Source organism: Mangifera indica, unplaced genomic scaffold (assembly GCF_011075055.1).
Source record: "Mangifera indica cultivar Alphonso unplaced genomic scaffold, CATAS_Mindica_2.1 Un_0032, whole genome shotgun sequence".
In the NCBI taxonomy this organism is placed as follows: Eukaryota; Viridiplantae; Streptophyta; class Magnoliopsida; order Sapindales; family Anacardiaceae; genus Mangifera; species Mangifera indica.
The window spans coordinates 49,560-112,183 of record NW_025401124.1 but is presented as its reverse complement, the minus strand read 5'-3'; the positions used below and the strand labels follow the sequence as shown (position 1 = coordinate 112,183).

Genomic DNA, 62,624 nt, shown 5'->3' with positions numbered 1-62,624 from the left:
TCGATCTGAGATTATTGCCAACTCAGATAGGTCATAGATACATTCTTTAATCCTTCGGAGAAAGCAACACCACGTGTCATAATCTTTTTTTTTATCGACACCGAAACCAATGGGATATATCTGGTTATTACCATCAAGAGTCACCGTAATGAATAAATACCTCAGATATCGACCTTTAAGGAATACAACATCAATGCAAATATTCGGACGGAGATATTCTCTGAATGCATAAATGGAACATCCTAATGTCATGAAAAAATTCTTAAATCGATAGTTATCATCCGTTTCAATAGCAGTAATGGTGCCCAGATTAGTACGTTGTAGATTGTAGCGATAATCTGATAAAAAACATAAATGATTCCTCCGGTGAACCCCTCAATTTCTTGCCACCAAGCCTATGAATATGAAATATCAATTTTATATCGATCGACGATGTCATCACAAATTCGATCAATCATCACAAACTTTGATCTCATTAATTGACCTAAAGCTCGAGCCCCAGCTTGTCTGTGATGTGGCATGATTGATCAATTGAACATATGTGGGTAAGATTCATAAAGTTGATCCCCCAGAGTTCACCGACTGTGGACTTAGTTGCATGTATATACCACTCATAATTTTCAGTCTTGCACTTAATTTTTCATCGTTTCTTGTCAGACTTTTTTACACCAAATTGAAATCCTTTAAGTAAGGCAAATTGCTTTACAGCGTCTTTCAATTGGACTTTATTATGAAAAATATCACCAACCATTACACCATTTTTCTCTCGGATCGATCTGGAACCACTTAATGATGCTAATAACTGTGGAGGAAAATCAGGAAGTCACCTAAATGAATCACTGGGGACATTGTCAAAAAATGGCCCAGAATTTTCACCACCTGAAATAGGATCTCCAAGCTGCAGACTATCCATACCCTCGATAACTGATGTCATATACTCAGGCTCTACATCTTCTGAAGGAATATCGGGCATATCATTTCCATCAAAATCACCCCAGTTGGAAACTCTATCTTTTTCTCTATGAGCCCATGAGTTTGCAATGTACAATGGGTCATTACTGAAATCAATCAACTTTTCCAAATCGTATTCTTTGTTGACCCCACTACTTTCTTCTTTCTTCATCTTTCTACCCTTCAATTGGGTATATGTAACAAAAACAGGAATACATTCCTGTAAGTACTGAGACATATCAATAAGACCCTGGACATTTTCATCATTTTGGATCTCTGTACGGGGCAGTTGAGCTCAATTTTTCTTGGCTTCATTGAAGGTAGTTTTTCATTGAATCAATATTACAAGACTCTTTCAAAAGCTCAATAAATCCCTCGAATGTTGTTCCGTAAGAGATTTTAATCAATTGTTTGGCTCCTCCAACATATTTCATTATGTTGTTGCCACCTTGAATCCATTCTCCCTGATAACGAACCGATGTATAACCATCCATTTTAATTATCAATCATGCAATGACAAGTTTTTGAAAATAATTATTCATTTATAATAAAAAAATCTGTAATAACTATATAAAACAGCCGTACAATTATTAATATAAAAAAACTCCTCATATTTTTTTAATATTTTATTTAACCCTATATAATTATTTAACAATTTATATAACACTCTCATATGTTATCTTATATCAAAATGCATCTATCTGTTCTTAATGTTCCATTTAAAACATTTTTATAATATCTATATTCAAATCTTATACTTTGAAATACTTTAAAAAGTCAATAATTAAAAATTTCTTCAAAAATCTGAAAAATACGAGTCGATATATCATAAAATGGTGATTTTCGAAAAAATAGAACTAAAATTTGAATTCTAAAATTTGAAATACCCTAGAATGGTAACAATCGAAAAAATCATCAAAAATCTAGAAAACACGAATCGATATATCATAAAACAGTGAAATTCAAAAAAACGAAACTGAAATTCGAATTCTAAAAGTTGAATGATAACAATCAAAAAATTCTTTGAAAATCTGAAAAATATATCCTAAAATGGTGAAATTCGAAAAAATAAAACTGAAATTCGAATTCTAAAAGTTGAAATACCCTAGAATGGCAAGAATCGAAAAATTCTTCAAAAATCTGAAAAATACGAGTCAATATATCCTAAAACGGTAAAATTTGAAAAAACGAAACTGAAATTCGAATTCTAAAAGTTGAAATACCCTAGAATGGCAAGAATCGAAAAATTCTTCAGAAATCTGAAAAATACGAGTCGATATATCCTAAAATGGTTAAATTCAAAAAAACGAAACCGAAATTCGAATTCTAAAAGTTGAAATATCATAGATTGACAAGAATCAAAAAATTCTTCAGAAATCTGAAAAATACAAATCGATATATCCTAAAACGGTGAAATTTGAAAAAATGAAATTCAAATTCAAATTCTAAAAGTTGAAATACCCTATAATAACAACAGTCGAAAAAATCTTCAGAAATCTGGAAAATACGACTCGATATATCCTAAAACGGTGAAATTCGAAAAAACCTAAAATTTCATTTATAATACTCCTACAATGTTTAATATCAAAATGCCCCCCAATTTTAATAACATTTCATTTGACCCCTCAATTATCTCTTTTTTTATTTAACACTCTTGTATGTTGTCTTGTATCAAAGCAATACATATCTATTCTTAACAGGCTATATAAATCATTTATATATTGTATAATATAAAAAAAAAACCCCATATTTATCTAAAATTCCATTTAACCCTCCATATTTGTCTAACATTACATTTAACCCCAATATTATGACATATAAACTAGACTTAACAAATAAAATTAAATTTTACGCTAAGATTGGTATAAATACCTTTTTTTGATGAATAGTCTTTTTTCGAATCGAATTCAAAAATACGAACTTCTTCCCTCCGAACGAATCCCTACTAATTGATCTTGAATAAAAATGAGAGTGAGAGTGAGTGTTTGAGTAATATAATAAGTGTGTGTAATAAAAGTGAATGAGGAGGGTTTATATAGATGAGAAGAAGGGTAATTTTGGTATTTTAAAAAAAGTTATGAAATAAAGAAATATCAAAATGCCCTTACAATGTTTAATATCAAAATACCCCACATTTTAATAAAATTTCATTTAACCCCTTATAGTGAGTGAAAAGGGTTTATATAAATAAGAAGAAGGGTAATTTTGGTATTTTAAAAAAAACCACGGGTATTTTTGCTTAAGAATAGTGAATTGGACATTTTTACTTGAAAATAGTAATTTTGGGAATTTTTGCTAAGTGAGAGGGTATTTCGGTCATTTTTTATAATTTCCCTTAAATTTATAATAAATATTAAAATGTTTAAGATGCAAGAAATGAAATATTAATAATAAATATTAAATATCATCCTCTAATTAATATTTGATAATTATTCTAACAACTAAATATAAACATATCATAACTTAAAAATAATTTAATTTTAAATTTAAATAATTTTTAAATCAATTTAATCTCAAATTTATTATAAAAACAAGTAAAAACTTTAACTTTTAACTTTTAACTATTACAAACTAGTTAAATAAGTGGTGAACTTTCATGTTAGGACCTTTTCTCAAATATTCAAAACTCCAAACCATTTAAAAACCAATTTTCTTATCGCGTTGCTTCATCTATAGAAAGGGTAATATTACGCCCCTTAACATTAATCACACTTAACATTGAACATCAATATAAAACATTATGTTATTTTACCAGTTCATTAAATGTTACAAGTTTAGCTTTCCTCATTGCAAGGGTTACTATTTGCTACTAGAAACATGTAATTCTGGAAATTTTATCAGGACTTTAATATAAGAAATGTAACTAACCCCTCAAGAAATCTAATCAATTTAACAATAGATCCATCACACAAAACTAAGATAATGAAAACTTTCTCTTGCCCTCTCTTAAAAAGATATCTAGTAAGTCTTACACCTCAAAAAACAAACATGATTTGAAACGCTAGATAAATTTCCCGAACAAGATGCTGTTGTACTTAGTTTACATTTCAATGAAGAAACATAAGTATTCTTTTACTATGTAACAAATCCAAATTGAAACATCAAAAAACTCAAATATTTCAGAACATGTGTCTAGACTCATTTGATTCAGGATTACCCTTATGTCAACAAGTCATTAAGGGTATCTACTAAATCTAGTAGTGTGACCCTCGTGCTTTGATGTTAACACCTATAATAAGTGATCTTCTGTGTTATTTATCAACCATACCAGGTCCTTGTGCTCAAGAATGGCCTGTTGATAGTTCACTGTCTCATACAGTTTGCGCATAGTGGGGGTAGTTCATTTTCACAAATACACTTTTCTTCATTTATTATGTATTCTTTCAAACTTATCCATTCCTTTATTATGGATTCAACATCAAGCACAGGTAAGATATTATGTATTTTGATGTGAAATATGTTAAGAACAGGATGCCTACATCCTGTTATGTTCCATATGAAACTCTAGCAGATAAAACAAAATTCAGTGTCTCAATTTCAGATTCAACATATCTTTGAAGTCTCCTCAGGACAAAGCAACATACAATACTAATTGAAAAAAAAGAGGGTAAGAAAAATATACATACCTCTCGTTGCAGTGGCCATGTCCCTCTTGCTCTCCCTTAAAGCCTCTGAACAAACACATCAACAAACAAGAAAATTTTTAAAATCAAAACCTTAATGTCAATTAGCTACTTTATTAAGAAACAGAGCATTGAAAAATAATAGCACAAATGTGAAGAAAATATAAACAATAAAAATTAAAAGGCCATAGCTTCTGCAAGCAAAAATTAAAAGAAAGAAATTATGTGGCTAAAAGAAGCTCCAGCCAGGTCATTGGGACTCCATTATTTTGGTAAAATTTAACAATTAGCATTATACTTCTAAAATCGAATTTTGTTAGTTGTTATCATACATGTTTAACTAGTCTGACAATATAGTATGATTTCACATTGTACAGCTGTTTAGCTGAGCTAATGTTACTGGTCTCCCATGGATCTCCTGTGTAAGCAATGGGTAAGATTACAGTGCTGGCTTGGTAACATTCTGGTCAGATCTAACCATTTGGATACTTAATGGATTGGCTAATGCTGACCAAGCAATGTTACTAAGTCAGCAACATAGCAAATCCCTCAGAAACTATCATTTAAATTGTAGTAACAGTCACAAGGAATTCAAATCTCTAAAGGATTCGGAATGGAGCACAAGAGTTGTATAGGACCAGTAACTTAACCAGCCCAGCAATGAAGGATGAGTCCCTTTGAAAAACAGTGCACAAACTTTAAGAGCTAAATGGAAAGTTTTGAGGGCCAAACCTTGAAACTTTAAAAAGTGAAACATTTTTAAATATTCAAGTGTAAGAGAATCAGGTAGAGATGAAGAGAGCACTATCAATTACTAGGGTAAATTCCCATGAGGGGGATGAAATACTGCCATTGGGCCATGATCCAATCTTAGCTAACCTCCAATTAACGTTACCGGGAAGAAAGCATAAAGTGTCCCAGAAGAAGAAACTTTCTGGAGTGAAACTAATTAAAATTGAAGCTTCAAAGAATCCGAGGAGACTCAATGTCCCCCATCAGACGATGATGATCCAAGGTTAGATACATATGGGTGCCCCACTAACATATGGGTCTCCATGTAACTTTACGGGGAAGGAAACATAGATTGTCTCACAATGCTAAAGCATTCTGGACCGTAAACTTGCTACTTATTGAAGTCAAACAGCATAAGAGTAAACTTTCAAATACATATGGGTGCCCCACTAACATTACTGAAGAGAAGAAACCTAAAAATGCCTCACAATGTAAAGACATTTCGGAGCAAAAGCTACTTTATTAAGAAACAGAGCATTGAAAAATAATAGCACAAATGTGAAGAAAATATAAACAATAAAAATTAAAAGGCCATAGCTTCTCGCAAGCAAAAATTAAAAGAAAGAAATTATGTGGCTAAAAGAAGCTCCAGCCAGGTCATTGGGACTCCATTATTTTGGTAAAATTTAACAATTAGCATTATACTTCTAAAATCGAATTTTGTTAGTTGTTGTCGTACATGTTTAACTCTGACAAGATAGTATGACTTCACATTGTACAGCTGTTTAGCTGAGCTAATGTTACTGGTCTCCCATGGATCTCCTGTGTAAGCAATGGGTAAGATTATAGTGCTGGCTTGGTAACATTCTGGTCAGATCTAACCATTTGGATACTTAATGGATTGGCTAATGCTGACCAAGCAATGTTACTAAGTCAGCAACATAGCAAATCCCTCAGAAACTATCATTTATATTGTAGTAACAGTCACAAGGAATTCAAATCTCTGAAGGATTCGGAATGGAGCACAAGAGTTATATAGGACCAGTAACTTAACCAGCCCAGCAATGAAGGATGAGTCCCTTTGAAAAACAGTGCACAAACTTTAAGAGCTAAATGGAAAGTTTTGAGGGCCAAACCTTGAAACTTTAAAAAGTGAAACATTTTTAAATCTTCAAGTGTAAGAGAATCAGGTAGAGATGAAGAGAGCACTATCAATTACTAGGGTAAATTCCCATGAGGGGGATGAAATACTGCCATTGGACCATGATCCAGTCTTTGCTAACCTCCAATTAACGTTACCGGGAAGAAAGCATAAAGTGTCTCAGAAAGAAGAAACTTTTTGGAGTGAAACTTATTAAAATTGAAGCTTCAAAGAATCCGAGGAGACTCAACGTGCCCGATCAGACGATGATGATCCAAGGTTATCTAGTCTCCACGTAACTTTACCGGGAAGGAAACATAGATTGTCTCACAATGCTAAAGCATTCTCGACCGTAAACTTGTTACTTATTGAAGCCAAACAGCACAAGAGTAAACTTTCAGATAATATGGGTACGCCACTAACGTTACTGAAGAGAAGAAACCTAAAAATGCCTCACAATGTGAGCGAAAGCTTACTAATCGTTGAAGCTAAAAAGAATCAGATAGAAAAGATAGCTCAAACACTACAGGTATCCCCGGTAACGTTACCGGGGGATCAAATGCCCACGTAGGAAGACGTGGGGATCAAATGATCCGAGGTTATCTAGTCTCCAGGTAACTTTACGGGGAAGGAAACATAGATTGTCTCACAATGCTAAAGCATTCTGGACCGTAAACTTGTTACTTATTGAAGCCAAACAGCATAAGAGTAAAATTTCAGATAATATGGGTACCCCCGGTAACGGTACCGGGGGATCAACTGCCCACGTAGAAAGACGATCTAAAGTTTTGGGGAGGAAAAATAAAGAAAACCCACAACGCAAAAGAATACTTAGGACTGAAAGAAAGCTTTGTTCATCAAAGAATGAACGAGAGAAAGATAGAAAAGAAGAAAAAACACAAGTTACCTTTAGGAGAGGTTTTCTTCCTGAAAATGTTGATGGTTTTCTTCAAGATCTTCATCTTTCCAAAACGCTAACTTCCCCGCAAAGCAATGTCAAGTAATGCAGGACGGAGAGAAGGTGTGTGAAGTGAGGTAATAAGAGCGTCCGGTTTTTCGAAAAGCAAAACGAAGAAAGAAGTAATAATATTTCGGGGAGCGTGATCTGCCCTACTGTTGTTTTACACGCGTATTCAACGGTATTGGTCTAACTAGCCGTTATAGTTTTTGTATTTACCTAAATACCCCTAGTTTTATTAAATAATACCTCTCACCGCCCCCACCACTCACTGGATCCAATTCCAGTTGATTTCCCACTGTATTAATTTTTATTATGATTATAAAAAAAAAAAGTAAATATCCCTTTATAAAATTATTAAAATTCCTAATTTTTAATTATAATCACTGCCTACAAACTCGAACCCACAATACGTTTAATTCGAATTCAATCAGCTCCATCTTGATAATTACTTGGACTCAATTAAATTTGAAGTAAGCAATCATAGTTCAATTCTAAGTCATAATTATAAAAAGACCAAATGACTTTTTCCCACCCAAGGCTTGATACAAATCCAGTATTTTATTGATTAATTATAAAAAATTCAATTTTTTACTTATAAACTGTTAAAATTAATAGAAATAATTAACTCTAAGAGTAAAATTATTATTTAATTAATAATATATTAAAAAAATAAAATATTATCTATTTTCTTTTTAAATTTAGAAAATTAACAATTTTTTCTAATATTAAACTTCGAAACTTATAATTTTTTTCTCTAGAGTTTTTCTCTTTCTTTTTTTGGCGTGTTTCCCCTCACACACCAAAGATGTGCTAGAGAGTAGTAGAGGGAGAGCAAAACTGCCAATTCTGGTGCTTGAAAAGGGGAGGGAGAAACCCTATGAGGGAAATATAAGAATATAAAGTTTAATTCTAAGAAAAATTATTAGTTTTCTAAATATTCGAGAAAAAATAGATAATATTTTATTATTTTTAATATGTTATTAATTAAATAATAATTTTACTCTCAAAGTTTATCATTTCTGTTACTTTTAATAGTCTATATATGAGAATTTGGATTTTTAATAATTAACAGATGAAAGATTAGGTTTAAATCAAATCTTGGGTGGAAATATGTCTTGTTGTCTTATTGAAAAAAAAAAAAAAAACTCCAGCACAAGCCATGAAGGCTCAACTTAAGCTCAATTGAAAAAAATTATTTTTAAAATTTATGTATACTAATAAAAGAAAATATTAAAAATAATTAAATTTTGCTAAGGAGCAAAGAATTAAACTTATTTATAATATGCACCTTTTCAATAAAAAATTTTTTTGGATTGATTGGAGCTTATTTATAGTATGTAATGTGAGTTATTAAAAAAAAATTTTTTCAATGTTCGGAAGAGAAACTCTTAACAACTTTCTTTTTTATTTAATAAGAAAAACCTCATCTAAATCATAGTATTATTAGAGAAAATTTGAACTCATACATTTTTATACATAGAGTCTATTATTTCACCACTTAAACTACCCCTTCGGGGTTAATAACTTATTTTACTCATTATAAATAAGTTTAATCATTTTTTAACACAATTTAAGTTTTCTCAAATGTTTTTTTTATTTATGAATATATATTTTTAAATTAATCACTAACAAGCCTCAAATTGATAATTAAATTAAAAATATTATAGTATTGAAATGAATTTGAATTTAACTCTTTCAAAATTTATTAAGTTAAATTTAAAATTAGACTCAAGTTTGATTTCTTTAGGCCAAGTCAAACTTACGCAAACTCAAAACTAAGTTAAGCTCAATTTGAATCCATATTTATAAATAACCGATCCTAAATCTAGTCAATTGAATTGCTAAAATCCATTTATATATTATACCAAATTGACCCAATATTAAAATGGTGTTAGCAATTCCAAATTGCGGTTCCTTCAACTATTGTGAATGGCATCCAACCACCATGTAACTAAATTTACTTTTATTTATATTATATTGTTATTTGAATTTTAAATTTATTTTTATTTATTATTTGATATGTGGATCCATATTTGAGATTTATTTTATTTATGTTATATTGTTATTTTAAATTTGAATTTGGATGAAATTATTTTTAGAAAATTTTCCTTAGGTTTCACTACACAACCTCTTAGTTTATAAATAACAATTTAACCCCTAATAAGAAAAAAGTAATAGAAAATGGGTAAATTACTTTTTTTAAAAAAGGAAAATACTGTTTGAAGAAATTTCATGTTAAATTTAGGGAAATTATAAAATACAGGCAAAAGTAAGGGGGTTTAAGCGAAATTGCCCAAAAAATTCAGATTAAAGCAAAAATGCCCAACTTTTGTAAAATATCGAAACTGTCCATATATAAATCCAGCAAATTTCCCCTGTCCCCACTATGAAATCACTATTCAAAAACAGGGGAAAATTTGAAATTTTCCCCTGTCCCACTGTCATCGCACTGTCGGCCGGATTTTCGATGATTTCGTGGTTTCCGACAACCGAAAATGGCATAGCACGTTAGAATATCTTTCGTTATCTTGTTTGAATCAAGTTATTGTTCATATTATTGAAATTTGAGTGAGATTTTAGGGTTTAGGGTTTCGATTTTGAACAATACTTGAAATGTTTTGATTCTTGATCGTTTTCGTTGAATTGGTTGAGGGGTTTTGTGTTATACCATACATAGATTTGATTGGTGTTGAAATTAGAGGTCGAAACGATGAATTTTTGGCTGAAAATTCATTTCGAAGTTATCGACAGTCAACAGGGGGAACAGTGTTTCCCACTGTCGACTGAATTCTCCCACTGTTGACAGTGGGTTAGGGGGTTAATTAGCCTTTTTCAAAAATCGGGGAGCTGTGTGAGAGTCCTGAGTCCATTGTGGGGTTTTTTGAAATTTGCCACATCACAGTGGGCTGTTACAGTATATATCCTGTGTTGGGGGGAAATTTGCTTTTTTGAAATTACAGGGGCGCTAAAGGACAGGAAAATTACTAAGGGGTTAGGGAAAATATTGGACCTGCTTGTAATAGGTATTTTTTTAGGGGGTAAATTAAAAATTTTCTTATATAGGGTTTCTCAACGTGTAGTTTTCGAATTTTATATCCTTTTTTTCTGATTTAGGGTTTTTTCATATGTAGTTTTCAAATTTGAGATTCGGTTTTTTCAAATTTTGTGTTTTTTTGACATATTTAACGATGTGTTTTTTTTTTTCGTTTTAAGATATATCGATTCGTATTTTCTAGATTTTTGAAGATTTTTTCGATTCTTGTCATTCTAGGGTATTTCGACTTTTAGAATTCGAATTTCAATTTCGTTTTTTCGAATTTCATCGTTTTAGGATATATCGATTCGTATTTTTCAGATTTTCAAAGAATTTTTCGATTCTTGCCATTCTTAGGTATTTCAACTTTTAGAATTCGAATTTTGGTTTCGTTTTTTTGAATTTCACCGTTTTAAGATATATCGACTCGTATTTTTCAGATTTTTGAAGAATTTTTTAATTCTTGCCATTCTAAGGTATTTCAGCTTTTAGAATTTGAATTTCGTTTTTTTGAATTTTACCGTTTTAGAATATATCGATTCGTATTTTTCAGATTTTTGAAGAATTTTTTGATTCTTGCCATTCTAGGGTATTTCAACTTTTAGAATTCAAATTTTAATTCCGTTTTTTTGAATTACACCATTTTAAGATACCAAAATATTATTTTTTACCTTTTTTCATTTCCTTTTTTATTGTTTTTTATTTTTCATCTTTTTATGTGCGTATGTGTATGATGTACTTTATAAAAAATTATTTTTGATTTGAGTGATGTTACTATCAAACGTTAGATGAAATAAAGAAATACTCAAACAACTCATTCTAACAAAAATAAAATGAAGAAATAATTTGTACTAAAGTTATTATATCACATATCAATACAATTACACATTTAAAACAGTAATAAAAATACATCGGTTACATGTAACTGAAGTACAACAATGATGACTCATATAACTAACAAAAATGATTCCACCAAATTTCAAGATCTTGTCCCTTTACCTTTTTTAGATGAACGTGCAGAGCGGAGGTCGGCATGGGTGCTGGCCTTTTACATTAGGTTTGTACGTGTCCTGGTTCATGACAACGGCTACAAATCCTCGGTGTCATATTTTCTCCCTACGAAGGACGTAGATTTCTGTTGGAGGGACGACCCGGACGACGACTATCGAGGAGGGGGCAGAATAACCATTCCTTCTGGTGAGTGCAACCAATCAGATTGATTTCCAAGAGGATTGATAGGTTCTTGATATATTGCATGGTAGATATCGATCTGAAAGAATGGATGAACCCATGCATTGACATTCGTGAGCCTCATATGTCGTGCAACAACGATGACACGTTTACACGGAATACGTGAAAATTGAAACTTTCTACATAAGCAAGACATTTTACCGAAGTTTACAGTACCCATGAATCCATCAAAACCGACAACCTGATATTGAGTCTGTGTAATTGTCTGAACCTCCAAACGTGTAGACTTTGATAGACGACTACTGATCTTCTCCTCCTTCCGAGGGGTGACAAAGTTAGGATATTCGTCTGTAATTTGAAAATATATTAGCAACACATTTGACAATATCCAAAACTAAGGGAAAAAAGAACACGAGAAAAAACATTTAATTAATAACGATTTGATACTTACTTGCATGGTTTCTTCTCTCGTAAAACCATCGTTGCATGGTACCACGATTGAACTCTAGGAGCATTGTGATGGGTAGACCTTGTGCATGTCTAACACCGAAACCGATGGGATATATCTAATTATTACCATCAAGAGTCACCGCAATGAATAAATACCATAGATATCGACCTTTAAACAATGCAGCATCAATGCAAATATTCGGACAGAGATATTCTCTGAATGCATGAATGGAACATCCTAATGCTATAAAAAAATTCTTAAATTGATGATCATCATCCGTTTCAATAGCAGTAACGGTGCCCAGATTAGTACGTTGTAGAGTGTAACGATAATCTGATAAAAAACATAAATGATTCCTCCAGTGAACCCTCAATTTCTTGTCGCCAAGCCTATGAATATTCGATCAATTATCACAAACTTTGATCTCATTAATTGACCTAAAGTTCGAGCCCCAGCTTGTCTGTGATGTGGCATGATTTGATCAACTGAATATGTGTGGGTAGGATTCATAAAGTTGATCCCCCAGACTTCACCGACTGTGGACTTGGTTGCATGTATATACCACTCATAATTTTCAGCCTTGCACTTAATTTCTCACTGTTTCTTGTCAGAGTTTTTTACACCAAATTAAAATCCTTTAAGTAAGGCAAATTATTTCATAGCGTCTTTCAATTGGACTTTATTATGGAAAATATCACCAACCTTTACACCATTCTCCTCTCGGATCGATCTGGAACTACTTGATGATGTTGATGGCTGTAAAGGAAAATCAGGAAGTCACTTAAATTGATCAGTGGGGACATTGTCAAAAAATAGTCCAAAATAATTTTCACCACCTGAAATAGGATCTTCAAGCTGCAGACTATTCATACCCTCGATAATTGATGTCATATACTCAGGCTCCACATCTTCTGAAGGAATATTGGACATATCATTTCCATCAAAATCACCCCAGTCGAAAACTCTATCTTTTTCTCTATGAGCCCATGAGTTTGCAATGTACAACGGGTCATTACTGAAATCAATCAACTTTTCCAAATCGTATTTTTTTTTTGGCCAAACGACTATTTCCCACCCAAGGTTTAGCGTTTTCTCAAAAGTCCCCCCTTTAACTATGGAAACACCAAACACCCACCTATGGCCAGTTAGATTTAACCAAACCCTAACGGTGGTAAGGGTAAAATCGTCATTTTAGCTATAATATTAAAAATAAACTAAAATAGAATCTATTTTGCCCCCCTAAACTTTAAAAACTGAAATTTTCCCCCCGCCTAAGTTTTAAAAAATGGCAGTTTCACCCTAGGGTTTGGTTTTGAAATCTCCGGCGACCTCTCCGGCTCCGTTGCCGACGGCCGCTCCCTCCGGAAGCAACCTCTCCTTCCGGCGATCTCTTTCCTCCCATTTGGAGGTCCGATCGGTGCCCAGAGACGCCGTGGGAGACGAAGACTTCGTCGGGAAGACGAAGTTCTTCGTCTTCCCAGACGAAGCCGATGTCGTCGTCCTCGTCTGGGAAGACGGTCGTCTTCCCAGAGGTCTTCTTCTGGGAAGACGAAGAACTTCGTCTTCCCAACGAAGTCTTCGTCTCCCACGGCGTCTCCGGGCGCCGATCGGACCTCCAAATGGGAGGAAAGAGATCGTCGAAAGGAGAGGTTGCTTCCGGAGGGAGCGGCCGTCGGCAACGGAGCCGGAGAGGTCGTCGGAGATTTCAAAACCAAACCCTAGGGTGAAACTGTCATTTTTTAAAACTTAGGCGGGGGGAAAATTTCAGTTTTTAAAGTTTAGGGGGGCAAAAGGAGATAAAATTTTCAGCCGTTAGGGTTTGGTTAAATCTAACCGGCCATGGGTGGGTGTTTGGTGTTTCCATAGTTAAAGGGGGGACTTTTGAGAAAACGCTAAACCTTGGGTGGGAAATAGTCGTTTGGCCTTTTTTTTTACCACTACTTTCTTCTTCATCTTCATCTTTCTACCCTTCAATTGGGGTACATGTAACAAAAACAGGAATACATTCTTGTAAAAACTGAGACATATCGATAAGAGTCTGGACATCTTCATCATTTTGGATCTCTGTACGGGGCAGCTGAGCTCAATTTTTCTTGGCTTCATTGATAGTTAAAGGTAGTTTTTCATTGGATCAATACTGCAAGACTCTTTCAAAAGCTCAATAAATCCCTCGAATGTTGTTCCATAAGAGATTTTAATCAATTGTTTAACTCCTCTAACATATTTCATTGTGTTGTTGTCACCTTGAATCCATTCTCCCTGATAACGAACCAATGTATAACCATCTATTTTAATTATCAATCATGCAATGACAAGTTTTTGAAAATAATTATTCATTTATAACAAAAAAATCTGTAATAACTATGTAAAACAGTCGTACAATTATTAATATAAAAAAAACTCCTCATATTTTTCTAATATTTTATTTAACCTCATATAATTATTTAACAATTTATATAACACTCTCGTATGTTATCTTATATCAAAATGCATCTATCTGTTCTTAATGTTCCATTTAAAACATTTTTATAATATCTATATTCAAATTTTATACTTTGAAATACTTCAAAATGTCAATAATCAAAAATTTCTTCAAAAATCTAGAAAATACGAGTCAATATATCATAAAATGGTGATTTTCAAAAAAATAGTACTGAAATTCGAATTCTAAAAATTGAAATACCCTAGAATGGTAACAATCGAAAAAGTCATCAAAAATCTAGAAAACACGAGTCGATATATCATAAAACAGTGAAATTCAAAAAAACAAAACTGAAATTCGAATTCTAAAAGTTGAATGACAACAATAAAAAAATTCTTTGAAAATCTGAAAAATATGAATCGATATATTCTAAAATGGTAAAATTTGAAAAAACAGAACTGAAATTCGAATTCTAAAAGTTGAAATATTCTAGAATGACAAGAATCAAAAAATTCTTCAGAAATCTAAAAAATACGAGTTGATATATCCTAAAACGGTGAAATTCAAAAAAACGAAACTGAAATTCGAATTCTAAAAGTTGAAATACCCTAGAATGACAAGAATCGAAAAATTCTTCAGAAATCTAAAAAATACGAGTCGATATATCTTAAAACGGTTAAATTCAAAAAAACGAAACCAAAATTTGAATTCTAAAAGTTGAAATACCCTAGATTGACTAGAATAAAAAAATTCTTCGAAAATCTGAAAAATACTAATCGATATATCTTAAAACGGTGAAATTCTAAAAAACGAAATTGAAATTCGAATTCTAAAAGTTGAAATACCCTAGAATGACAACAATCGAAAAAATCTTCAGAAATCTAGAAAATACGAATCGATATATACTAAAACGGTAAAATTCGAAAAAACCTAAAATTTCATTTATAATGCTCCTACAATGTTTAATATCAAAATGCCCCCCAATTTTAATAACATTTCATTTGACCCCTCAATTACTCTTTCTTTATTTAACACCCTTGTATGTTGTCTTGTATCAAAGCAATACCTATCTATTCTTAACATGTTATATAAATCTTTTATATATTGTATAATATTAAAAAAAAACCCATATTTATCTCAAATTCCATTTAACCCTCCATATTTGTCTAACATTGCATTTAACCCCTATATTATGTCATATAAACTAGACTTAACAAATAAAATTAAATTTTAGGCTAAATTGGTATAAATACCTTTTTTCAATGAATAGTTTTTTTTTAGTCGAATTCAAAAATACGAACTTCTTCCCTCCGAACGAATCTCTACTAATTGATCTTGAATAAAAATGAGAGTGAGAGTGAGTGTTTGAGTAATATAAGAAGTGTGTATAATAAAAGTGAATGAGGAAGGTTTATATAGATGAGAGGAAGGGTAATTTTGATATTTTAGAAAAAGTTATGAAATAAAGAAATATCAAAATGCCTTTACAATGTTTAATATCAAAATACCCCCAATTTTAATAAAATTTCATTTAACCCCTCATAATGAGTGAGGAGGGTTATATAAATGAGGAGAAGGGTAATTTTGGTATTTTAAAAATAACCATGGGTAATTTTGCTTAAGAATAGTGAATTGGGCATTTTTACTTGAAAATAGTAATTTTGGGTATTTTTGCTTCGTGGGAGGGTATTTCGGCCATTTTTTATAATTTCTCTTAAATTTATAATAAACATTAGAATGTTTAAGATGCAAAAAATGAAATATTAATAATAAATATTAAATATAATCCTCTAATTAATATTTGATAATTATTCTAACAACTAAATATAAACATATCATAACTTAAAAATAATTTAATTTTAAATTTAATTCAAATTAATTTGAATTTAAATAATTTTTAAATCAATTTAATCTCAAATTTATTATAAAAACAAGTAAAAACTTTAACTTTTAACTTTTAAAAACTAGTTAAATAAGTGGTGAACTTTCATGTTAGGACCTTTTCTCAAATATTCAAAACTCCAAACCATTTAAAAACCAATTTTCTTATCATGTTGCTTCATCTATAGAAAGGGTAATATTACGCCCCTTAACATTAATCACACTTAACATTGAACATCAATATAAAACATTATGTTATTTTACCAGTTCATTAAATGTTACAAGTTTAGATTTCCTCATTGCAATGGTCTTATTATTTGCTACTAGAAACATGTAATTCTGGAAATTTTATCAGGACTTTAATATAAGAAATGTAACTAACCCCTCAAGAAATCTAATCAATTTAACAATAGATCCATCACACAAAACTAAGATAATGAAAACTTTCTCTTGCCCTCTCTTAAAAAGATATCCAGTAAGTCTTACACCTCAAAAAACAAACATGATTTGAAACGCTAGATAAATTTCCCGAACAAGATGCTGTTGTACTTATTTTACATTTCAATGAAGAAGCATGAGTATTCTTTTACCATGTAACAAATCCAAATTGAAACATCAAAAAACTCAAATATTTCAGAACATGTGTCTAGACTCATTTGATTCAGGATTACCCTTATGTCAACAAGTCATTAAGGGTATCTACTAAATCTAGTAGTGTGACCCTCGTGCTTTGATGTTATACACCTATAATAAGTGATCTTCTGTGTTATTTATCAACTATACCAGCTCCTTGTGCTCAAGAATGGCCTGTTGATAGTTCACTGTCTCATACAGTTTGCGCATAGTGGGTAGTTCATTTTCACAAATACACTTTTCCTCATTTATTATGTATTCTTACGAACTTATCCATTCCTTTATTATGGATTCAACATCAAGCACAGGTAAGATATTATGCATTTTGATGTGAAATATGTTAAGAACAGGATGCCTACATCCTGTTATGTTCCATATGAAACTCTAGCAGATAAAACAAAATTCAATGTCTCAATTTCAGATTCAACATATCTTTGAAGTCTCCTCAGGACAAAGCAACATACCATACTAATTGAAAAAAAAAGTAAGAAAAATATACATACCTCTTGTTGCAGTGGCCGTGTCCCTCTTGCTCTCCCTTAAAGCCTCTGAACAAACACATCAACAAACAAGAAAATTTTTACAATCAAAACCTTAATGTCAATTAGCTACTTTATTAAGAAACAGAGCATTGAAAACTAACAGCACAAATGTGAAGAAAATGTAAACAATAAAAATTAAAATGCCATAGCTTCTCACAAGCAAAATTAAAAGAAAGAAATTATGTGGCTAAAAGAAGCTCCAGCCAGGTCATCGGGACTCCATTATTTTGGTAAAATTTAACAATTAGCATTATACTTCTAAAATCGAATTTTGTTAGTTGTTGTCGTACATGTTTAACTCTGACAAGATAGTATGACCCAAGGCTTGATACAAATCCAGTATTTTATTGATTAACTATAAAAAATTCAATTTTTTACTTATAAACTGTTAAAATTAATAAAAATAATTAACTCTAAGAATAAAATTATTATTTAATTAATAATATATTAAAAAATAAAATATTATCTATTTTCTTTTTAAATTTAGAAAACTAACAATTTTTTCTAATATTAAACTTTAAAACTTACATTTTTTTCTCTAAAATTTTTTTTTCTCTTTTTTTGGCCTCACACACCAAAGAAGCGCTAGAGAGTTGTAGAGGGAGAGCAAAACTGCCAATTCTGGTGCTTGAAAAGGGGAGGGAGAAACCCTATGAGGGAAATGTAAAAATATAAAGTTTAATTCTAAGAAAAATTGTTAGTTTTCTACATATACGAGAAAAAATAGATAATATTTTATTATTTTTACTATGTTATTAATTAAATAATAATTTTACTCTTAAAGTTTATCATTTTTGTTACTTTTAATAGTTTATATATGAGAATTTAGATTTTTAATAGTTAACAGATGAAAGATTGGGTTTAAATCAAATATTGGGTGGAAATATGTGTTTTGGTCTTATGAAAAAAAAAAAAAAACTCCAGCACAAGCCATGAAGGCTCAACTTAAGCTCAATTGAAAAAAATTATTTTTAAAATTTATGTATACTAATAAAAGAAAATATTAAAAATAATTAAATTTTGTTAAGGAGCAAAGAATTAAACTTATTTATAATATGCACCTTTTCAATAAAAAAATTTTTTGGATTGATTGGAGCTTATTTATAGTGTGTAATGTGAGTTATTAAAAATTTTTTTTTTCAATGTTCGGAAGGGAAACTCTTAACAACTTTTTTTTTTATTTAATAAGAGAAACCTCATCTAAATCATAGTGTTATTAGAGAAAATTTGAACTCATACATTTTTATACATAGTGTCTACTATTTCACCACTATCATACTTTGGGGTTAATAACTTATTTTACTCATTATAAATAAGTTTAATCATTTTTTTAACACAATTTAAGTTTTCTTAAATGTTTTTTTTATTTATGAATATATATTTTTAAATTAATCACTAACAAGCCTCAAATTGATAATTAAATTAAAAATATTATAGTATTGAACCGAATTTGAATTTAACTCTTTCAAAATTTATTAAGTTAAATTTAAAATTAGATTTAAGTTTGATTTCTTTAGGCCGAATCAAACTTACGCAAACTCAAAATTAAGTTAAGCTCAATTTGAATCCATATTTATAAATAACCGATCCCAAATCTAGTCAATTGAATTGCTAAAATCCATTTATATATTATGCCAAATTGACCCAATATTAAAATGGTGTTAGCAATTCTAAATTGCGGTTCCTCCAACTATTGTGAATGGTATCCAACCACCATGTAACTAAATTTACTTTTATTTATATTATATTGTTATTTGAATTTTAAATTTATTTTTATTTATTATTTGATCTGTGGATCCATATTTGAGATTTATTTTTATTTATGTTATATTGTTATTTGAAATTTGAATTTGGATGAAATTATTTTTAGAAAATTTTCCTTAGGTTTCACTACACAACCTCTTAGTTTATAAAATAACAATTTAACCCCTAATAAGAAAAAAGTAATAGAAAATGGGTAAATTACTTTTAAAAAAAAAAGGAAAATACTGTTTGAAGAAATTTCATGTTAAATTTAGGGAAATTATAAAATATAGGCAAAAGTAAGGGGGGTTTAAGCGAAATTGTCCAAAAAATTCAGATTAAAGCAAAAATGCCTAACTTTTGTAAAATGTCGAAACTGTCCATATATAAACCTAGCAAATTTCCCCTGTCTCCACTGTGAAATCACTATTCAAAAACAGGGGAAAATTTGAAATTTTCCCCTGTCCCACTATCATCGCACTGTCGGCCAGATTTTTGACGATTTTCGTGGTTTCCGACAACCGAAAATGGCACAGCACGTTAGAATATCTTTCGTTATCTTGTTTGAATTAAGTTATTGTTTATATTATTGAAATTTGAGTGAGATTTTAGGGTTTAGGGTTTCGATTTTGAACAATACTTGAAATGTTTTGATTCTTGATCATTTTCGTTGAATTGGTTGAGGGGTTTTGTGTTATACCATAATAGATTTGATTTGTGTTGAAATTGGAGGTCGAAACGATGAATTTTTGGCTGAAAATTCATTTCGAAGTTATCAACAGTCAACAGGGGGAACAGTGTTTCCCACTGTCGATTGAATTCTCCCACTGTTGACAGTGGGTTAGGGGGTTAATTAGCCTTTTTCAAAAATCGGGGAGCTGTGTGAGAGTCATGAGTCTACTGTGGGGTTTTTTGAAATTTGTCACATCACAGTGGGCTGTATATCCTGTGTTGGGGGGAAATTTGCTTTTTTGAAACCACAAGAGCACTAAAGGACAACAAAATTACTAAGGGGTTAGGGAAAATATTGGACCTGCTTGTAATAGGTATTTTTTTAAGGGGTAAATTAAAAATTTGCTTATATAGGGTTTCTCAACGTGTAGTTTTCAAATTTTATATCTGTTTTTTCTGATTTAGAGTTTTTTTATATATAGCTTTCAAATTTGAGATTCGGTTTTTTTAAATTTTGTGTTTTTTTGACATATTTAACGACTTTTTTTCCGTTTTAAGATATATCGACTCGTATTTTCTAGATTTTCGAAAAATTTTTCGATTCTTGTCATTCTAGGGTATTTTGACTTTTAGAATTCGAATTTCAGTTTCGTTTTTTCGAATTTCACCATTTTAGGATATATCGACTCGTATTTTTCAGATTTTCAAAGAATTTTTCGATTCTTGTCATTCTTAGGTATTTCAACTTTTAAAATTCGAATTTTGGTTTCGTTTTTTTGAATTTCACCGTTTTAAGATATATCGACTCGTATTTTTCAGATTTTTGAAGAATTTTTTAATTCTTGTCATTCTAAGGTATTTCAGCTTTTAGAATTTGAATTTGAATTTCGTTTTTTTGAATTTTACCGTTTTAGGATATATATCGACTCGTATTTTCTAGATTTTTGAAGAATTTTTCGATTCTTGCCATTCTAGGGTATTTCAACTTTTAGAATTCAAATTTTAATTCCGTTTTTTTGAATTACACCGTTTTAAGATACCAAAATATTATTTTTTACCTTTTTGTCATTTCCTTTTTTATTGTTTTCTATTTTTCATCTGTTTATGTGCGTATGTGTATGATGTACTTTATAAAAAATTATTTCTAATTTGAGTGATGTTACTATCAAACATAAAATGAAGAAATAAATATGAAATAAAGAAATATTCAAACAACTCATTCTAACAAACATAAAATGAAGAAATAATTTGCACTAAAGTTATTATATCACATATCAATACAATTACACATTTAAAACAGTAATAAAAATACATCGGTTACACATTTAAAACAGGTTCTTGATATATTGCACGGTAAATATCGGTCTGAAAAAATAGATGAACCCATGCATTGACATTCGTGACCCTCATATGTCATGCAACAGCGATGACATGTTTGCACAGAATACGTAAAAACTGAAACTTTCTATATATGCAGGACATTTTACCGAAGTTTACAGTACCCATGAATCCATCAAAACCGACAACCTGATATCGAGTTTGTGTAATTGGCCGAACCTCCAAACGTGTAGACTTTGATAGACGACCACTGATCTTCTCCTCCTCCCGAGGGGTGACAAAGTTAGGATATTCGTCTATAATTTGAAAATATATTAGCAACACATTTGACAATATCCAAAAACTAAGGGAAAAAAGAACACGAGAAAAAACATTTAATTAATAACGATTTGATACTTACTTGCATGGTTTCTTCTCTCGTAAAATCATCGTTGCATGGTACCACGAATGAACTCTAGGAGTGACAAAGTTAGACGACCACTGATCTTCTCCTCCTCCCGAGGGGTGACAAAGTTAGGATATTCGTCTATAATTTGAAAATATATTAGCAACACATTTGACAATATCCAAAAACTAAGGGAAAAAAGAACACGAGAAAAAACATTTAATTAATAACGATTTGATACTTACTTGCATGGTTTCTTCTCTCGTAAAACCATCGTTGCATGGTACCACGAATGAACTCTAGGAGCATTGTGATAGGTAGGCCTTGTGTAGTCTGACAAGGGCATTAAATGACTCAACAATGTTAGTGGTTATGAAGTTGTAACAATACCCCGAAAAGTACGCTCTACTCCAACGCTCAAATCCGATGTCACGTAGATAAGCTCCAGCTTGAGGGTTCATTGAGTCAAGAGATTGCATCATCGTCCCAAATTCTGATTCTGTGTATGATTTTGCAGCTTTCCAATATGCCCCTACAACCTGTAAGATGGAAAAAATTATGATAACTGATTATAATTAAAAATGTATAAAAAGGATAAACTGTTACAATTTTAATTACTTGTTTAAAACACTATACCTTTGAGTATCATTTATACTTTTTCCACGTTACATATAAGATGATGACAACATCTATGGTGGACACCTGAAAAGACTTCAACCATTGTCGAGTATATAGTATGATGTCGATCTGAGATTATTGCCAACTCAGATAGGTCATGAATACATTCTTTAATCCTTCGGAGAAACCAACACCACATGTCATAATCTTTTTTTTTATCAACACCGAAACCGATGAGATATATCTGATTATTACCATCAAGAGTTACCGCAATGAATAAATACCCCAGATATCAACCTTTAAACAATGCAGCATCAATGCAAATATTCGGACGGAGATATTCTCTGAATGCATGAATGGAATATCCTAATGCCATGAAAAAATTCTTAAATCGATGATCATCATCCGTTTCAATAGCAGTAACGGTGCTCAGATTAGTACGTTGTAGAGTGTAACGATAATCTGATAAAAAGCATAAATGATTCCTTCGGTGAACCCCTCAATTTCTTGTCGCCAAGCCTATGATTATAAAATATCAATTTTATATCGATCGACGATGTCAACAATTATTTCCTTAGGCCAATAAATTCGATCAATCATCACAAACTTTGATCTCATTAATTGACCTAAAGCTCGAGCCCCAGTCTGTCTGTGATGTGACATGATTTGATCAACTGAACATGTGTGGATAGGATTCATAAAGTTGATCCCCCAGACTTCACCGACTGTGGACTTGGTTGCATGTATATACCACTCATAATTTTCAGTCTTGCACTTAATTTCTCACTGTTTCTTGTCAGACTTTTTTACACCAAATTGAAATCCTTTAAGTAAGGCAAATTACTTCATAGCGTCTTTCAATTGGACTTTATTATGAAAAATATCACCAACCTTTACACCATTCTCCTCTCGGATCAATCTGAAACTACTTGATGATGCTGATGGTTGTGGAGGAAAATCAGGAAGCCACTTAAATTGATCAGTGGGGACATTGTCAAAAAATAGTCCAGAATAATTTTCACCACTTGAAATAGGATCTTCAAGCTACAGACTATCCATACCCTCGATAACTGATGTCATATACTCAGGCTCTACATCTTCTGAAGGAATATCGAACATATCATTTCCATCAAAATCACCTTAGTCGAAAACTCTATCTTTTTCTCGATGAGCCCATGAGTTTGCAATGTACAACAGGTCATTACTGAAATCAATCAACTTTTCCAAATCGTATTATTTTTTTACCACTACTTTCTTCTTCATCTTCATCTTTCTACCCTTCAATTGGGGTACATGTAACAAAAATAGGAATACATTCCTGTAAAAACTGAGACATATCAATAAGAGTATGGACATCTTCATCATTTTGGATCTCTGTACGGGGCAGCTGAGCTCAATTTTTCTTGGCTTCATTGATAGTTGAAGGTAGTTTTTCATTGAATCAATACTGCAAGACTCTTTCATTGAATCAATTGTTTGACTCCTCCAACATATTTCATTGTGTTGTTGCTACCTTGAATCCATTCTCCCTGATAACAAACCGGTGTATAACCATCCATTTTAATTATCAATCATGCAATGACAAGTTTTTGAAAATAATTATTCATTTATAATAAAAAAAAATCTGTAATAACTATGTAAAACAGTCGTACAATTATTAATATAAAAAAAACTCCTCATATTTTTCTAATATTTTACTTAACTTCATATAATTATTTAACAATTTATATAACACCCTCGTATGTTATATTATATCAAAATGCATCTATTTGTTCTTAATGTTCCATTTAAAACATTTTTATAATATCTATATTCAAATTTTATACTTTAAAATACTTCAAAATATCAATATATAAAACAGTCGTACAATTATTAATATAAAAAAAACTCCTCATATTTTTCTAATATTTTACTTAACTTCATATAATTATTTAACAATTTATATAACACCCTCGTATGTTATCTTATATCAAAATGCATCTATTTGTTCTTAATGTTCCATTTAAAACATTTTTATAATATCTATATTCAAATTTTATACTTTAAAATACTTCAAAATATCAATAATCGAAAATTTTTTCAAAAATCTAGAAAATACGAGTCAATATATCATAAAATGGTGATTTTCAAAAAAATAAAAATTCAAATTCTAAAAGTTGAAATACCCTAAAATGGTAACAATCGAAAAAGTCATCAAAAATCTAAAAAACACGAATCAATATATCATAAAACAGTGAAATTCAAAAAAACGAAACTAAAATTCGAATTCTAAAAGTTGAATGACAACAATCAAAAAATTCTTTGAAAATCTGAAAAATATGAATCGATATATCCTAAAATGGTGAAATTTGAAAAAACAGAACTGAAATTCGAATTCTAAAAGTTGAAATATCCTAAAATGACAAGAATCGAAAAATTCTTCAGAAATCTGAAAAATACGAGTCGATATATCCTAAAACGGTGAAATTCGAAAAAATAAAACTGAAATTCAAATTTTAAAAGTTGAAATACCCTAGAATAGCAAGAATTGAAAAATTCTTCAAAAATCTGAAAAATGAGTCGATATATCCTAAAACGGTGAAATTCAAAAAAACGAAACTGAAATTCGAATTCTAAAAGTTGAAATACCCTAGAATGGCAAGAATCGAAAATTTTTTCAGAAATCTGAAAAATACGAGTTGATATATCCTAAAAAGGTTAAATTCAAAAAAATGAAACCAAAATTCGAATTCTAAAAGTTGAAATACCCTAGATTGACAAGAATCAAAAAATTCTTCGAAAATCTGAAAAATATTAATCGATATATCCTAAAACGGTGAAATTCTAAAAAACGAAATTGAAATTCGAATTCTAAAAGTTGAAATACCCTAGAATAGCAATAATCGAAAAAATCTTCAGAAATCTGGAAAATACGAGTCGATATATCCTAAAACGGTGAAATTCGAAAAAACCTAAAATTTCATTTATAATGCTCCTACAATGTTTAATATCAAAATGCCCCCCAATTTTAATAACATTTCATTTGACCCCTCAATTATCTCTTTCTTTATTTAACACTCTTGTATGTTGTCTTGTATCAAAGCAATATCTATCTATTCTTAACATGTTATATAAATCCTTTATATATTGTATAATATTAAAAAAAAACCCATATTTATCTAAAATTCCATTTAACCCTCCATATTTGTAACCCCTATATTATGTCATATAAACTAAACTTAACAAATAAAATTAAATTTTAGGATAAATTGGTATAAATATCTTTTTTTGATGAACAGTCTTTTTTCAAATCGAATTCAAAAATATGAACTTCTTCCCTCCGAACGAAATAGAGTGAGAGTGAGTGTTTGAGTAATATAAGAAGTGTGTATAATAAAAGTGAATGAGGAGGATTTATATAGATGAAAGGAAGGGTAATTTTGACATTTTAGAAAAAGTTATGAAATAAAGAAATATCAAAATGCTCTTACAATGTTTAATATCAAAATACCCCCCAATTTTAATAAAATTTCATTTAACCCCTCATAGTGAGTGAGAAGGGTTATATAAATGAGGAGAAGGGTAATTTTGGTATTTAAAAAAAAATCATGGGTAATTTTGCTTAAGAATAGTGAATTGGGCATTTTTACTTGAAAATAGTAATTTTGGGTATTTTTGCTTAGTGGGAGGGTATTTCGGCCATTTTTATAATTTCTCTTAAATTTATAATAAATATTAGAATGTTTAAGATGCAAGAAATGAAATATTAATAATAAATAATAAATATCATCCTCTAATTAATATTTGATAATTATTCTAACAACTAAATATAAACATATCATAACTTAAAAATAATTTAATTTTAAATTTAATTCAAATTAATTTGAATTTAAATAATTTTTAAATCAATTTAATCTCAAATTTATTATAAAAACAAGTAAAAACTTTAACTTTTAACTTTTAAAAACTAGTTAAATAAGTGGTGAACTTTCATGTTAGGACCTTTTCTCAAATATTCAAAACTCCAAACCATTTAAAAACCAATTTTCTTATCATGTTGCTTCATCTATAGAAAGGGTAATATTACGCCCCTTAACATTAATCACACTTAACATTGAACATCAATATAAAACATTATGTTATTTTACCAGTTCATTAAATGTTACAAGTTTAGATTTCCTCATTGCAATGGTCTTATTATTTGCTACTAGAAACATGTAATTCTGGAAATTTTATCAGGACTTTAATATAAGAAATGTAACTAACCCCTCAAGAAATCTAATCAATTTAACAATAGATCCATCACACAAAACTAAGATAATGAAAACTTTCTCTTGCCCTCTCTTAAAAAGATATCCAGTAAGTCTTACACCTCAAAAAACAAACATGATTTTTTATCAGGACTTTAATATAAGAAATGTAACTAACCCCTCAAGAAATCTAATCAATTTAACAATAGATCCATCACACAAAACTAAGATAATGAAAACTTTCTCTTGCCCTCTCTTAAAAAGATATCCAGTAAGTCTTACACCTCAAAAAACAAACATGATTTGAAACGCTAGATAAATTTCCCGAACAAGATGCTGTTGTACTTATTTTACATTTCAATGAAGAAGCATAAGTATTCTTTTACCATGTAACAAATCCAAATTGAAACATCAAAAAACTCAAATATTTCAGAACATGTGTCTAGACTCATTTGATTCAGGATTACCCTTATGTCAACAAGTCATTAAGGGTATCTACTAAATCTAGTAGTGTGACCCTCGTGCTTTGATGTTATACACCTATAATAAGTGATCTTCTGTGTTATTTATCAACTATACCAGCTCCTTGTGCTCAAGAATGGCCTGTTGATAGTTCACTGTCTCATACAGTTTGCGCATAGTGGGTAGTTCATTTTCACAAATACACTTTTCCTCATTTATTATGTATTCTTACGAACTTATCCATTCCTTTATTATGGATTCAACATCAAGCACAGGTAAGATATTATGCATTTTGATGTGAAATATGTTAAGAACAGGATGCCTACATCCTGTTATGTTCCATATGAAACTCTAGCAGATAAAACAAAATTCAATGTCTCAATTTCAGATTCAACATATCTTTGAAGTCTCCTCAGGACAAAGCAACATACCATACTAATTGAAAAAAAAAAAAAAAAAAAAGAGGGTAAGAAAAATATACATACCTCTCGTTGCAGTGGCCATGTCCCTCTTGCTCTCCCTTAAAGCCTCTGAACAAACACATCAACAAACAAGAAAATTTTTAAAATCAAAACCCTAATATCAATTAGCTACTTTATTAAGAAACAGAGCATTGAAAAATAATAGCACAAATGTGAAGAAAATATAAACAATAAAAATTAAAAGGCCATAACTTCTCACAAGCAAAAATTAAAAGAAAGAAATTATGTGGCTAAAAGAAGCTCCAGCCAGGTCATTGGGACTCCATTATTTTGGTAAAATTTAACAATTAGCATTATACTTCTAAAATTGAATTTTGTTAGTTGTTATCGTACATGTTTAACTAGTCTGACAAGATAGTATGATTTCACATTGTACAGCTGTTTAGCTGAGCTAATGTTACTGGTCTCCCATGGATCTCCTGTGTAAGCAATGGGTAAGATTATAGTGCTGGCTTGGTAACATTCTGGCCAGATCTAACCATTTGGATGCTTAATGGAATGGCTATTGCTGACCAAGCAATGTTACTAAGTCAGCAACATAGCAAATCCCTCAGAAACTATCATTTATATTGTAGTAACAGTCTAGGAATTCAAATCTCTAAAGGATTCGGAATGGAGCACAAGAGTTGTACAGGACCAGTAACTTAACCAGCCCAGCAATGAAGGATGAGTCCCTTTTACCTTTGAAAAACAGTGCATAGACTTTAAGAGTGAAACCCAAGTAGCAAATAGAGAAGACATTATTCCCGTAACAGCTAAATGGAAAGTTTTGAGGGCCAAACCTTGAAACTTTAAAAAGTGAAACATTTTTAAATCTTCAAGGGTAAGAGAATCAGGTAGAGATGAAGAGAGCACTATCAATTACTAGGGTAAATTCCCATGAGGGGGATGAAATACTGCCATTGGACCATGATCCAATCTTAGCTAACCTCCAATTAACGTCACCAGGAAGAAAGCATAAAGTGTCTCAGAAGAAGAAACTTTTTGGAGTGAAACTTATTAAAATTGAAGCTTCAAAGAATCCGAGGAGACTCAATGCCCCCCATCAGACGATGATGATCCAAGGTTATCTACTATCCATGTAACTTTACCGGGAAGGAAACATAGATTGTCTCACAATGCTAAAGCATTCTGGACCGTAAACTTGTAACTTATTGAAGCCAAACAGCGTAAGAGTAAACTTTCAAATACATATGGGTGCCCCACTAACGTTACTGAAGAGAAGAAACCTAAAAATGCCTCACAATGTAAAGACATTTCAGAGCGAAAGCTACTTATTAAGAAACAGAGCATTGAAAAATAATAGCACAAATGTGAAGAAAATATAAACAATAAAAATTAAAAGGCCATAGCTTCTCGCAAGCAAAAATTAAAAGAAAGAAATTATGTGGCTAAAAGAAGCTCCAGCCAGGTCATTAGGACTCCATTATTTTGGTAAAATTTAACAATTAGCATTATACTTCTAAAATTGAATTTTGTTAGTTGTTATTGTACATGTTTAACTAGTCTGACAAGATAGCATGATTTCACATTGTACAGCTGTTTAGCTGAGCTAATGTTACTGGTCTCCCATGTATCTCCTGTGTAAGCAATGGGTAAGATTATAGTGCTGGTTAGGTAACATTCTGGTCAGATCTAACCATTTGGATACTTAATGGAATGGTTAACGCTGACCAAGCAATGTTACTAAGTCAGCAACATAGCAAATCCCTCAGAAACTATCATTTATATTGTAGTAACAGTCACAAGAATTCAAATCTCTAAAAGGATTCGGAATGGAGCACAAGAGTTGTACAGGACCAGTAACTTAACCAGCCCAGCAATGAAGGATGAGCCCCTTTTACCTTTGAAAAACAGTGCATAAACTTTAAGAGTGAAACCCAAATAGCAAATAGAGAAGACATTATTCCCGTAACAGCTAAATGGAAAGTTTTGAGGGCCAAACCTTGAAACTTTAAAAAGTGAAACATTTAAAATCTTCAAGGGTAAGAGAATCAAGTAGAGATGAAGAGAGCACTATCAATTACTAGGGTAAATTCCCATGAGGGGGATGAAATACTGCTATTGGACCATGATCCAATCTTAGCTAACCTCCAATTATCGTTACCGGGAAGAAAGCATAAAGTGTCTCAGAAAGAAGAAACTTTTTGGAGTGAAACTTATTAAAATTGAAGCTTCAAAGAATCCGAGGAGACTCAATGTCCCCCATCAGACGATGATGATCCAAGGTTATCTAGTCTCCAGGTAACTTTACCGGGAAGGAAACATAGATTGTCTCACAATGCTAAAGCATTCTGGATCGTAAACTTGTTACTTATTGAAGCCAAACAGCATAAGAGTAAACTTTCAGATAATATGGGTACCCCACTAACGTTACTGAAGAGAAGAAACCTAAAAATGCCTCACAATGTGAGCGAAAGCTTACTAATCGTTGAAGCTAAAACGAATCAGATAGAAAAGATAAACACTACAGGTATCCCCGGTAACGTTACCGGGGGATCAAATGCCCACGTCAATGATCCAAGGTTATCTAGTCTCCAGGTAACTTTACGGGGAAGGAAACATAGATTGTCTCACAATGCTAAAGCATTCTGGACCGTAAACTTGTTACTTATTGAAGCCAAACAGCATAAGAGTAAACTTTCAGATAATACGGGTACCCCCGGTAACGGTACCGGGGGATCAAATGCCCACGTAGAAAGACGATCTAAAGTTTTGGGGAGGAAAAATAAAGAAAACCCACAACGGCAAAGAATACTTAGGACTGAAAGAAAGCTTTGTTCATCAAAGAATGAACGAGAGAAAGATAGAAAAGAAGAAAAAAAACAAGTTACCTTTAGGAGAGGTTTTCTTCCTGAAAATGTTGATGGTTTTCTTCAAGATCTTCATCTTTCCAAAACGCTAACTTCCCTGCAAAGCAATGTCAAGTAATGCAGGACGGAGAGAAGGTGTGTGAAGTGATGGATGAAGAGTGTCCGGTTTTTCAAAAAGCAAAACGAAGAAAGAAGTAACAATATTTCGGGGAGCGTGATCTGGCCAACTGTTGTTTTACACGCGTATTCAACGGTATTGGTCTAACTAGCCGTTATAGTTTTTTTATTTACCTAAATACCCCTATTTTTATTAAATTATACCTCTCACCGCCCCCACCACTCAGTGGATCCAATTCCAGTTGATTTCTCACTGTATTAATTTTTATTATAATTATTAAAAAAAAAGTAAATATCTCTTTATAAAATTATTAAAATTCCTAATTTTTAATTATAATCACTGCCTACAAACTTGAACCCACAATTAGGTTTAATTCGAATTCAACCAACTCCATTTTGATAATTAGTTGGACTCAATTAAATTTGAAGTAAGCAATCATAGTTCAATTCTAAGTCATAATTATAAAAAGACCAAATGACTATTTCCCTAAGGTTTGATACAAATCTAGTATTTTATTCATTAACTATCAAAAATTCAAATATTTATTTGTAAACTGTTAAAATTAATAGAAATAGTTAACTGTAAGGATAAAATCATTATTTAACTAGTAATATATTAAAAATAATAAAACATTATTAATTTTCCCTATAAATTTAAAAAATTAATAATTTTTTTCAAGATTAAATTTCAAAATTTTACATTCTTTTTTTTTAGGGTTTCTCCCTCCCCTTTTTTGGCGTGTTCCCCCTCACACACCAAAGATAGGCTAGAAAGTAATAGAGGGAGAGCAAAACTGCCAGTTTTGGTGCTAGAAAAAGGGAGGGAGAAACTCTACGAGGGAAATGTAAGAGTGTAAAGTTTAATTATAAGAAAAATTGTTAGTTTTTTAAATATATGGGAGAAAATATATAATATTTTATTATTTTTAATATATTATTAATTAAATGATAATTTTACTCTTAAAGTTAATCATTTTTGTTACTTTTAATAATCTATAGGGAAAAATTTGAATTTTTAATATAGGAAAAAATTCGAATTTTTAATAGTTAACAGATAGAAAATTGGATTTGAATCAAACCTTGGGTAGAAATACGTCTTTTGGTCTTATGAAAAAAAAACCTCCAGCACAAGCCATGAAGGCTCAACTTAAGCTCAATTTAAAAAAAAAAATTATTTTTAAAATTTATGTATACTAATAAAAGAAAATATTAAAAATAATTAAATTTTGTTAAGGGAAAAAGAAATTAAACTTATTTATAATATGTATCTTTTCAATAAAAGATTTTTTTTTGAATTGATTGGAGCTTATTTGTAGTATGTAATGTGAGTTATTAAATTTTTTTTTTCAATGTTCGGAAGGGAAACTCTTAACAACTTTCTTTTTTATTTAATAAGAAAAATCTCATCTAAATCAGAGCGTTATTAGAAAAAATTTGAACTCATAATTTCTTATACATGGAGCCTACTATTTCACCACTTAAACTACCCCTTCTGGGTTAATAACTCATTTTATTCATTATAAATAAGTTTAACCATTTTTTAACACAATTTAAGTTTTTTCAAATGTTTTTTTTAACGAATTTATATTTTTAAATTAATAACTAATAAGTCTCAAATTAATAATTAAATTAAAAATATTATAGTATTGAACTGAATTTAAATTTAACTCTTTCAAAACTTATTAAATCAAACTTAAGATTAGACTCAAGTTTGATTTCTTTAGGCCAAGTCAAACTTAAGCAAATTCAAAATTAAGTTAAGCTCAGTTTGAATCTATATTTATAAATAACCGATCCCAAATCTAGTCAATTGAATTGCTAAAATCCATTTATATATCATACCAAATCGACCCAATATTAAAATGGTGTTAGCAATTCCAAATTGCGGTTCCTTCAACTATTGTGAATGGTATCCAACCACCATGTAACTAAATTTACTTTTATTTATATTATATTGTTATTTGAATTTTAAATTTATTTTTATTTATTATTTGATCTGTGGATCCATATTTGAGATTTATTTTATTTATGTTATATTGTTTTTTGAAATTTGAATTTGAATAAAATTATTTTTAGAAAATTTTCCTTAGGTTTCACTACACAACCTCTTAGTTTATAAAATAACAATTTAACCCCTAATAAGAAAAAAGTAATAGAAAATGGGTAAATTACTTTTAAAAAAAAGGGAAATACTGTTTGAAGAAATTTCATGATTAAATTTATAATAAATATTAGAATATTTAAGATGCAAGAAATGAAATATTAATAATAAATATTAAATATCATCCTCTAATTAATATTTGATAATTATTCTAACAACTAAATATAAACATATCATAACTTAAAAATAATTTACTTTTAAATTTAATTCAAAGTAATTTGAATTTAAATGTTTTTTAAATCAATTTAATCTCAAATTTATTATAAAAAAAGTAAAAACTTTACCTTTTAATCGAAAACCCAGGTTGTGATCGAACGTTTTTTTATAAGTTCATGAGTTTTTTTCTCTTTTAATATATTTTTAAACAGCAAAAAAAAAAAAAGAAATCAATTTGTTTGATTTAAAATCAAATAATTCAGATGAAATTCAACTTTAATAACTCGTTAAAAAATTAAGTTGATGAATCACCCAAAACATAAATAATTTATCAATTTTTTAAGCCACGCTATTGATTTAATTTTTTTTTTGTTCTTTCTAATCTTAATTGTTATTTATGAAATATAATTTTCCGCTTAAATCATATACTAAAACAATACTGATAAAACCCTATTGAACCCATGGGGGAGAATTGCAATAAAATCTATAATTCTACCATAATTAAAATGAAAAAAAAAAAATGAAATACATACACTTCCAAACACACAATTAAATATATAAATGATATGTCATTATATAATTAGATTTTATTTTATTTTTAATTTAAAATCACTTAATTAGATAACGACATATCATTTATATGTCAATTTTAATGCAAAGATGATATGTTCAGAAATGGATACATATTATTTATATATTGAATTATAAATTAAAAAATATATGCACATAATTTTACCGTACAGTAGAAGCACAAGAGCGAGACAATGTCTTAGAGGCCGATCCAAGTCTTTGCCGGTCTACTTGACAATTGAACCAATATACTGTTAATTGTCAAAAGGCCCTACAATTGTAAAACTGTGAACTCTCCAACTTAACTTTAAAATAGAGTAAGTAGAAATTACAACAATATATAACCAATCACAATACTGAATATTAAAACTCTGAATCTAGGAGGAAAATTACTAGCTCTGCAATAATTTCAGTTTAAGTTTGGCTAATGTAGTGATACAATTAACAATTACCCCCCAAAATGATCAAATTTTAACTATCAAACTATGTGTTTGCTTTGTTCTTTTGATAGGGGGAAATTAAAGATTGTTCCATTCTCAACCCAAAAAAACTACACAAAAAGAGGGAACAAAACAGAAATGGTTGTATTTATCACATACTCTGCATAGATGGTGTGCCTCTACAGAACTTCTGGTTCAAATACAATTCTTTTCTGGGGAAAAGTATGAATGTGATATACCCTTCTGCCTGGGAGTAGTAATCAGAACACCTGCAGAAAAACGCCACAAAATGGTTTGGTAATTAATGAGAAATACGATGAGAAAACAGCAAGCACCACAATATCATTTCATGCGACTAATAGAGATCAGTGAGAGAGCGACAGAGATGATTGTCAAATAGTTTTGGATCAGCGTACAATGAGCACTGTGCTGAAGATTACTTTCAGAATGCATGGATAAAAATCAGTTATTCTAAATATCGATGAATTAATCACCAAAAAACTAAATCGATGGTTCTCAAATCTAAGTGATACTATAGACTAGAAACAACCAAAGATTATTCATGTGTTCTAGAAAAAAATGATTTCTCAAACAAATATGAAAACATCCTTCGAAGCATCATAAGTCCCTGTAATTGAGATAGATTCTCTTTCAATAAAAACAATGTTATGTCGCCAAGTGATTGAATAATTTTGTTAGAAATCCAGCTGTATTTTCACCCAAAACAGCCAACAACCAAAACATAAACAAAACAGAAAAACATTTATTCATGTAGAAGTATTTACATGAATAAACCGATTAATTCGAGAAGCTGGGACCTCCCATTTCTGACCATTCGAAGCGCAAGAGGACTTCCTACAATCAGTCCTAAGGCTGCCCACAACCCTAAGGTCGCCCAAAAATCTCAAATTCTTTATTCTTTTTCCTTTGATAGCCTTAACTACCCCATTTTTTTATAAAAGAGCCTAACCTGGTAGAAAATGACACGTCCCCCTATCCTATCATATTTTAAGTATAGATAAAGTTACATCCAATGATATAGTCACACATCATTCTTAGTACACAAATTAGTATTCATTGTTATTATATATAGGTTTACATTCTATTCTCATGTCTACTTATTTGATGAATTTGTTTAGATAAAGCAAGAAATGATTCATACATTCAAATAATTAAAAGCAATGTACTGGTAAACTTAGTTTACCTCAAATTAACTCTACATGGAAAGTGCATAGGCAGAGAAAACGTTCTGACATCCCCTTTTGTTCCCACCATAATCTGGTTAGCCTTCATCAAAGAAGCAGTCAATTTTCTACTCTACAATAAAATTTGTCAACTAGCTTCGGCTCCAAATCTTTGTGCCAAGAATTCATCAAGCTGTCCCCAATTAGGGACTCCAGAATCACTTGACATATCAGAAGGCAATGATCGAATGCATCCCAGGATATGTTTGATATCACGGTGCAGCCTAACACATGAATCATCAAAGAAAAAATAAAAAGTCACTACCGATACAAATATCTAAAACTAATCCCAATTACAGAACAGAATATTTCAGATAGAAAACAGAGGAAATTGCAGTACCTGTCCTTTGCTTGTGGAGTGTTGAACTCTAAGCGCAAAAATGATTCTGAAATTTGTGAATGGAAGATTATGACAACTTGCCTGCAGAAATGTATTCCGTATAAGTCAGTATATTGTGAGGATGCCTTTTGAAACATTCAGCAATTATTTTCCCTAATTCGAATATCTACAAAGAAGAAACAATCACAATACACCAAAAGGAGAGGAGAAATAGTAAAATTCATCATAAACATGGAATGCATTACAGAAACTAATCACTTGGAAGCGATATAGATACTAAGACACCAATACTGCAAATAGAACAATGACTAAGTCTAATTACTATGTGTCCATTACTATTTAATGATAGGATATTGCTAGAATTTTTTTAAAAGTCAAATTCAAATACTCTCAAAAAGAAAGTACAAGTCTGCTCCACCATTCATTTGCAACCATTACAGAAGTTTCTAATGTAAATCAACTCCTAAAACTAGGATGAAATTTGCAAAACAGTTTCCTCGTGTAAAATTGGAACACATTACAATTTTCTTTCACAGTTTTCTATAGTTTTTAACATTAAAACAGATTTTAAGAATTATATCAAGCACATTTTCAAGTATAACAATGTTACAATACAATTTAAAATTTTGGATTGCATTTTAGTTTTGAAAATAATGTTTTGAACACAAATCAAACCGACTCTTGAGTAAACAATGCTCGAAATTGAAAAATTATTAAACTTCCAAAAATTGTAAGCAAAGTCATTTGCAACATCTTAATAAATAAAACACACAAAAAAAAAAAAAAAAAGGCAATGTATTGCAATTTTGCTTAGATTTTTCCACCACTTAATTTTACCTCCATTACTATAATATACTGAAACTCTCACAATACTGCAAGCGGAGTCATTTGAGACATCTTCACAAATAGAACACAAAAGAGCAACAATTTGCAAATTTTCCATCACTTACATTTACCTCGAATACTTTTAAGCAATTAAATATTCCTCTAACAGATTTGGGGAACATGAAATGCTATTCTACTTCTACACCAAAGTATACAGTTCACTAACAAATAAGAATTTTGACGTTTCTTAGTTTTTCAGTCGAAGATAAATCACCTGAATATTGCTTGAACATCAACCCCGTGCAAAGTTCGAGATAACACACGTTGAAGGTAGCCCACTTCCTGTCAGATCCAATGATAATCCATCATCCAGAAAGTGTGTTGAATATAAATAGCACATGCAATGTCGTAAATGATCTAGTCACCAGACTTACCTTTGTTAGTGATCTAGCAAATTGACTCGGTTGTGAATCACCATCCTCAGGCCTGTTCCAGCTCTCAACAATCTGAGGCAACCCACGCAGGTGAACCAATAGCCTTTCTCTCATTATCTGAACCAGCTTTGTATGTATTTCATCCCGGTGAACCCTGTAGTCCTGATTACAGAACCAGAACAAAAGATAAGTTCATGCCTTGTAGACTGAGGTTATAAGAATGAAAATAGTAAAAACTGTATTGCAAATGATAGCTTAAATCAAAGTTACATTTGTATATTTCCCATTCATTAATACAGTGCGAATGGCAGATGCATGTGTATCCTAGCATGATATTGCAGCTCATGAACATCTCCAAACAATAAATAAACAAATTGGTACTAAAAAGATTAGAAGTGTGCATAATTCGGTTCAAACTGTAAAACCAAATCGAACCGCTTAAAAATTATGGTTTGGTTTAGTTTGGGTTGAAATTTTCCAAACCAAACCGTAATCCGTATTTTTTAAAAATACATACATATAAATATATTTGACAAAATTTTCCAATAAGTGATTAGGTATACAACTTGTTTTTTCGTATCTATTTTGTCATTTTCTTTATATGTATATTTTATTTATATATATATATTTTATATTTATTTTTCATATGAATATTATGTTTTAGAAAACTACAATTAAGTTGATTTTATTAAATGATATATATATATTTAGAAACTAATAATTTTAAAATATTCAAACTATAGTAGTCGAACCATGTATCGTATTGTGTATCAAAAACCTAATTTACCATATCGTGACATCATATTGTATGACACGCTTTTTAAAAATTAACATAATAAAATAATAAAATATTATAATTTACACATCATTATTTTGAAACATATAACCAACACTCCTAATATTTTAAAATTTTTCATATACCCCTCTAATGCACTATAATTTTCTCTAAAAAAGTGTATCAATTCGTATCAGTAATATGTATCGTATTGTAGGATATATATTGTATCGTATAATATGCTTACTGTATCGTATTAATTTGATAAACTTTATAATATGTATCATTTTCTATCTATATCGTATCGTATCGTAAGATACGATATATATCATGTATTTTAAAATATTGAAAACTATAGTTCAAATCGTAATCCAAACTAGATTAAACCGTATTTTTTCAGTTTAGTTTGGTTTGGTTTAAAACTTAAAATGGTTTGGTTTGTTTGAAAATTTTTCAAACTGTTTTTCTTCAAGTTTGATTTAGAAAATCTATCAAACCGCACCAAACCGGACCGTGCACACCCCTAAAAAAGTTGAAAATGTTAGAGCTCCATCCAGAAGCATGCGACCAAGTTTACCCTGATATATTGTAAATAATAAAAAAAATAGAAGAAAAAATATACACATCAATGTATGCAAATAGGATGCTCCTACATATTGCAATATCATATGAATTGTTATTTTGAAATCAACAACAAAAACATTGAGTATACCAAGTGCACAACCAATTAGTATTAGTTGAAAACATTACCCTTAAGAGATGTTTGGTTGGAAGTAATGAAAGATTATTATGATAATTTATTTTTTTCGTAATGATATTACCTTGTTTGTTTAGTCAAATAATAAAATATTCAGTTATCTTATATTACTAATAGTGATGTGACAAACAATATATGTGATAATCTAATAACCTCATCTACCTTAGATATTAAAAAATTACTAAGATAATCTTGATTTTGTTACAATTTTATCATTATTAATTTTTTAGTATTAAAATGTCCTCACCTTCAATTAATTTTATAAGTAACATGATGATTATTTTAAAATAATTATACCCAATTATATACAACCAAATACAATAATTATTTATATTTATCAATTTTTATCAAAGATGGTAATAATTTATACTCAGTGATCTTCAAGGTAATCTATATTTATGATAATCTTTCATTTTTAATAATAAAATATTACCTTAACTAAACACACCTTAACAAAATTTAATAACTTACTTAGGACAAAGGATGTCTAAGTATTTGGGGATGAACTTGGCACAAAAGTAGAGAACTTCGGTGTAAGTAATTAAGTGACAAAACTATACCTGAGCTACTTTGTCAATCTCAGATAAAAGCAAAGCCTTCCGTGTCTCAGGTACTTTCAAGAAGAGAATTCGCCTGATAGCTTAGCCCAAACACAAAACCAAATGTCATAAACAGGAACTTCTATTTATGTATGTACTAATTTTGCACAAAGAAAACATCAAATGCATGCAACAAAGTGTATTTGAAGGATCATACAAAATTCTAACAAAAATGCGAAAAGTGATTCTTAGTAATACCATGCAAAACAAGCCAACATATCATCCAAATGCGTAAGTGTTTATAGACATGTACTATGACAAGTTTACACTATCTCCATGTATATGTTAAACAAAATCCATAAATATATGACAAGTTTACACTTTTATCAATACTGATTCAAGCTTTTTCCTAAGTGTGCCTAAAAGCTACATATTATCAAGTTCATTCTGAAAGTTTCCCCCAACAGACACTTCTATTGACATAGGAGCTTCTGACAACTTAGTGTACAAAAAAATCCAAAAAAGAGAGGTACAAGATAGATAAGTAAAATCAAACAAACATCCAAACATGGTCAGAAGCAAAGCAAAATAGCATTGACCTAATAACCTCACACACACTGTTTCATTTAACAGTTTGCAAATGAAATATGATACAGACATTGCATCCGCAACAACATTAAAGAAGACCCTTAAAATTTGAGGGAGTAGCAGAATATTAATTTGTCATCACCTACCAGGAATAATTGCATAAGTGAAACTGATAACTTGGCTAGCTAGAGCGAGATGTTTAGAGGTAATAGACTTCAAACCGGAGACCTGCAATTCCATTAAACCCAATTAGAACAAAGAAAATGATTAATTTACATATAATTGAGTTTGTATGTAGTGCAATATCAGAAGAGAATAAATAAAAATTTCAAAACGGTTTTCCACCTGTAAACATGAGTTTATAAATCTTAAAAAAAATTAAATTAAATAAAAGAAAATGCAAGAAAACATATTGAATAAATTTCAATTATCAATTCTCAGGCTTCCAGCTACACAATATTTCCAAAAGAAAATTCCATAAACAACTCTAGATAGATGTGTGTTAGCTTAGACTCAACAAAATCAGTTAAACATTGCAGTACCTTTGCAAATTTGTGTACATTAAAAAAAATATTCAACAAATTACAGACAAAATTTTACCTGCATAGCACCAGCACCAAGAACAAGCTGACAAGTCCTGGTATTAAAAAATTTTAAAATCTCCACAACACGATGAACAACTTCAGAAGAGAGTGCAGGCAAATAGTTATTCATATCAATGTACTCTGACAACATCTTCAGCAATATTAAGCCACTGGAGAAAAGAATAAGAAAAAGATTTACATCAACGTCCACTCATCATAAAAAGCTTCTGCCAGCTTATGGCAATAAAAATTTACATCATAAAGGAAACTAACAGTAGAAGATTAGCATCTCAATTTGATAAGTCACTCAATGAAAGGATAAAAGATTAACAAGTATCACAAGTTTTGTGACTCAGAATGTCAGAACACCTCCAAACAGAAAATTTGTTCATGGTGAAGCACAAGTACAATGTTCTAAAGAAAAGAAACAAGGAAACAACAGAGAAAAAGAAAAGATGCAAAACGAGATAACTAACCAGTTTACCATGTGATAACCAGCACCTCCATAGGTAAGGATATGAGAAGCAGATTTTCCACGCTCCTTCATGTTACTATTGTTACTCTGAACAGGGGGTGACCTGGAATCTGATTTATTTCTTTCAATTTCCTCAGTTGAAGATTTAGATTTTAAATGGGCATTATTTTGTTGAGATATTTCACTTGAATCTGTCCGTTCAATTTGCTGAGCATTTTGTGGTCCACTGTCAATGCTTGCCACTACTTCATTGCTGTCCGTTGTTATAATGCCTTGGAAATCATCCACATTATCAGAAACCAATCCTTCAGAGCAAAATAATGAAGTTACAATGGCCTGAAATTCATCAGGAATATCTACTTCTGCCCATGTTTCTTGGTCAAGTACCGCCTTGATTTTTGTCATCTAAAAGGATCAATAAAAAATTACTCACACATAGGTTCTATGAAATAAAGCCTATTAGAACTAAATCTATTTAATCAGGTATTCAAACTAACTCGAGATTCATGCTGGAAGTCAACAAAGGCTTTTGCTTGTGACTGCAGTGTTCCTCGAATGCTATATCCCAACCTTCCACCAATCTGTTATGTTAGCACAGAATGGAATCACAACCATAAACAAATAACTTGCATCCTACAATTAAAAACAGAAGATTAAAACTTGATACCTTCTCTGTCGCAGTTATAAACTCTTGGGTGATATTGTATATGCTCAAGAATTCCTGCAATTTCAACCTAGGATGCAGAAGTACACGTACTCCAAGGAGCTTTGCCCATCTTCCATGAGCAGCATCACATGCAGCAAAGACAGCTTCTGTGTTTTCTCTCAATATGTCAGCTCTGTCAATGAGGATGTAACATCCACAATTTTGATAATAGTATCAGTTAGAATCAAACTAAGCCTTTGGAACTAGAATCCACCTCTAAATAGCAATCATGTTCTAATAGATTCTATGAAGGTTGGAAGAAGTATATAATAATAAAGACAGATCAATTGAACAATCCTTCTGCACAATGTCCGCCTCAAACAGGTGCCCCAGACACCACACCAGCACAAGGGAAGCACAATTATAATTACAACGGAGCCAAACTGGCACCTTTTACAGCATAATAGCAGCTGATGTGCTACAAAGAAGTAAAAAGCTACTTCATATGTCAGTCACAAGCAAGAGGTAACAAGAAATCATTAAAATGAAGTCATATCAATACAAGGATTTCAATGTTTAAAAGGCTTCCAATGAGCAAATTCCCACAGTTCATCTAGAAGCTTATAGTTTACCAAGAAAGAAGGAAAGAATTAGACTTTCATTTACTATACAGGTAAAGCTGAAAGGAAACAATTAAATCCTCTTCGTTCAAACCATAGGTCACAACTAACAACTGCTTTAGGAACTTATCCCTCTTTACAAATAATTTTTTTCTTTACACTCGATAGAAAGAAAGGGGTTACTTGGTATAATCTTGGATTTCTTTCCCTTTATTTATGGACAACAATACTAAATTTATGACTAGCGAAAAAAATTTCCATCTCAATTATACTACAAACAATTAACAAGACATTTGTGCTCTTTCTAAGATAATTGACTGATGGAAAGAAAGAAATTAAGGAGCCTCATACTTTAAACCTCATTAAGAAAACCACATGAGCATATATCTAAAATTAACCAAAGTTTAATATCATATACAAATGAAAAAGAGATAGCATATGAAATCAACATGTAAATGAAATTGTGAAACTACAAGAATGGAACAAGATTTTAACCTAAAATTTCTTGACATGTTTGTGGGGCTGGCTGCATCATTAGCTTTTCCCTGAAATGAAGAAATCTTGGCAGTATTTCTTAGAGGTGAGTATGAGAGTGAGCCACCTTGAACGGGGGTATCTTGAGCTGTTTCTGCAGCTGCAGCACCGACTGCAATTGCAGCAGCAACTGAATCGGCAGCATAATGATCATCAATGTTGCACATAATCCACTCAATTGCCTTTTTCACTTCAGCAGCCCGAATCAAATGTGCCTGCATTCACTAAAAGAAAAGAATTCATATTACATCTTTTTTAAATAATAATTAATCTGAAAAAAGAAATTTAAAAGCTCAAATTAAGAAAGAAAGACCATTTTATGACTATCTATTCAGCATAATTGTTGCTTTAAAGTTTAAACTAGTAACAATCAGACTGTGGCCTAACTTAAAAGAGGCTGATAATTTCTAGATATTTCTTTCAAATTCAATACTTTCACGATGATTTATCCCTGATGTACTTCTGTATGGATTGGAACTCACATGCCAACATAAACCCAACACCCTCTCCCAGGCACCATAAATAAAGAAATAATTAATATCAAAATAAAGGGAGAAAAAGGAGAAATCCCAACTACTGGGACTGAGAGTGATGCAGTCTCTCCAACCAGTGATTGGAGCTCATGGAGCCCATCAATCTAGCAAGGTCCAACAGTTTAGATATCACCACAGATGGTTCTTTCTAAAGGAGTTTAAAGGACAAGCCTTATCAGAGAAGCCCAACTTCTATCCCATCTTGGACTTTAACTCAAGAAGTTAGGATGTTACCATGTCTTACAAGTAAACTATCCTATCTTGGGTAATCCTAGCAAGTTATGTATACTTGATATTCAAAAATTACATCCTGTCCAACAAAGTGACTATTGCCCATACCCATTGTTCAGCTACTGAATTTATCAAATCACAATAAGATTCTAGTCTTGGATTAGTCAATATAAATTTGACAGTCTTAGGATTACACAATTTTGTGTAGACAACTTGTCCATTCTTGTCTACTTTATTTCAATAGAGTACCTTTGTTTCCTAGTCAATTAGGAAAACAAAAAGGTAATTCAATTCAAATGTAACAGATAGAAGCAGAATATGTTGTCCTAAAACTTAAAAAACTAACACCTTAAACAGATAGTATTTTCCTTGCAAGAACAGCCAGATAGTAAAGTAGACATTACCTGAACAATCAGGAAAATAGCACCCAAAAGTTGAACAAAGCTTTCAGATGTCAGACTCCTCAACTTGCTTGCAAGCGATAAGCCTCCACCTGAGTAACCACATTAGCGTTAAGAAATGGGAAAAAGCAAAAGAATAGAACAGTCTGACACAAGGTTAAGTCTAAAAGTAAGTAATATTAGGCACAATAAGTATATTTTATTGAGTTCTCACCATCGGCATCCACTATACGATCTCCAGAAGAGAAATTTGAATCCAGAGGTTGAGTGACAAGAATGGGAAGCAGCTCGGCCACAGCAGTTTTAATAGCAGTTTTCATATCCACAGTTAGTGTATCACGATATATTCTCAAAACAGATGGCAACTTAGCCTGAAAAGAACATTCTGTGTCAAACATTTAATCGCATTGAACCCAGGGGCTAACACCACTATTTTAAAGCAGTAAGAGGGAGTGTTAAATGCTTAATGGAACCAGATATACAAATTAAATTTTTATTAAAAAAACAATGAAAAGGAATAACAATCAAAGAAATTATAAAAAATAACTCACTGTTCTAAGCAATCCAATGACAAGGGGGAGAAGCCTATCTCGAAAATTAGACGTTTCTTCCTCATCCAATGTAACCTGCTAAGAAAATTGATCCAAGTAATTGCACAATAAATTGCATCATCAAACTTAATCATGAAGTCTACTTCTAACAGAGTTAATAAAAAATAACACAACAGTTTTTCTTCAATAAGAACACATAGAAGTTCATTAATGAAAAAAATGAAGAAAGGAAAGATTCAAAGGTGAACTAAAAGACAACCAAACTGGAACAAGGAAACGAAAGACTATCAATTGCTGAAAAACATAAAACTTGATATCGTGAGAGGATCCCAAACATGAATAAGAAAACATCCCAAATGTAAAAAATAAAAATAAAAGAAAGAATAAGCAAACTTGTATTTTAAGATCTCGTGAAAAATCCTTCCATTTCTTTCAGTCAAGTGGCCCAGAAAATGGCACATCATGTGTGTGCTTGGGACATTAAAAAGGTTGCTCTAGTATGAGGCTTAAAACTTGGGAGGTGCTAAAAAACCAATGTATATGCACAAAAATGCTAGAAGCTACCACACTAAAATCAAATTCTAATGCACTACCAACAAAAGTGCAACATTATATTCAAAAAATCACTAAACAATAATGGGGAAATTATTTGTAGATACTAAGCAGGTATGCCATGCACTACCAACAAAAGTGCAACATTATATTCAAAAAATCACTAAACAATAATGGGGAAATTATTTGTAGATACTAAGCAGGTATGCCATGTAATAATAAAGATAGTTTTGCTTTATCTATAATTCCTCAATTTAATGCAGAACAATTCATAGCAGCAATGAAAAAAAATTGCTTCATCAGACAAATACTACAAAACTATACAAAAGTAAAAACCTGAGAATTCAGTTGATACATTAAAAGGCCATAATTAAGCTTACTTCATCATCCTTCCCATTTGAGGAAGTGGATACTCTAGCTTTTGCTTTGGATAAAATAGCCACATCAGTATCCCCTGTATCATCTATTGCAGCATGCATAAACTCTGCTGAAAGAATGCTACAAAAATAACTTAATAAGTAATTACTTTTGTCTAAAATGAGAAAAACAGATAGCATGCACATAGGAAGTGGAAACTGAAATCTCATTGCCAATTTGAATCAAAATTATCACAAAACCATCATTAAAACCATTGATAGTCGAATGTAACATCACATTCCCATTGCCAAATCTTAGTTGGCAATAAACTTAAGTCAAGTGATGGATGTTTCATTACTGCAATCACACATGGACACACTGAGCATATGGTGATTGTGTTGCTTCCCTTCCAAATGGATAGGATTGAATTGGGGAGAGGAAGAGCTCCATGGCAACCCACAAACACCTCAATGGAATTAGTTTTACATTTCTTAAGTTCTTAACTCAGGAGCAACCTATCCAACATAGAATCTGTGCAGGTCAATATTATGGTTGAAAACATATTATAAAATCAAGATTAACTAAGGTATCAACGGTACGAGACTAGGTAATAGCCTTTTAAAGATTATCCCTCATCACAAACCAGCTCACAACTTCATGCAATGCTTAAGAAAAAAAATCAACACTAATTTTCCAGAACCCAGAGAGGGTAGTGTAGGACAAGAAAAGAGTGACACAAAACAGAACACATACAGATAATGTCACAGATTAATATTACCATAATAATTTAAAAGTATACCTGTTAATTGAATCTATTGAATGTGCTACATGGTCCCGAAGATGACGGAAGCAATGCAAACCAGCAAGCTCGTCGCCATCCTATCAAAGACAGAAGCAATAAAATAACTGGAAATTAAAACCTGGAAAGATTAAAAAGTAATAATTTTTTGATCAGTGAAAAAAAACACCTTACAGTTACAAATCATTTACTCCACACTACATAGCCCATGCAAATTTCAATAAATAAGGATAATAGAGATACAAAGGATGCTTGATAGAAGTTCTCTGCAGTCGGATTCAACAAAAACTTTGGAATAATAACGTAAAGAAAAGAAAATTAAGCATGATTACATCAGTGAAAGATAACATACTAGCAAATTCTGCAGGTCATCTGTGACATCCAGAGCTCCGGCACAATCTGCAGATGCAACAAGCTGTGTGACAGAAACATAAAAGCACTTCATTTTCCAGCATCAACAAAGAGCAAAAATAAACTTCCAGACCATAAAACTTTCACCAGAGTCCTAAGCATATCAGATGAAAATGGACTAACTACAACAATTTTTTGATAAAATATAGTAATTTGATATCTAATAGAACATATTTTGTACATCAGTTAATAAATCCACAATTTATCCTCTAATTTTATATTGGGTATGGAAATTCAAAAACAACCAAAAAGAAAATAGCCAAGAATCAGCAATTTCCAACAGCCTTGAATACTTTCCCAAAACACAACATTACTACTGCTTATACAATAATATCTCAGAACCTAAAAGGAAGCCAGTATTTAGACTCTCAACTTATTATATATCCAGCCAAGGTCATTCTACAGTATTGCAATAGTAAATTACTGGACAACAACTAATTTAAACATATACTCAGTATCCATAGTTCTTTTCAGATAGCATTATTGTATGCGGTTATAAGACAAAAAACAACCGGACAACAAAATAAGCATATAACACCAAAACAAATATAGAGGCTAATATGAGGATAATTAGGAAACAACAACTGAAACAAACAGCAAACATAACTAAGAGAATTTTTAACCATTTTAAAATTTGTATATAATTATCCATGAAGGCACGTTCATTCTACAATACCACGACCCTAGATCAGTAGTTGATGATTAATTTATAAATATCCAATCATCGAAACTCACTATCCATAATATCTCTTCAGACATTAATACCAACCGTAGTTATAAGAAATAAAACAGTAATACAATATAATGAGCATAATAAAATAATAACCAGCAAAACAAACAGTAATTACAAGAATAATATTTGATAACGTACCAGTTTAAGTGTAGATAAAGCCTGGTTAACATCCAAGATAAGTCTCAATTTCTGTTGCAAAGCCAACAAATCACTCCTTGTGCCATTCAATTCCTGAATCTGCCTAGCAGACTCCACCAAATCAGCATCCAAAAGCCGAATTGTCTCCTTCAAGGCTCGAATTCTACTACATCCCTCCACAATCTTCACATTCAAATCCTGTAACTGCCCCTGCGCCTCGAAGAACGAATTTGAACGCAACGAAATCTCCTTTACCAAATGCAACTCCACAACATCCAAATACTGCGAAAGCTTCTCTTGCAAGAGAATGTTCTCCGTCACATGCGAAAAAGGACACGCCGCCCGAAATGTGGCACCTTCCGACAAAGCAAAGTCCTCTTTAAAATACAGCGCAGGAACTTCTCGTAAGCACGCCACCAACGCCTCGCCTGGGCCACCGATGTTCTCCAAATCGATGCTCTCCTTACTCGCGTGGTTACGGATGTCTTCAAATCGATTATACGATTCGGAAATTGTCGATACATAAGCTTGGAAATCTGATCGCGTCAGGTCCGAGGAGATTTTCGTGTTAGGAGCTAACGGCGCGAATTCTTGAGGAGAAACGAAGGTAGAAGAGGACCACCACCCGATCCAGGAAGGATCCGACCCGACGTTAGGGTTGTTGAGAATCGACGAGAGGTTTTGGATTGTGCCATCGGAGATAGATTTATTGAATTGCGAAAATAACAACGTCTTTCTCGACGGAGAGTCGGATTCAATCCGAGAAGTGTGCCTTCCCGAGAGGGAAGGCTGTGGATCCATGGAGCTATTCAATGTGTGAACAGAGCATGAAAGAACTGAGCATAATTCAGGTGACGAAAAGCGAAACCCTAGATCTGGGATTCGGGCTGAAAGGACGGCTGAGATCGAGAGTTAAGGCGTGATTTGAAGGTCGAGATCTCAGTGCTCCTTTTCGTTTTGTTTATGTTTTCCCTGGTTTGATCTCTATCTGAGAAGAAGAGTGGAGGGAGAGAACAGAGCCGCATTTTGGTAATGGTGCGCCCTAATTTCCAAACCCCCCTAATATTTGAGACAGTCTCTCAAAGGACAATGAACGAAGTTTAGTCTATAATATACCCGTATGATTATGAAATGGCATAAGTACCCCTAATATTTAAAACAAATTATATTAAAAAGATTTTAAACATGGGAATATTAATTAAAACTGGCAAAAAATTTTCCCCGTAAACCTTTTTAAGCAAACGTACAATGGTTTCACTTTTATAAGCAAATTTACTTTTAATTTTAAAAATACTCTTTCCCAGTTTATTACGTCACACTCAGCCGTCTAAAATTTCTTTAACACATTGATAATTTGTTATTCGAACTATCACTAATTCACGTTATAAGGATTAAAAACATATTTAAAAATTGATAAATTTTTGTTTAGGTTTCAAATACAGATAGTAACGAAAAAATAGTATAGATGAGAAGAATGATAAGTGCGAACCGACACTGTATCACAGTGCATATGGGGCATAAAAGTTGCATAGGGTGCATACAATGTGCATACAGAGTGCATGTAGGGTACGTACAGGATGTATATAAGGTGCGTACAAGGGTATGTAGAGTGTATAAAGGGTGCAGGGTGCGTAAAACTCATTTTAAAATATATATATATATATATGTATATATATATATATATATATATATATATCGGGGTGCGAAGAGAGTGCACACCCTCATCGCACCTCTGTAATATATAAATATATTAAATAATAATATATTATATATATAAAGAGGTGCGATGAGAGTGCACACCCTCTTCGTACCCCCATGTGTTAAATTTTAAAATGAGTTTTACACACCTCGCACCCCGCACTCTTTATGTATTCTATGCACTTTACGCACCTTTTAAGCCCCATACGCACCATGATACAGCGTTGGTTCGCATTTATCATTCTCCCCATCTATGTTATTTTTTCGTTACTATCTGTATTTGAAACCTAAACAAAAATTTATCAATTTTTAAATGTGTTTTTAATCCTTAAAATGTGAATTAGTGATAGTTCAAATTAAATAAGAAATTATCAAATTAGTTAAGAAAATTTTAGACAGTCAAACATAACATAAATCCTTAATAGTAACGTAATAAGTCGAGAGAGGGTATTTTTAAAATTAAAAGTAAATTTGCCTATAAAGATAAAACCGCTATACGTTTGCCTAAAAAAGTTTATACAAAAATTTATGTCGATTTTAATTAATATCCCTTAAATATGAACAACAAAAAGACCTTTTTTTTTCTAAAAAACTCAAAAATAGAAAAATTAATAGGATTAAAAATAATTTCTCTGCAAATTAAATAAAATACATTTTCTCAATTTTCATTGTAAAATATTTTTTCATTATTTAAATATATAAATTACATTTTTTTACCTAAAATCTAACTTGGTTTCACACGATACGGAGAATGCAATTGTTGTATTACCTTTATATTAAAGTTTCCTTATTTTCTTTCTCTTTCTTTTTAGCTCTTTACAATTTTTTCGTCTTTTTTCTTTGTTTTTTATCCTTTAATTCTCATTTATCTCCCCCTTTAGGCATTTTCAATGATAGAGAAGTTGGTTGTTATCAATTGGTTATAATGGCTTGCCTAGGTGGCTACTGCACATATCAAGGTGTACCATACACCGGACCTTGCATAGTCGAGGTTGCATGGAATCACCCATTTTGCAGTATAACTTCCATAGTCATGGTTTCTATTGTGATTTTTAACCAAAATCAGTATTCACTGTTTCTTGTTAAAGTTACCAAACAAACTGTATCGCTTCCAAACAAAATAAAATAAATAACCATAATTTTGTTTGTTCAACACCTTCAATGGAAAAATACTAATATTTTGGTCTATTCTATAGAAAAATTAGTGCTCTTGTAATGTCATCTAGTCTTATGTAGTCTGATAGTAGCTTTCCACCATTTTCCATTTCCGCTAGTTCTTCTATTTCACCTTCAATTGCATTAGCCTTTGTTGAGACCATCTGTCTAATCAATTTGAGACACCTCCAATCTAGCCCAAGTTTTAGAGCATCATTGAGATCATGGCATCCTCTCCTTATGTGCTTCCTCAAGCTCTTATTATTGAAGCTACTGATTTGGTATTCCATGAGTCGACTGCCTTCAAACATGCTTAGTTATTTCCTCATTAGCGTCAGATGATAAATGAAGAATATGACGCTCTTATACAGAACAACACTTAGGTTCTTGTTCAACCATCTCTTTAGTAAAATTTGGTTGTTTGTCACTAGGTTTACAAGGTCAAACGTCGTACGAATGGGTCTACTAAGTATAAGGTTTATCTAGTTATTAAAAGTTTTCACCAATAGACAAGTGTGGATTTTACTGATACATTTGGTTACATTGTCAAACCAATAACTATTACTCTTGCCACCATGTATGACTGGCCGCTACACCAACTTAATGTCAAGAATGCATTTCTTCAAGGGTATCTCATTAAAGAAGTGTTTATGAAGCACTTTCTCAGGTTCATAGACCCTAATTGACTATCTCATATTTATCATCTTATTAAGGTCATTTATAGCCTTCAATAAGCACCTCAAGCATGGTGTCATTGATTATATTACTTTTTATTCAATTATAGGTTTGTCAACAGTTGGTATGATCTCTTACTATTCATTCATCATACCTCCACATTAGTGGTGATTCAACTTATTTATGTGGATTATTTAGTTATTACTAGCTTTGATGCATCAGTTGTTATAAATTATGTTTATAACTATGTTTTACCTTTGCTTACAAGGACTTGGGTACCCTTGGTTCTTTCTTTGGTAAAGAGGTTGTTTATTATTTCACCACTTTGCATCTATCTCAGTAGTCCTACATAGTGGATTTGCTTCTTTGATATGACACTTTTAAAGAAATCTCACATTAACAAAGTACAATAGAGATGTTAGGTTTGTATGTACATTTAATATTAGTAAAGGATAAGAATACTTGATTGGTTAAATAGTTTGTAAGGTCCTCAAACTGTGAAAAATACATTTTGGGTTGCAAAACCCAGAAGTAAAATCATAATAGACTGTATATCTAAAGTAAACAATATCTTGATAATGGGTTAGACTATTGAACCAGATATGTTACATATGTTACATATGATATTAGAGCGGTTTTGCATGTCCTTTTGAATGATGGTGGGGTAAATCTTAACAAGGACGTTAGATCTCATAAAGGGGTATATGTGACATCTTTAAGCAAATCTCGTATCAACAAAGTATGAGAGAGATATTGAATTTGTCTGTGTATCCCACATTGGTTAGAGATGAGAAAATTTAATTGGTTAAATAGTTTAAGAGCTCAAACTGTCAAGATGTATTTCAAGTTGCAAAACCTAAAAGCAAAACTATGATGAATTATATGTCCAAAATAGACAATATCTTGACAGTGGATCGGGCTATTGAACTAGAGATGTTACAGTTGATTCTAACTTTACTCGTGTGTTTCATGTGCTACAACACTACACTATATTGTAGTATGGTTAGTGGCCTATAGTATCTTGCTCTCACTCGGCTTGATATCGCCTTTGTTGTCAATCAAATAGCTCATTGACTGCTAGTACCTACTCACAAAGACATCCATGTAGTTAAGTGTATTTTTTGGTATATTAAGAGATCTCTATTTCATGGTCTCACTTTTCATCATGACTCTAGTTCTCATCTTATTGTCTACACTGATATTGATTGAATTGTTGATGTTTCCACATGCTGCTCCATCACTAGTGGTTATGTTTTTCGTGGACACAACGTTGTATGGTGGACTTGAAAGAAGTAGGTTACTGTGTCTCATTTTAGTGCCAAGTCTAAGTATTGTGTCCTCCTACATGTGATTGCTGATATTCGATAGTTTTGCTATCTTTTACAAAAGTTCAATATTCCACTGCATTCATCTCCATTTATGTTGTATGACAGTCTGTCCGCTCTACACATGACTACCAATCTCATGTTTCATGTTTGCACTTAATATATTGACATTAATCTACATTTCATTTGTAAGTTGGTTGCTCGTGAGACTATTCAACTTCAACATGTTCCTACCATATCTCAACTTGTTGATATATTTACCAAATGACTATCTCATGAACATTTTATCTCCCTATGTCATCAATTGTAGCTCTTTGAGCTACCGCTATAATTGTTGGAGAATGTTACATAAAATATTTATTTTATTATTTTATGTGTATATTATTTTTGTATATTTCATAAGATTCAGAATCCTCATAAAATTCATATTCCTATTCATAGTAAGATTCAGATTTATATTCAAACTGTTTTGTAATACTATAAATTATACAACATTCAATTGATAATATTCATTTAGTTTTACAACCCTAATTCAAAATTTTTCAAAAACCCCCTACGCACTTTTAAAGTCGTTGCAAGTTGTAGTTTCTGATCATCTACATGATTATCAAAACCTATTTGATATAAATCAATATTGACAAGTTATACTCTCGTCTTTATTTCTAGGAAAGGACTCTCCTACTCATTTTTTAGTTAAGTTATGAATAAATCACTTATCTAATAGTTTCGTATTGTTGCGAGTTGATATTAACATAATAGTCAAATAGATCTAATTCAATAATTGAATCATAATTTGATGCAATTTATTTGGTTCAACCTCACATTAATATAGTCTAATAGCTAAAATAGATTTTAGCATGACCTATTTGTCACCAATTTCTAATCCAACCACCTAGAGATAGGCATTTCTCTTGAGAATTTAATGTATTTTTCATGCATATGCTAAAACAAGCCATGACAAATGGGCTGTATAATAATTATTTGGGCCAAAAATCCAAACTATCATAAGCCCGACCAAAAAGCCCAGACCGGTAACTTGAAAAGAACGACCGAACGGGCATCACTTGAAACCAGAAGATCTGATATCTCTGAGGAGGAGGGAACGAACGAGTCGAACATTATACAGATCTGAAGTCAATGGCGGCACCCGATCACTTGTTCAATCTTCGTAACCACTTCTACTTGGGCGCCTATCAGTCCGCCATCAACAACAGCGATATCCCTAACCTTCCCCAAGACGATGCCGTGGAGCGCGACTGCCTCGTCTATCGCTCTTACATTGCTCTAGGCAGCTACCAGGTCACATTCTTTTTTTTTTTTTAAATAAATTTTGTTTTTAGGTTAAGGCTTCTTGTTGTTCTTTTACTGAATTTTGTAATTTCAGCTTGTGATCAATGAGATCGATGACTCCGCTGCTACGCCTCTCCAGGCTGTGAAGTTGCTTGCTCTCTATCTCGCAAATCCTGAAAACAAGGTTTTTTGTTCAAGATCTATATATTTTTTTTAATATTTTAAAGTTTGATTTGTGAAATTGTTGGCTTAGGCGATTTGATTTGTGAAATTGTACGCTTTTGATATGGAAATTAAGAGGCGTTTATCTCGTGATCTGGGAGCAGTTTTAAAAAATTATTGAATAATTTAGAGTTCTTGGATATGGTTTAGATGGAGTTTTAGGAAATGAAATAACTTTTTATTTTATTTTTAAATTTTATGCTAATTTTTTGAATTGTGTGATTGAGTTGTATGGGAAATTTGCAGACTGAACACTTAATAAATGCATGTTTTGAACATTTTCGGCTTTGAAAACAAAGAATTGGATTTTGTGATCTGGGTAGAGGTTTCAAAAGTTTAGAAACAGTTTCAAATTTTCAGTGGTAATGAGGATATGGTCTTGCTGAAATGATAAAAGTTATTTTTTTCTTGCATTAGATTTTAGAGTTATTTGTGACAATGTTTGACTTAAACATCTTTTCTAAGGATTTTCAGTGTTTTTTCAAAGATAGAATAGAGTTGCAAATAAATCGAATAGGACTATGGTTGCTGTAATGCTTGATCTTTGTTCTAGTGGAGCTGTATTTTATGCATAAAGTGAATTCCGAGGTTTGTGAACAATTTTGAGTTCAGTTTATTGAAATAAAACGAAATAGAATAAATATTGCTGCTGTGCATACTATGTGTCTCAAGGACATAGATGGTTCTGGATCAAATCAAAGTCTTTCTGTTGTGCTTTTCAGGAATTAACCATTTCAAGTTTAAAGGAGTGGTTGGCAGATCCAGCCATTGGAAACAACTGTACTTTGCGATGGATTGCTGGGGTCGTATTCATGCATGAGGAAGATTATAATGAGGCTCTCAAACACACAAATGCTGGAGGGACTATGGAGCTGTGAGTTTGTAGCATATTGAACTACTATACTTGCAATTTGATCCTTCCTGGTGTTTTTTTATTGTTGGAGAAGTATTCAGTAAAAGACTTTTTTTTTTTAATTTTCATATTTCTTTGACAACACTGGTCATTAATGATTTCTAACAACACAAAGTGTTAATGAAAAAAATTAATAGATAATAAAATTAACAATGAGGTCATGAAACTTTTGACATATGTCAGTAGCGTTATGCAAAGAGTTTCACATAGCAACTAGCGTAAATTTTGTTGGGACTAGATTCCTTATGATTTATCCATGCCATTTGTAGTCTTCCTTATTCCTTTTATTTCAATTTTTTTTTTTTTGTTTTTGCCTGGAATCTACTTGGATGAGTGGTCAAATTCAGTGAATATACCACATTGAAGCTTCTATGTGATGCTTGAAGGTCCTAGCTTGTATAACTTGTTTTCAAACTGGTGAAACCCAGTAAAAGCCTCTGCTGAATGCTGGGACATTGATGTGATCAAATGTATTTTTTCTTGATATGCTCTATTGCTATTCGTACTGCCTGCCTTACTTATGTATGCCTGTTAAGTTTGTGCAATTATTATCCTCAACTTACTGTGGTATTAATTTCACATGTTTATATAGCTTCCACTGCCTGCTTGTGGCCCTCCTTACTCGTGTTTTATGTTATTACATTATTTAAAATCCCATATGGTTCTATCAAACCAAATCACTGTGTTGGCTGCTGATGCATTACCCACAACCTTCATTAGTCATAATGGATGATCTCCGACAGTTTTCTTCTCCTTTCTATTTGGATTGATACTTCTCTGTCTGTTTCCTGAGGCTTTAGTCTATTTTTCTTTTGCAGACATGCATTGAATGTCCAAATATTCCTTAAGATGCACAGGTCTGATTATGCAGAGAAACAGCTGCGGGTCATGCAGCAGAGTGATGAGGATCACACACTTACTCAACTTGCAAATGCATGGTTGAATTTGTCAGTGGTGAGTGCATGTTCTCTAGCTTATTCTGGCAAGTGAATATTGCTTGATTTTTCTAAACATTGTTCTGTTTGTTAGGGTGGTTCCAAGATACAGGAAGCATATCTCATCTTTCAAGATTTTTCTGAAAAGTACCCAATGACAGGGTTGATCTTGAATGGAAAGGCTGTTTGCTGCATGCATATGGGGAACTTTGATGAAGCTGAAACACTGTTGCTTGAAGCGCTCAACAAGGTAAGAATTTGTAGTTTGTAAGAAAATTTAACTCCTGGTGTGAGATGCATGTTTGTTTCTAACTTTCTGGACATAATTCAAAAATTGTTAAGGTTACTCTATGTATATAGGACAACATTATGTGTACATGCCCATGTTATCTAGTAATTTCAGTAAATTGTGATCTGTATGGAAAGAAAATTTAAAAAAAAAAATTAGTTCTATTGAATATTGCTAGTTTGACACATGATAGCAATTTGGTATATTATGGTTTCTCTTTTTAGTTTCTTGATCTCTTAATTTCCACATCAAATGCATCATGGTTCGATGATGGCACAAAATATTTCAGTCCTGGCACTTGTCATTATGTATTTGCTATAAATAGGCTCGGGGTGTTTGAAACATTATATTAACGAAAGAGTTGTTTTCTAATCAATACAGGATGCAAAAGATCCAGAAACTTTAGCCAATCTGATTGTATGCAGCCTTCACCTTGGTAAATCATCGTCACGGTACCTCAAGTAAGCTGTGCCTTCATATCCTCATTTCTCTTCCCCTTTTTATATCAGTTTTTTGGATATGCAACATGAATTCACTGGTCCCACTTTTATCTATTTTTTCTCTTACGACCCAAACTGTTGTATGGGTAGTATACTGCTATTTTTGATAAGTAGAAATGGTTCCTAATATAATCCTTTCCTCTATTCGTCTTCCTCCGATTTCCCTATATTTCTCTAGATGAATAGAATCCAAAGAATTGCTGAATTCTGAATTCCCTTTATTTAGTGTTAATATCTGCCTGAATTGATTGAATTGCAGCCAGTTGAAACTTTCACATCCACACCACATGCTTGTTAAGCGCGCATCTTCCGCAGAAGAGAACTTCGAAAGAGCCATTCAATCTGTTGCTTGAAAACCAAAGTCGAGTCAGTTGGAGTCGATTCAATTCACGTTGTTTTAGGTCCAAAGAGGTGGTTGGTGCTTGCTGGATATGGTATTTTTCACCTTGAAAATGGCTGTTTTTGTAACCCACAAGAAGAATATATGAATTGATTGATTGCAAAATTTGTGGTTTGGGTAGTATAGAGTTGGGAAAATTTGCCCCATCTTGTGGGTTAAAAGGCTAATTTCCATATGTCAAATTAGGGTTAGATTCAAACCGAGCCGAGCTCGAGCTCGACTCAGCTCACATATAGTTAAGCTCGAGCTTGTCGAGCTCATAAAAGTCAAGCTCGAACTCAGTTCGAATTCGGTTCGATTTGTTTTTCGTTATTAAAACGACGTCGTTTTAATACATATTGGTCAAAACGATGTCGTTTTATATCAAAATTTTTAATTAAAAAATCTAGTGAGTAACTCGAGCTCGAGCTACGGCTGACTCTTTTCGGGCTCGTCTGAGTTGAGCTCGAGTTGGCTCAATTCGAATCCAGTTCTATGTCAAATATTTTAAGCAAATATCATTTATTATTGTATTTGTGTTGTAGAAAATATCACTGTTTTAAAATTTGGATAGGATTGGCTGGTCCGACTATGAACTGGTGTCAAATTTGATTCAGATCAGGGTTAAAAACCATTTTAGCCGTTGGGACCCAATTGACCACTAGGTTGAACTTAATGAATAGTATTAAATAATGGTTCAATTGTCAAATCAAAATAATCTAATCGATATGTTAGCATGACATCAATAAAATCAAGTCTGTCTACAGTGGATTGATGCATCAATCGAGTAAACACCTTACTTAAAGCTAAAATCATTACAGAATAAGATTCACTTCGGGAGAATTATATTTCCACTAAACACAGAGAAAAATTGTCAAAGAAAGATTCAAAGTAAGAAGAAAGTTAATGGAAAAAGCGAACGAAGACAAGCCAAAGGTATGAGAGAGAATGGATAGATATATGGCAGTCAATGATGATACAATGATATGTTGGTGTGATATGATCTGACATTGCAAAGTGATATAATGTACTTATATGATATGAGGTGACATGTTTATGTGGTAAATCATGTAAACTTAAGTTTTAAAGTGTTTAATTTAATTTAAAAGTAGTTTTCTAGTGTGATAAGTACTTATATTTAATAGTTAATTAAAGCTTTTAATAGCCCTATTTTGAGTCTATAAAAATTTTATATTTAGGAGGTTAAGTTTAATAAGAGTAATTTGTGTTTAGGAAAAAAATATTAAATATAATAAAAAGGTTTTAAGATTTTATTATTAAGGAAAACTCAATTTTAGTCAAAGTTTATTAAATTTATTTTGTTAGAGTGTTTATTAGAGTTTAAAATTAATTAATGGCATTATTCTAATTAAACTAGTTGTTCTTATGTATTAAAATATTTCTAACCTAATTAAGAAAAATAAGAATATACAAAGATGTGAGTTTTGTAATTTAATTATTAATTTATTAAATTATTAATTTAATTTAATTAAATTTTTTTCAAGAAACATTGCACTCTTAAGAATTATTTATGTTATCCTATTCGACTATTAAATGATATCGATTTAAATTTCTCTTATAAACGATATCACAATCTCATTTATGCTTACTATGTAACATTGAAGGGTCAATTCAATTCTATGGCTAAAAAGATGCTCATTTTCTACATTTACATTTCAATGATAATACTTAAGGGGTTTTTGTTGTTTTAGTACTATATGACTCAATGGGGATTTCAAATAAATATAAGAAAGTATGGGACTGTTACTAATTAGAGATAATATTATTGGTCCATCCATCTCCCCTATCCAAGTTTCTATTACCTCACAAAATTTCTCTGCATGAAATTTCGGAGGCCGAAGTACTATTCCCTATTAAAGTTTTATTCCAATCTTAAAAGTACATTCATAGTAGATAAAAAATTTAAATATTTACTCATAAATTAACTATTATTAAAATTTTTAATTAGAAATAAAGATAAAATCATTATTTTATCCCTAAACCCTAAAATTTTAAAATTTTATATCATTTTTCTCTCTTAGTTTTGAAAACTAATAATTTTTTCTCATGATTGAACTTTAAAAAATTCAATTCCCCCCCCCCCCCCCCCCCTCCCCCCATTTTTAGGTTTCATCTCTAGCCAATGATTTTCTCAAATCCGGTCGATGATCTTCTCCTATGTCGTCCTGGTTAGGAAGAAGCGACAAAGATCGATACTTCATTGCATCGTCCAAACAATGTGACAAAGGACAACGAATTTGTTGTCGCATCTAGACAACATGAAAAAGGACGTCGTTGCTTCTAGATGATGCAATTAAAGATAATGTTTTGTCATCCTTTGTAGTCGGATCTAAAAAATGAGTGGAAAACACCGACCGTTGGCCAGAATGGTGATGGCAAAAAAGGAAAACAAACCCTAAAGATGAAATTTAAACTTTTCAAACTTTGAGAATGAGTGAAGCATTAGTTTTTAAAACTTGAGAAGAAAATGATATTTTTAGTGTTTATGAGTAAAATAACGATTTTATCTTTACTTTTAATTTAAAATTTTAACAACAGTTAGTTTATAAGTGGATATTAAAATTTTTTATCTGTTATGGGTGTATTTTTGAGATTAGACTAAAACTTGGTGGGAAATAGTCCTTTGGCCAATTTCGGAGGATGTCAACAGCAGCCAATGTCAGCATCACCGGCTTTTGAAGTGAAGTTGTTTCTCAAAATATATGGTCATCTTGGACAGTGTTTTAAAACTAGGAATATTGATAGAACTGGTTTAATCAGAGTCAGTGATGAGTGAAAAGTTTGGTTCCCATCGATTTTCAAAATGATATTAGCATCCACCCTTTAACTGAAATGGCAACTCTTCAACCATTGTGTCAAGGGTTGTCACAGGGCATCAACATTTCTTCTGTAAATTTCTGTGTTAATGATCAGGTTAGATTAGGACAAACTTGAACCAGTCACATGACGCCTAATCCCAGTCTGCAAACATAGGTGCTGGTTTATAAGATAATGTAAATCTCATTACATATTTGGTTAGTTGATTTCTTCGAAGACCAACGAGAGTATTGAAAATTTTTGGAAGAAATGATTATAGATGTTATCATTATATCTTTGCTTTATCCGTCCAAACTAACCGGAACTTTTTGGAAGAAATGGTTATAGATGTTATCATTATATCTTAGGTTTGGCCGTCCAAACTAACCAGGCCAAATGAGTAACGTTGCTTGTGTAGGCTAGCTGAAATATATATATTTCAGCTAGCTCACTTCCTTCATTGTAACTTTCTATAGGTTTCTCTGTCCTTGGATTCTCCATAATTCTTGGTTTCCCCAAAGACGGTACTATGTCGATCATTGGAGAGGCAATTTTGTCTGTCACCGTTGAGATGCTGATCCAGAAGTTGGTTTCCGAGGCGGTTGTGCGGTTTGGACGCCAAGAACAAATCCAGAATGATCTCAAGAAGTGGGAAAAGACATTGGTGAAGATTCAAGCCCTACTTGACGATGCAGAGGAGAAACAGATGACAAGCAGATTGGTTAAGATATGGTTGAGTGAGCTCCAGGACCTGGCTTATGACTTGGAAGACATCCTGGATGAGTTTGCCACTGAAGCTTTACGCAGGAAGTTGCTTCTTGAACATCAAACTCAACCCACCACCACTAGTAAGCAACGAAAATGGATTCCCACTTTCGTCACAGGTTCCAGTTCAGGATCTGTCAAGTTCAGTAGCATGATGGCGTCCAAAATAGAGGAGATCACAGCCAGATTACAAAGTATTGCAACTGCAAGAGATAGCCTGGAGTTGAGGGAGAATTCGGAAGGGAGGTCAAAGAAAGTCAGGGAAAGATTACCCACCACCTCTCTGATCAATGAAGCCAAAGTTCATGGCAGGGAAAAAGATAAGGAGGTAATAGTTGAATTATTGTTGAATGGTGATTCATGTACTGAAGATGTTGACGGAGTCTCCGTCATACCTATCACTGGGATGGGCGGGTTGGGCAAGACCACGCTTGCTCAACTTGTCTATAATGATAAAAGAATAGAATATCATTTTGATTTTAGAGCATGGGTTCATGTTTCCGAGGATTTTGATGTAATTAGAGTCACAAAAAGAATCCTGCAGTCTATCGCTGCACATGCGCCTGAGGCGGTTGATAGGGTTAATGATCTAGACTGGCTTCAAGTCCAACTGAAAAGAGTACTCTCTGGTAAGAAGTTGTTGCTTGTTTTGGATGATGTTTGGATACAAAATTATAATGACTGGACTATTTTATGTACTCCATTTGAAAGCGGTTGTCCGGGAAGTAAGATTGTCGTCACAACTCGCAATCAAGGCGTTTCATCTATGATAAAAACCGGTGCAGAATACTCATTGGGAAAGTTGTCAGATAGTGATTGTTTACAAGTTTTTGCTCAGCACTCATTGGGAGCAAAAGATTTCAGTATTCATGATCATGACTTGAAAGAAATTGGGGAGAAGATAGTTAAAAAGTGTGATGGGTTGCCTTTGGCAGCCAAAACTCTCGGTGGCTTATTGCATGGTAAATATGATGTCAATGATTGGAGAGATATACTGAATAGCAAAATATGGGATATATCAGAAGATGAAGGAGACATTATGCCAGCTCTCAAAGTGAGTTACTTTCATCTTCCCCCACGTCTGAAACAATGTTTTGCATACTGCTCATTGTTCCCAAAGGGCTATGAATTTCACGAGCAGAAGATGGTTTTATTATGGATGGCTGAAGGTTTCTTGGAAGGTGAAAATGGTGTGTACAAAATGGAAGACTTGGGTTGCAAATACTTTCGTGAATTGAAGTCAAGATCTTTCTTTCAAAAATCAAACTCCAATCAGTCATTGTTTGTGATGCATGACCTTATCCATGACCTTGCTCAATGGGCTGCCGGAAAAACATACTTGAGAATAGAGGGTGTGCCCCAGGGCGATAATACAATTTTATTTTCTAACAATCTTCGCCATCTATCATACATAGGAGGCCCTTTGGATGGCTTGGAAAAACTTGAGGCGTCGGATTCTCTCAAACTTCTAAGAACTTTCTTAGCACTCACGGTGAAACTGAAACAAGAAGATTGCTCTGAAGCCAGCCGTAAATCTCGTTTTCGTTTTCATAGAAAGCACAAGCGTCATGATATTCAAGATTCCCCTCCTGTCACTCTTAAAATTTTTTATCAGATGCTGCAGAAATCACGGCATTTAAGAGTATTGTCTTTGCATAAATACTGTGTCAAAGAGCTATCACATGAACTGGCAGGTTTTAAGCATCTACGGTATCTTGATCTTTCTTACACTGATATTAAAAGTTTGCCTGAATCAGTTAGCACCATGTACAATTTACAATCACTTTTGCTAGAGGGTTGTGTTTCCCTAAATAAATTATGTACAGATATGGGGAATTTGATCAATTTACGACATCTGAACATTTTCAAAGTAAATTCATTAGTGTATATGCCTAACAGGATTGGAAAATTAGCACGTCTCCAAACACTGTCTAAGTTTGTTTTGGGCCATGACATTGGCTCCCGGTTAGCAGAACTGAAGTCTTTAGCTCATCTACAGGGAAGACTTCACATTTCAGGGTTGGAGAATGTACACGATGCTAATGATGTCAAGGAGGCTGATATAAATGGTAAGAAGAGCCTGAATGCACTTATTTTGGAATGGAGTAGCAGTACTGATGATTTGATGCAGGCAGAAACTCATACGCAAGTGCTGGACTTGCTACAGCCTTATCAGAAGTTGACAGAGCTCAATGTCATTGGCTTTTGGGGTACAAAATTTCCGGTATGGCTAGGAAATTGCACATTGACAAAACTAACAAGTCTAAGATTGGAGAATTGTGTCAATTGTATTTGCCTGCCTTCTGTTGGGCATCTACCCTTTCTCAAGGAACTTGTTATCGAAGGAATGGTTCAAGTGAAGAGCCTGGATCCAGAGTTCAATGGAAATGGTTGCTTGGTCCCTTTTCCCTCACTTGAGACTCTCTACTTTGAGGACATGAAAGAATGGGAAGATTGGATTCCTCATGTACCTGGTCAAGAAATTGAAGGGTTTCCTAGCCTACGAGAGCTTCGTATTGTTCGGTGTTCAAAACTGAAAGGGGAATTGCCAAAACGTCTTCCGAATTTGGAAAAGCTTGTAATTGAACGATGCAAGCTATTGTCAGTGTCAGTTCCGAGCTCTCCAGTACTCATCAAATTAGAGATTGATGGATGCAATGAAGTGGATTGGGAGATTGAAGATGTTGGTTCACTGAAGTCAGTGAAACTTATTAATGTGTCAAAGCGCGTGCTTGTGGGAGAAAGTTTTGTGCAAGGGGTTCCAAAACTAGAAGAACTGAGGATTTGTGGCTGCAAAGATATAACATTTAAAGGAATGGAATCACATGATGATAGTAGCTCACTTC

The 62,624-nt window shown here is 32.0% G+C and overlaps 4 protein-coding genes and 2 long non-coding RNA genes across 8 annotated transcripts in view; 2 read left to right on the top strand and 4 right to left on the bottom strand.

Moving 5' to 3' along the window:
* Positions 1-11,360: 11,360 nt before the first annotated feature.
* Positions 11,361-12,182, bottom strand: LOC123206305. The gene is made up of 2 exons (XM_044623468.1): positions 12,085-12,182; positions 11,361-11,981 (listed from the first exon to the last, which is right to left on the bottom strand). Exons 1-2 carry the CDS (start codon positions 12,146-12,148, stop codon positions 11,605-11,607), a joined length of 441 nt encoding a protein of 146 aa, XP_044479403.1. The 5' UTR covers positions 12,149-12,182; the 3' UTR covers positions 11,361-11,604.
* A 9,031-nt stretch (positions 12,183-21,213) lies between these two features.
* On the bottom strand, positions 21,214-23,184 carry LOC123206335. Its single transcript, XR_006499994.1, has 4 exons — positions 22,337-23,184; positions 21,946-22,239; positions 21,716-21,841; positions 21,214-21,611 (listed from the first exon to the last, which is right to left on the bottom strand). It is a non-coding gene; the product is annotated as an uncharacterized LOC123206335 (long non-coding RNA).
* Positions 23,185-23,700: 516 nt separating this feature from the next.
* LOC123206338 lies at positions 23,701-30,736 on the bottom strand. The gene is made up of 3 exons (XR_006499995.1): positions 30,326-30,736; positions 27,495-27,539; positions 23,701-23,847 (listed from the first exon to the last, which is right to left on the bottom strand). It is a non-coding gene; the product is annotated as an uncharacterized LOC123206338 (long non-coding RNA).
* Positions 30,737-33,686: 2,950 nt separating this feature from the next.
* On the bottom strand, positions 33,687-47,869 carry LOC123206329 (vacuolar protein sorting-associated protein 54, chloroplastic-like). 3 transcript variants are annotated; one of them, XM_044623499.1, is made up of 19 exons: positions 46,816-47,864; positions 45,886-45,948; positions 45,534-45,613; positions 44,758-44,875; positions 43,826-43,903; positions 43,489-43,645; positions 43,278-43,366; positions 42,071-42,324; positions 40,977-41,148; positions 40,807-40,890; positions 40,311-40,714; positions 39,851-40,004; positions 39,397-39,478; positions 38,684-38,763; positions 36,592-36,753; positions 36,432-36,499; positions 35,333-35,413; positions 34,953-35,216; positions 33,687-34,017 (listed from the first exon to the last, which is right to left on the bottom strand). In XM_044623499.1, exons 1-18 carry the CDS (start codon positions 47,614-47,616, stop codon positions 35,081-35,083), a joined length of 3,063 nt encoding a protein of 1,020 aa, XP_044479434.1. In that variant the 5' UTR covers positions 47,617-47,864; the 3' UTR covers positions 33,687-34,017; positions 34,953-35,080. The 3 variants fall into 3 exon arrangements, with proteins under 3 accessions (XP_044479434.1, XP_044479435.1, XP_044479436.1); XM_044623500.1 differs by having other exon boundaries at positions 43,826-43,900; positions 46,816-47,863; XM_044623501.1 differs by lacking the exons at positions 33,687-34,017; positions 34,953-35,216; positions 35,333-35,413; positions 36,432-36,499 and having other exon boundaries at positions 36,619-36,753; positions 38,684-38,756; positions 46,816-47,869.
* Positions 47,870-52,725: 4,856 nt separating this feature from the next.
* Positions 52,726-56,322, top strand: LOC123206306 (coatomer subunit epsilon-1-like). The gene is made up of 7 exons (XM_044623469.1): positions 52,726-52,967; positions 53,053-53,142; positions 53,903-54,054; positions 54,912-55,047; positions 55,123-55,278; positions 55,699-55,778; positions 56,077-56,322. Exons 1-7 carry the CDS (start codon positions 52,806-52,808, stop codon positions 56,168-56,170), a joined length of 870 nt encoding a protein of 289 aa, XP_044479404.1. The 5' UTR covers positions 52,726-52,805; the 3' UTR covers positions 56,171-56,322.
* Positions 56,323-59,542: 3,220 nt separating this feature from the next.
* The window catches only part of LOC123206319 (putative disease resistance RPP13-like protein 1), a 4,491-nt gene continuing 1,409 nt past the window's right edge, over positions 59,543-62,624 (top strand). Inside the window, exon 1 of the mRNA XM_044623486.1 lies at positions 59,543-62,624. This exon is cut by the window's right edge and continues 1,409 nt beyond it. Within this exon, the coding sequence (XP_044479421.1) occupies positions 59,543-62,624 (3,082 nt within the window).

Coding starts and splice junctions, on each gene's coding strand:
- LOC123206329 (XM_044623499.1), bottom strand. CDS start 47,616: ATGGATCCACAGCCTTCCCTCTCGGGAAGGCACACTTCTCGGATTGAA. Junction 43,367..43,488: donor TCGTATAGTGGATGCCGATG/GTGAGAACTCAA, acceptor GTGGTTACTCAG/GTGGAGGCTTATCGCTTGCA. Junction 39,479..39,850: donor TTGGTGCTGGTGCTATGCAG/GTAAAATTTTGT, acceptor ATGGAATTGCAG/GTCTCCGGTTTGAAGTCTAT.
- LOC123206306 (XM_044623469.1), top strand. CDS start 52,806: ATGGCGGCACCCGATCACTTGTTCAATCTTCGTAACCACTTCTACTTG. Junction 54,055..54,911: donor GCTGGAGGGACTATGGAGCT/GTGAGTTTGTAG, acceptor TTTCTTTTGCAG/ACATGCATTGAATGTCCAAA. Junction 55,279..55,698: donor TGCTTGAAGCGCTCAACAAG/GTAAGAATTTGT, acceptor TAATCAATACAG/GATGCAAAAGATCCAGAAAC.
- LOC123206305 (XM_044623468.1), bottom strand. CDS start 12,148: ATGCTCCTAGAGTTCAATCGTGGTACCATGCAACGATGGTTTTACGAG. Junction 11,982..12,084: donor CGAGAGAAGAAACCATGCAA/GTAAGTATCAAA, acceptor TTCAAATTACAG/ACGAATATCCTAACTTTGTC.